The sequence below is a fragment of the Stegodyphus dumicola genome, chromosome 3 (genome assembly GCF_044657685.1).
Source record: "Stegodyphus dumicola isolate Sdum_Otavi_A_Nest chromosome 3, ASM4465768v1".
Taxonomy (NCBI): domain Eukaryota; kingdom Metazoa; phylum Arthropoda; class Arachnida; order Araneae; family Eresidae; genus Stegodyphus; species Stegodyphus dumicola.
The window spans coordinates 65,156,147-65,228,235 of NC_140770.1; the positions used below are offsets into that span (position 1 = coordinate 65,156,147).

The 72,089-nt window shown below is 33.0% G+C and overlaps 1 long non-coding RNA gene across 1 annotated transcript; it reads right to left on the minus strand.

The window, feature by feature from the left end:
• Positions 1-19,488: 19,488 nt before the first annotated feature.
• Positions 19,489-45,996, minus strand: LOC118187846 (uncharacterized). Its single transcript, XR_004758027.2, has 2 exons — positions 45,770-45,996; positions 19,489-19,856 (listed from the first exon to the last, which is right to left on the minus strand). It is a non-coding gene; the product is annotated as an uncharacterized LOC118187846 (long non-coding RNA).
• Between the last annotated feature and the right edge of the window lie 26,093 nt (positions 45,997-72,089).

A 72,089-nucleotide genomic window follows, 5' to 3' on the forward strand; every position in this document is an offset into this window, starting at 1 on the left:
AAGTAATTGAATGGTTTAAAAGAACTATAAGACAACTACGAAAAAAAAATCGAATATAAAAGTCATCAGTTGAGAAGCTACTCCATGCTACAACTGAGTACTAGATACAAATAAAATGCATAAAAAATACAAAATACAAACATAAAAATAAAAGAAGTAACGATAGGTCTTGTGAAAAACCATCTTTATATATACATATGCTGGAATTTCCCTTAAATCATTTTGAAAAATAAAATCGTTACCTTCTGCCGTCATATTCTAATATGTCTACCAGTGGCTAAGCGGTAAGTCTGTTTAACTCGGACTTGAACCCCGGCAAACGGGCCGACTGCATGAACGTTTCCATGGTTTTTCACATGCGTAACGTGGTTACCAGCTAATTTTTCTTAGAATGTGTTCCATGATTGCATCTTTCCCTTACGCAAATAGCCCTCGTATGCTTTTCCATAATCTAAGAAATACATACTCACCTGTCCCACAGGTGCTTGTTCCTTAACTACTAGCTTACTCTAGCGCACAGGAAAAATAAGCGTAAGAATAACTAGCATATCAATTACTTGCGAGGAAGTGAAAATTTCTTTTCGAGGCTTAAGCGTTTCAATATGTGATCATGTGTTCTATGATGAAAATTGTCTTATCGCCGAACGGAGGTAAGAAATATTCCAATGTTTAGTATAAAATCTTACCATGCGTTAAAAATTGTTAGTCCTTATTTATTCACTTAAAAATACAAAAAGGATTAATTTTTAAAAGATTTTTTACACAATTTATCTGAATGCGTTTAATTTTAGTATTTATAAAATTTATAAAGTTTTTAAAGTTCTAAGCTATCTGACGAATCTTATTTTTCATGATTTTTTTAAGTTTCATTTGGAGTTTTATTGTCTTCTTTTCAGAATGCTTTTGTAAATATTTTTGTAATCGATTTATTCTATTGCTCTTGCGATTCACCATTCTGTAGTTCTGATCGATATTTGGATTGTTTTTCTGATCTAGGTTCTTTCTCTAGAGATATTTCAAAATCACATATTTTCCTATAACTTGCTCTTACTTTCTCTTAGCCATTCTCTTACGCTATGTTACAATTTACAGTCTTGATCTCTCTTCGTAATACTGTTTATTACCCATGCAGAATATCTGCATTTTATGTAGTATTTCAATATGGAAAGCTGAGAAACTGCTCGCTTCTAAAAATGTTTTAAGGTAGTTTTCACATGCTATAAATCATCAAAAGTCTGTGATAATTTCTTTGATTTTTTTAATTTTTCAATTAAAGAGTTAGCATACTGGCCGAAAAGCACCACTGTTGTAAAGGGTCTGTAACACAATGTCTAGTGTGAACATGTTTAGTTTTGCTAAATACATATGTACTCCAACTGTCGAAGTTAGAGTAGGCTACTCCACAAAACTGAAACAAATTTGTAACAATTAACGGTTGAAAAGAGTAGATGAGCAGATTCAACAAAAGTAAATCAATAAGTACATGAATGGATAAAAGAATAGATAAAATAAAGCACAAATAATTAATTAAGCTACTTAAAAGGAATTGATGTATACATACAGCAAAGCAATTTTATAAATACTACGTAGAGAGATCGTGTCATATTACTAACAATTAAACAAGACGCAATTAAAAAATCGCAGAAATTCAGTGAATAACACAAAGCAGTGATTACATAATAAACATGGCATTACTACACAGTGAAGACACTATATTTACAAAGACATAAACACATGAATTAAATAGGAACTTTAATGAATTATAACAAACTAAGAAGAAGTAAATTTACAAATTGGTATATGCAAATTAATTCGATTGCATAACAGGAAAATGTATACTAAAAAGTGAGAAAATAAAATCCCAGTATTAAGAATCTCTCAAAGATGAGTGAAACGAGGTAAATAAACGATGTGGTCACTACATGGCTTCCTTGTACGGCCTACTAAATTATGCACATTTTTTGCTGCATTTCATTTGAACTTATTTCGTCGAATTTCATTAGAGATATATTTCTCATTCAATTAATTCAGTTTTCACTTCGCGGCAAGGTAAAAATACATAAAACTCGAAGAATCTTCATAAAAAATTGTAAAATACAGGAAAAAAAAAATGAAACACCAAATACAGTTAAAACATTTTAAAAAAAAATACAACTAAAATTAGAGCTTCTACGCAAAAATAAGCAATTCGGTCAGCGGGCAAGAAGGCATATTTTCTTCGGTGCACAAAACTGAAACTTTACTTTTGGTGCCATTCTGCAAAAGGACACTGAAGCTGCAGAAACTGACTTAATTCACTATTCTGCTAAATATCAAATGTAAACAAATATGGCTGTTCTTTAAGCTTAGGGTTGCTTAAACAACTTTTAAATTGTTGATAATTCTACAAGTGTTGCATGCAGATTAGCTAAAGACATAAAAACTTGAACCTGAACATAAGAACAACATAATTCCGTCAATTAAAAAAAAAACCAAGCTAACCGAGCCAAGAAATTACTCGTTTTTGAGTTATGCGTGATACATACATAGGTATGTACGTACAGACGTCACGAAAAAAGTCCCTGGTGAATCCATTTTAAATCCATTTTTTAATCCCTTTTGTGAAAAAGAGACCTTTACTTTGTCCGTACATACACATGTCATGCAAAAACATCGTTTAGATGGATTCGAGAGCAGCCAAAATGAGTATTTTTGTTGAAATATAATACCCGAAATTTTTTGCGATTGCAATATTTTTCTTAATTCATACAAGGAAGTAAAAAGGAATGGTGGAAAGAAATATAACAAATTACATTAATTCATACATACATTTAAACAATACAAAACAGAATTTCAGCAGTGGAATCTAACGTATAGTATAGCATTCACTAAATGATTACAAAATTATAATGTTTTAAGTCAGTAGACAAAAAGAGATGTGAGATTTTTAAATTTTTGAAAAGATAATCGTATAAGGTTTTATAGTCTGAAAACTGTAACTGTATTCTTGAAATACTGAAAAAATGCAAAAATGGAAAATTCATAAGTAAGATAGTGTTTCACATGTCATAAACCATTTAATCAGCTCAATGATTTTTTCCCCTTAGATAGCAAAATACTGCAAATTTCAAGGCGCTGGATTCAAAATGGCTGCTAAAATATCAAACTTATAAAAATCTTTGAGGAAGTTTACGCTTACAGAAAAGTGTAAGCTAATTCAGTGTTTTGTTTCCATGATTTTAAAGAAAGATTTAGAACGTAATAATTCCAATATGATTCAAAACGGTTGTCTATTTTAAAACTATTAAAAATGCGTTTTTATTAAATTTCCATCTTTTGAAATTTTTACTTTCCTAAATTAAGTAGAAAATAGTATTGGAAATACGAAAAGTCGGCTATGTCTTCGCCGAGATTCGAATTCCGGATCTTCCGATTGCTAGTCAGACGAGCTACCAATTCATCCAGAGGAGCTACCAATTAAAATTACAGGCAGTTGATGAAAATTCCTCATATTCTTCCCCAGTTAAAAGGCGACTGGGGAGGGAGAAATCCCAGCTGCCAAATCCAGGTGGTGTCAAATTAATGTCACGAATTTTTTATTCAAGTGTCAAGCGGGCATATCTCTTCGTTTGTTTTTAAATATTTAAAATTATTAGCATAGAAAATATAATTTCACAATAGATTAAATATTTGCATTATAAGCAGTTCTTTGCATTGATAATTATCGACATTTCATTAAGTGCCTGAATTAATTTACATAAGTTTTTTTTTGTCCCTTTATTAGGCCTTTCTGGGGGAAATCCTTAATCCAAAATAGATTGGTACAAATGTAATGAAAAAATCAGTAGTGCATATTTTTAACCAGGTAATGAAATATATAATGTACATTTAATTACATATATATTGTGCAGAGTGTATAACATGGTGTTAACCAGGAATGTTCTCAAAGCGTATAGCAATACTATATATATACCTGCATTTTCCCCAATATTGCTTATATTTTCAAACATCTGTATGAAAATAGTTTTGAAACGGATCATGATATTTGAAAGTCTAGCTTTCTATTCCCTAAGTATCCAATGACACTGGTTCAATTTTTTGACGATTGTCTTTCTTAGAAGAAATACAGTTGTACACCATCATATCACAGAAACAAAAAGAAACATTTTTTGAAAACAAAAGATCTCAATCACGTTTTCTCATATATTTGATGGACCCAGAAGTTACAACAGAAACACACGCGCTTCACTTTGTGCGCCCTGCTAGCGAACGTGGACAGCCAATAATAAAAATTTTCCGGGCATACTCACATAGGCGCCGATTCTTTTTTTTTTTTTTTTTTCTTTTCTTTATCCCCAGAATAAGAACCGGATTTCTTTCGCGATTTAAAAAGAAAACGTTTTGAAAAGGATCACGTAAATCCAACGGAAACGTGAGTTTTTGATTCTTGGTATTAAAAGGGTCATATGTTAGAAGCTTTCGCTTGTAATTGATCTCGAAGGCTTTAGCCAGCTTTGGATTCTGATGTAATTTTTCGAACGCCATCTGCATGAAGTTGTAGTGCGATTGTTTGAGAAGTTGCTAGCTCAAAAAAGGGATTTCTTCTTTTTGGTCAGGAATTATATAGTGAGTTTCATATATATATTTCAGGATTTAATATTTTCGCATGCGGTTTTCTAAAAATTTATTCAGGCAGATGATATCATTTATGTCTGGGCGAATAAACCCCTTTTATAAGAATAAGGGAAACTAAAGCATCTTATACTATCTTTACTTTGCCTTAACGCTAGCATCACTCGACTGTGCTAGAATTATTGGGCCTCTATTTCACTCAACAATTTGTCTAATAGGATTTGTTGTCTACGTTTTAAATGTTATAAAGAGATACATAGCATTGCCATTCAAAATATTCAAGCTGTAATTATTATTTTGTCAGCATGATATCTTTACATGAATAATTTGCACTTTATCACATTTTCCACAAATTTCATGGATCAAAGAGCTACAGCAGGGCTGCACAAAAGCCGGTTGGCGGGCCGAATGAGGTCTTTTAATTACTTAATCCAGCACGCCATGAAATTCTATGCAAGGACATTTTCCTCTCTCTCTCTTACAAATTTTTATACTCAAACTAAAACTTACATAAGCGTCAGGCACATGGAAAGTAAACTGCGTTAAATTATGTTTGGGCGCTAAGATTTTTTTAATCATCTTTTAATCTCTCTCTTTATTTATTTTTTTATTTTTTATTTATTTATTATTTTTTTTAAAGTTTACTATGTGCAATAATTTAATAGGTTATAATTTTCCTCCATGCAGGACCAACGATTTCACAGAAGCCCCATAAAGATATGACAGTTGTGTCAGGATAAGCACCCGCATGTAGACATTTAGCAAGTCCAGAAAATCCACGGCAGTTAATTTTTCAGGCAGAGTCCTCCTATCTTTACTTTATCTAACACAAGTTTCTGTCTATTCTAACAGCGATTCTTAACAGTCTTTTGATTGCTTCTTTGCTTAATTTTAAGTAGTCCCTAACAGGATACTCTTTCCCCGTACAACAACATCCAAGCTTATATGTAGACTTTATGAGGCTCTTAGCCGTCTATTCGGCTGCGTTCCCGGAGCAGGATGAAGCAGAGAGTTGATGGTTTCTGCCAGGAAGATAACACACTGTGAGGCTAAGGCCAGGTCAGTGGTCTTCCTTGGTGGCCCTCACTCACTCACTCAAACTAAAGAAATCAGGAGTTACATACGTACATATATACGTATGATTATTCTAGCGGCCAACTTAAGTTGAGAACATTAGGTATATTAGAAAGCATGTGCATCCGGTAAAGAATATAGTTCAGTAATTTCTAGCAACTTTAATTTAGAAATTAAATAATGAAATATGAAAGTTGTTGAGATAAGGATAATAAAAAGGATTTTGGGGAAATATCATTTCAACTTTAAATTTTTATTTTAAAATTAAACAATATACATCAAATACCCGCAATCTAACATTCGTGATTTAAAGTCTTGCATTAAGTGCTACATAGTGGAAAAAAATGAAAATATTTACAAACTATAAATTTCTAACAATGGTTTGAGAATCATCCATGTCTTTGTCTAAAAATAGTTTGAGAATCATCCATGTCTTAGTATTCCTTGAAATTTATCAAGGTGTAATGTTGCGCGCTTCCAACCTGCACGCAACAATAGTGGTGACTGCTATGAACTGGAAAGTATACAAAGTCTTGAGAAGGGTTTAAATCCCTTTTTATTCAACTTTAGAAATTACAGATGCGTGCTCTTGACGCTCACAAACTACGCCGACCCGACGGTAAAATAAAAATAAGAAACTCAAAAAAGAATAATAACAAGTGACTAACTACGAGGCTCTCTAAACGTAACTAACCTAACCGCGTTCTAAGATACCGCTGACAATTCAGCAAATTTCTTTCTGAATATTACGTTGAAAGATTTAACTATCTACTGAGGCAAGCACATAGGCCGAAACGCGTGGTTCTTCAATTTCTAACTAGCCACCTCCACGCTCGTGAAGCAAGAAAGCACCCCTTCGAACTCGTTTCCCTTCTATTTAACTCAGATTACTTCCGCTGACAATTTGAATCCTTGCGCGTTCTACTAAAATTTACATACTCTGGCATTGGCAATTCCAGGGGAAAGTAAGTCTTGACAGGAAAGATAATTTAAACTTAAAATAAATGTTAGTTAAAATAAATATAAACCCTACAAGGGCATTCTATATTTCATTGAGTAGCTCGCATGCAGGGCCGTCGTGACCATGCGTTCCTCGTCTAGGACATATTAAAAGAAAAAAAAAAAAAAAAAAAACAGGAAACTTAGTGCATAAAATGCAGTCTTAAATCTTAAATTTAAATAAATTTACTATTAAAAAGAAAAGTTCTACTGGGAAGTGGTATCTATACCCTCCCTCATTGGGCCCTCGGAAACAACACGGACACGGCAAAAATCATCATATAAATTTTATCTCACCTTGCATCGGCTCTGCTCGCATGAGACACTAAAAATCATCTTTCGGGGGACCATGGTTAAAGGCATTTGCCCACCCCTAAAATAAAGACACACGCTGTCTTCTTTTCTTTTTTTTCCGGCCATTTTTGTTGCTACATGTGACGATTTTCACATCAAACATAAAATACAATTAAGTAGTTTCTTTACTATATTAATTATTTTTAATTTACTTTTCCTATTTAGCACCAAGTGACTCCCAAGTCCAAATCGACCTTTCTCACATCTACTCCTGGGGATTTATACGGATCATTTTGGAAACCTCCTCTGTACTATATAAAAGTTTAATAAAATAAACGTGACTTCGTGAGTCTTCATAATTAATGAGTCTAGTGAGCAGGCACTTAGCGAATCAGTTATACATTTCTGTAGCTATCAGCAAATTATCAAAGCCATCACATTGGAATTATTATACAGGAGAACTTATCACAGTCCGTCTCACGAACTGCAAGCTGCTCTAATGTAAATAAAATATATGTATGAAATATGGTAAACTAAAACTACTCAATATCCAAAATAAAGTAATTAATTTATATCAATTATTCTTATAAAGTTATTAGCAAACTTTCACTGATCAATTCCCAAATGTAATTATTTTATTTCATATCTTGTTAGTTAAGAAACTTAACATTCTTATTCAAAAAAATGCGAAAAATAAAAATAGTGTATTGATTTTGTCAAACATTTTTTTTAAAGAAAATAAATGTTATGTTTGTTTATGAATGCTTTTCGAATGCTGTCCATCTTTGCAGTGAGCTACCATGTTTCTGCTCCCGAACTTTCCTGAATTCCAACATGCGACTTTAACTGATACGAAGTTTGGTTATCCCTCTTAGATAATGATCTATATTTCTAAAAAAGGATGTGTTTATTTAACTAAATTGTTGTTTTGGTGCGTTGATATAGTGTTTCGTATTTTTATAATTTAAATACCTGTTTATTTGTTATTTTATGGGTAATGTTTTCAAGATGCAGTTTTGTGTAACTGAGTTTATTGTTAGGTCGATCCTATATAAGTGCCCATTTCTTGTATAGAATTGTACACACTGTGATTCTGAACACAACAATGTTTAAACAACAAAAATAGCTGAGCAACAATGCATAATATGGATAGAAACAATCCTCACAGATCTTAATGACAATTTTTGTCGCCATGCTGACAACTTTTTGATAGCTTGGCAACCTTTTGAAAACTTCTGGAAAATATATTTTCGAAATTCTACGAGAAGTTTTTTTCAAAGCTTCCAAAATCTTGCGCTCTATAAATATGGATTCAACGGCTAGTGATTTGTCAGTTGTTAGTCAATTCTGAGAATGAATGCGGTTCAAAAGAGTTAGCTAGATTTAGTTTACTCTTGTTTTAAAGTTTAAAGTTACATATCGGGAATTAACGATATTTCCCTTGTGAATTCAACGTATGTTTATATGCAGATGTAATGTACCCAAAGTATAATGTAATGTACTCAAATATGTAATGTAATCAAGTATAATTCCCTATATACATATATGAATATTTCAACGCATATTTATATCTAGACGCAATGTACTCAAAGTATAATGTGTATGCAGTGTATCTCTCATGTATGCGTATCTACTTATCTATACATATGTATTTAGTATTACCATGTATGTGTTACGTATATCTAATAGGTGATTCTACCTATCCAAGTGAACTCTTCATAATTATAATACGCGTAACGCGTGTCAGTGCGCAATGTGCACCGCTGTATCTACTTACCCAGGAATATGTATACATTTAATTTATTTCTGTAACTGTAATATGTATTTAATGAGGCGACCTCATAATACCTAGGTAATCATCGTACAAAATTTGTTTTTGTCTCAGAGGATGCGAGTAATAGCAGAGATAAACAGGTCATTGTCAACGGAAGCAGTTTGAGCAGACAGACGAATTTTACGAGGGGCATGGTGATCGAACTGAGAAGGGTAGGTTGGCCCATACAGCAAACCTCAGCTGAAACACACCTGGAGGCGTCAACAGTGCGCAAGCTGTGGAGACGATGGTTGGAACGAAACAATATGGCAAGCTCGACGAATTCCGGTGCAGCCAGAGTCATTCGCCGTCGATTGGTTGCTAGTGGCCCGTTAAGAAGACTGCCATTCGCCTCACATCATAAACACCAACTTCTGTAATGATGCAGTCTCGAGGGATGTGGAACAAAACAATATGGCAAGTTCGAGGGGTGCCGCTGCAGCCAGAGGGACGTCGGGACGTGTGGAAAGACGCATCCGTCGACAAGCGGTGACGCAACCTCAAACCACTTCTACCTTTTCTGCAACATGTTTAAGATACCCTAGATATTCCCATATCGACCAGAATTATTCGCCGTCAATTGGTTGTTAGTGGCCTGCACCCGTGGCGTCCGTTAAGAAGACTGCCCTTGACCCCACATCATACACGCCAATTTGTGTAATGGTACAGTCTCGAGCGATGTGGATGACAGAATGGCACAGGGTCGTGTTCTCATATGAGTCACGCTTCTGTTTCCCCAATGATAGTCGCCGCGTACGAGTGTGGCTTCGATGTGGGTCCAACTCGGCACCAACTGTGAAATGCCCCATCGCGCGACAACAGAGCATCATGGTTTGGGGTACCTCTAGTTCGTATTCAGGGTATTGTGATACGTGGATGACGTACTGCGGTAAGTGACCCTCACTTGCCTTTAGGGAGTGCCCAATGCGCTTTATCAGCAGGTAACGCCCGACTACACACTACTGACACCAGTCAACGTGCTGTGCGAGGTGTACATATGCTTCTCTGGCCACCGTTCTCTCCTGATCGCTCCCCAATCGAACACATTTGGGATGCGATTGGGCGCCATTTGCAGATCTTGCCATTGGCGTGTCCAGAAGTCGAACTATGGCAAATGGTTGACAGGGAATAGAGAGCCATTCCTCAGCACACCATTATTCATAGTCACATTGACTCTGTACCCGTACGTGTTGTTTCGTGTATCGCCGTCCAAGGTGGTCCTACAACCCACTCAGAGAGTCGGCAGAACCATCACCAAGGTAGGACGTCGTTTCGTCGCGCTCCTAGATTATTCTCATTTTTCAGCGGAAGTCTAAGTCCCAGGGGACAATTTTATATCAATTTGTGCGTCAATATCTACTGCATCGATTGCTGTATTGAATAAGTGTGTGTGATTGGTATTTCCCAAGAAAAAAGTGTTTTTGTGTGAATAACAAAGAAATCTAGGCTGCCACAAAGTACGGTGTGTGTATGCCGCAGCTCCGACGGTAGGGTTCCGTCTGCCTGCCACGTGGTTCCATAGTAGGCATAGCAAATTGGGATAGGTTTTATAAGTCCAAAATTGGTGAATTGTTTTTAAAAATTCAATATCTCAGGATCTACTGCACCTAGCATTACAGGATCTTCATATCAAAGGTATGTGTACCTTTTTATTTGAATCTCAACCCTCTAATTGCAATATTTTCAAAAATAGATTGGTCAGCCTAATAACATTTTGTGCCAACTTATAATATCGTCTCTTTCAAAATCCCAGTTGAGTTCATGTCTTTACGATTTCTCTAAATTATTTTGAAGCGTCAAGTGTCGGTCCTTCAGGTTAGGACCTCATTGTACCTATACAAAAGCAGTAATTAAGAGTCTTATTTATTTACTCTATTGTATTTCAATCGAGATACGTTTCGACGTCGAGGGACATTTCGACGACTTCTTACTACATTTCGACAGTCCTACTAATTACTGTTAAAAGCTCTTTATATGAGGGTTCAGTGTGTTTTTTGTGAGAAATTGTATTTTGTACACTGTATACTTTCATTTTGCATACTGTAATGTTTTAATTATCTGTTTTTACTGCTTTTTAACTAACTTGTTTATTAGTTATAGCACTTTTTAAGTCATAATGTTTTACAGTTTACTTTAAGTTTTATTTACGGTTTTTCTTGTAATGTTTCTGTTTTAATTTCATATGTATGTTTTATTTACTGAAATTCCTTGGTCCTGGGTGTAAAGGGATACCTTCTGCTCACATACTTTACCTTTAGTAAGAAACCTTTGTCAAACATTCTAACTAAGTGTCTCACTGCAATAGTGTCAATTGCATATTAAGGATGAATCTTTCAAAGTATGTCCCGTCAATCTCCTACACACTCACAAAATATATTAGACGCTTCAAAGCTACTGGCCTCTGATCTGCCCTACGCAGAAAAGATTTCTACTTTGTGCGATGATATAAGGCAGATCGCAACAACAAATAAACGCACTAAATACCTACTGCCAACAGATCTTCGTGCTAGACACTTAGACTCCCTGGCCGCACTCCAGACGCTGGCCTTAGAGGGTCCGGATTATATAGTCAAGCCTGCTAAGATCGATATAGGAGTAAATACTTCAACTGTGCTTTGCTGTGAATTGGTTCATCCTCAGTCTTTCTCTGCCCCTGCCCAACAGTCACACAATTTGCAGGTACCACCATCCTTGCCAACTGTCTCACAACCGACTTTTGCGGAGGTTCTACGAAATATCAGCAAACCAAGCGTAGTGATCAAATCAAACTCTAAAAAACCTACTGAAGAACTCAGAAGAGAATTACAAAATAAAGTTCCCTTGGCAGAAATACCAGTTACTGTCCAAAAAATTCGGCCAACTCCACAAGGAGGATTGGAGGTATTTTGCCAAATTTCAGACGAGATTAATCAACTACAAGAACATCTGCAAAAAGCAGACATAGATGTAGAGGTCAAAAAACGACAACGACGACGCCCTAGGATAGCTATACATAATGTCCCAGACAGCACAAAACCAGAAGAGCTCATCTCAGAACTTAGTTCAACATCAGGAACATCGGCCCACCAATACAAGCCACTCTTCCGATTACGAGAAAGACGTCCTAAAAGAGTTAAGTGGGTCATTGAATGCACGACCGAAGGTTTCGCAGCAGCCATTAATACCAGGCGTATTTTTACAGCCTGGCAATCTCACGGAATCACAGAATTCTTTGGTGTTAAGAGATGCTATCGCTGCCAAAAATTTGGGCACAGCCAAGACATGTGAAAATCCGGTAAGATCTTCTGTGGCTTCTGTTCCGGCTCACATGCAACTAAAGAATGTACAGCAGAACATCCCTCCTGTATCAATTGTGGAGATTCAAACTGCAGATTCGGAATATGACTCAACTTCCAACATCCAGCCTATTTACTAATGTGCTATCTACCAACGGGCAGTCGATACAATCCGACGAGCAACAGAATATTAGAGAAATAAGAGAGATATCTTTCTGTAATACTTCTGCAAGTCCGCAAACAACAAACCCCATTACCTCCTTGAATGTCATTAACTTAAATAAACACACCCACCCATAAAATAATAATAAATAAACACACCCACCCATAAAATTAATATAATACTTAAATAAACACACCCACTTAAATAAACACACCCACCCATACAATTAATAACAACACCCACCCATAAAATGTTTGCAAATAAATCTTCAGCGAGCGCGTGCCGCAATGTCCCAAACGGCACACTACGCTACAGAAGAAATGATTGATATAATAATTGGTCAAGAACCATACCACAGACATAGCAAAATTGTGGGTTTTCCGCTTCAATGGGCAACATTTCAAAAAGAGGATTCAACACAACCGCCTCGAGCTTTTATTACAATCTGCAACCAGGCATGGACACCGATTGTGCTTGCTTTAGAGAGGGATTTTGTGGCTGTCTTACTGGAAATACTTAATCAGACAATAGCGTTAGTATCCATCTACTCCCCTCCTACAGAAGCGGACCATACCATAATACGCATCCAACAGCTAATGCAATCTCATCGTATAGCAAAAATGCTCCTTGCTGGCGATTATAATGCCCATAGCACCACATGGGGCTACGCTGATACGACACCTAAACGGCGTCATATCGAAGACTTTTTCTCAAGCAACAACTTTGTAATTCATAATCAAATAGATGCGCCGCCGACCTTTGATAGGCTCCACTCTCGTGGTTGGCCAGACCTCACAGTTACTAGTCATCAAATGGCAAATTTAATACGTGATTGGACAGTAGTTGAGGGACAGAGTCTATCGGATCATAACTATATACGCTATAGTATAGCAAGCAGCACTGCAACTAACATCATCCAAAGATACAACCTACCAGGGCGGAAGGTCCGCACTTTCACTTCTATTGTTAGTAACAGACTAACACTTTTCGTTAATCCAATAAGACATGCTGTAAGTAGAGAGACCCTCCAAAATATTACGAAAGACATTCTATTAACAATACAACAAGTGTGTGATGAACATCTCCCAAAGCGTACTACAAAAAGAATTACCGCACTCCATTGGTGGAATGGTACAACGTTGAATGCGTACTCAACAGCAAAAATGTCGTGCTCTGCGCCGACGTCTCAAACAAGAACGTAGGCAGCAACTAAAATCCACAACACTAATGATCTACCAACAAGAGCGAGCGTATTACAAACGCATGATCTTAGATGCAAAAATTAGCAGCTGGAGAAAGTTTTGTACAGAAACAACCACCACCTATGGTCTCCACCACAGGATTGCGGCAGGAAAACTTTTTAAACCAACCACCTTACATGTATTGCCAACACCCAATAGTACTGGCGAATATACAGAAGATACAATAAAGGCAATCATGTCAGCAGTCTTCACCACAGACAATCCGCAAGAAGACACATTAGAACAGACCACAATCAGGAACCAGCCCTCAGAAATTGCTACATCAAATGATCCTTACTTCACAATCAGGAAGATTCAGCAAGTGCTGCGCCAGCTTCCCCAGCGCAGAGCACCAGGACCGGATGGTATTGACTACCGAATTATTAAAGCAATTATAAGCACTAATGTAACTCTATTTCAATCACTCTTCAATAAGCTCCTGCAAACGGGGACATTCCCTAACAGCTTCAAAATTGGGCAAGTGGTCTTATTTTTGAAAAAGAATAAAGATCCAACGTCTCCAGAGTCGTACCGTCCAATATGTCTACTTTCAGCTTTGGGAAAGGTTTATGAAAAGCTGATCATGACAAGATTGCGGCATCATCTATATGTTACGAAATACTTAAGCCCAATACAATATGGGTTTAGTCCAGGACAGTCTACTTTGCATGCGCTTACAGAAGTTAAGAATCAAATCCTAGAAAGTAGGTCTGCTGGCTATCACACAGCGTTTATTTCCATCGACTTAAAAAGCGCTTTTGACACGCTGTGGTGGCCAGCGGTTCTTCAAGCCCTGCGCCTAAGTAAATGCCCAAGAAATATCCATCTTACTTTGGAACACTACCTTTCTGACCGATTTCTAATAGTACCCCATAATAGTGGTAGGGTAGTGCAAAATCAAAATCAAGGATGCCCGCAAGGCTCTTGTGCTGGGCCGTTTCTTTGGAATATAACATTCAATGGTATATTAACCAATGCGTGGCCAGAGCACACGCGCATCATTGCGTATGCCGATGATACTGCACTCATCGTTCGGGGTAGAACAAGAGAACAACTTCAGACCAACGCCCAAGAATCCTGCTCGCTATTTCATCAGAGATGTGCAGAAATTAAACTCAAGATATCTGAAGCAAAGTCACAAATACTTCTAGTTCCCAAAAAGGGAGGTACGCTCGCAAGACAACCAAAAATAACTTTGAATAATCATCGACTTCGAATTGTTAAAGAACTGAAATACCTAGGAATAGTATTTGATATCAAACTAAATTGGATACCACATATTATGGAACTGAAGAAGAAGACGCTGGGAATAGCTCAGCAACTTAAGTTTATGAAAGGTCACGAATGGGGCCTTAACCCGTATATACAGAAGGTACTGTATAAAACAGTAATTGAAAAAATTGTTACATACGGGGCGGCAGTTTGGCCATTACCTATGCAAGGTCGCAAGATAAAACATCTCTTAAGCATACAACGACCGTTCTTACTGAATATTACCAAGGCATTTCGTACTTCCTCAACTAAAGTACTATGTGTGTTGACCGGTCTGCTACCGTTGCATCTTAGTGTGGAAAAAGAAGCGACTTATCAAACAGTCGCCCAATTAGGCCAACCAGCAACCCTCCATGAGGATAATTATTTCCCAACGGAATATGAGAAGAAGTTGATACGGCTATGTGATCATCCAGCGAAACAGGGAAAGGGGTGAACATAAATCTCAAGCAAAATACCAACATAACGGATGCTGATTTAGTATATTATACAGATGGCTCCCAAATAGATGATAACACAGGCTGTGCCTACATAGCCCTGCGAAACCTGGACACGCTAACACTTTGGAAAGGTCACCTGGACACCAATAATAGTGTGTTCCAGAGTGAGGTGTTAGCAATTGACCGGGCACTAACCCACATCATACAGGAGCAACATAATGGAAGCTTCATATTGACAGATAGCTTATCGTCTCTGCATGCAATTTTAAATCCAGTGCACTGTTCCCCGCTCATAGCAGACATACAGTCGAAATTACATGACAACAGTCATTTAAACGTAAAGCTGCAATGGATAAAGGCCCATATTGGCCAAACAGGAAACGAGCTGGCAGATCAGCTAGCCAAAGAAGCGGCGCAAAACATAAATGCTAAACAAATTAAGATACCTTGGCCAATTTCCTGGCTAAAGAAAAATCTTACGCAAAAAATCAAATCCCTGTGACAGGAAGAGTGGAACTCTGACGACACAGGACGTCGTGTTTATTATCATATTCCCACAGTAACTTATGATCGCCTCATAATACATGCTCAACTTGTACGGTATATAACGGGACATGGTTCCTTTCCTGTATATTTTGAAAGGTTTGGCATTACAAATACGGCACAGTGCATTTGCGGTGAATTGGGCACACCCGAACATTATGTAGCTAACTGCCCACTAACAACTGATTTGCACCTGCCGATCCCGCCAACGAATGAGCAAGCATTTAGCAGGTTCATGATTAATAACAAGCATGCAGTAAGAAAGATTAACAAAATTGTTAATAAACTTATGGACCTCAGCACTGACCTGTGTCAAATCTAATTTTATATATGTCTCTAAAGTATATCATAAAATAAACTATCTTGAACTGTGCTAAAACTAATGCAAATAAAAACTAAGAATTATCCCTTTATGTGGACTCCCTCGGCTATATTTATACTGAATAATTATTTTAGTACAGTAATCGTTTTGTATCAGAGAAATTGTGTATAGTATTAATTTATTGTATCATAGTTTTGAAACATTGTAATAGAGTAATCGTATTGATAATCGTATAGATGATAAGGTTATTACTTTTAATGTTTACCTAACTAGTATAATTGATAGCGGAATAGTTCTGTTACTAAATAGAGTAATCATATTGAATAAGAGTAATTGTATTGTTTTATAGCATCATTGTGTTAACTGGTATGGTATGATTAATCATTGTACTTAGTAAATGCATAGAATCACTGTACTAAATTATTGTATTTTAGTAATCACAAAGAATCATTCTATTGAATCACTGAATTGTAATCAACAAATAAAGTGCAAGTTATACTGTACTGTACATATTTAACAATTGATTTCTTTACAAGTAAATGTAACATCAATACTATAATAGGTACTTAAATGACTATACCCATATATTTAAATGTTATTAATAACATATATAGTATTACTACAAATCTGAATATATATATTAAATCACTGAATACTTGTATCGTAATCTTTATACTTCAGTCACTGCATATAATTATTGCTTTGGTACATGTTCTAAAGAAGCAGTATAATATCACTGTATTGCATCATTACATTATTTATAATATTCAATGTGCAAGGTAAAACTGTACAGTACATAATTTATAATTAACTGCTTTCAAGTAACATGTAATATCATTGCTGTAATGATTAATAAATTGGTAAATGTTTGTGTCACTTGAGTAGTGAGGTTTATAATATAAATGGTATTTTTATTAATTTGAGCAATAATATTGAAATTTTTAATAATTATATAGATTTTTGTTCTAATAAGCGCATAAAATTGTTGTAATGAATCATTGCATTTGAATAATCGTATAGAATCATAATATTGAATTATTCATGAGTAATCGTACGGAATCATTGTATTGAATTATTTATTTGTATAGTATTTCCAATGTGCAAGTAAAATTGTACTGTACATATCTTATTTTTGAATTGCTTGCTAGTAATATGTAACATCATTTCAGTAATAAGCACCTGTATGAAAAAAAATATTATTTTGATGTCAACATGGCATATATGATTAATAATATGAATAGTATTATCATTAAGTAATAGTATTGAATCATTGTATATTTATAGTGAATCATTGTTCTAATATTCACATATAATCATTGTTTTGAATCATTGCGTTTTAGAAATTGTAAAGAATTGATGTTTTTATAGTGTATTTATAGTCTAAGTGCAATTATTCATTTAACTGTATTAATATCCAATTTTAATATAATAACTGTGTCTTTAGTAGTAAGCTGTAATATAAAAGTTAACAATGACATTCAGAATATTAGAGACTTATGTGAGATCTAAGTATTTTTATACTTCTCCACTATAAATTTTTTAAGCTGGCAATGTATGAAATATAAGCATTTGTATGTTCTTGGGTTTTTGTATACTGAGTTTAAATGTTGAATTTTGCATTAGTAAATTCATATTGACAATGTCGTCACTTATCAATCACAACAGTATAATATAATCATTGTGTATGATATATCTTCTTTATGTATTGAATTGTAAACTTTATATGTAACTTGCTAAAATTACTTGCTAGGGTATTGAATTGTAATCTTATGTGTCACTTGCTAAAGTTTTGTTCATAAGTATTGTGTTCACACAGATGTAACCATTTTTAATATCTATGTTTTGTAACACTAATCAATGTGCCCTATGAGTGGATCTCGTGTGGTTCTAACACGAGTCAGCTTTAGATAAGGGTGGACGTGGCGCTAAACCAATTAACCATAATGGTAAAGGAGTGGTGCCCACGTCCTCCGTCACTAAACTAAACTAACTACAACCCACTCAGCCGACGTTGTTCGCTCTCTGTATTATGCATATCATATTATCATCAATACATGCTCTGTATTATGCATATAAACAATAAGATCACTTATTGTTCGTTGCTGTCTGTCTCTGTTTGCCGAGTTTGATCATTTTCTGGGCACTCCTTCTTGGTGTTGCATTTTCAGTGTCGGGTAGTGTATCTTACAATATATCACAAATTGATGACGTCCATTAAATTTTCAAATACTACGATAAAATGATGATTTTACCTATTTTTCAACCATTCCAATAAGAACAAGAAAGTAATTTAATTTCTCTGAATTCACTAAATAAGAACTACTTCAATTTCCATTATATGTTGGCTATACAGAAGATCATGCAGGACATTTTTCGTACGCTTAAAAAATAATAAAAAACTTTGTGTTCAAATACTAAATTAGGAAACTACTAATCATATACTTTCTTGAGCTGGTTATATATGAATTATGTTTTGTTAGAAGGAAAGGAGGACATGCAGTGCATGTCCGAACTTCTAACGATTTGTTTGATCTTATAATTTTTCCTCAGTGGTCTCTAAAAGCTAATTATTTTCACTCGTATCATTTTGGAAAGATATAATCTATACTATGAAACATTTAGCTCTTCGTTTAAATTTGTAAACAATAAACTGAGGATCACAAAGTATTAGCTTATAACTGCAAAAAAGGCATAGTTTACTATTTGGAAATGTTAAGAAAATCTGCAAAATTAAAAAAAAATTAGAATGTTTAAAGAAAAAGATTTTTATTTCTCACTGTGATCAGTTTAATGAGGACAATTCAGGTTTCGTAAGACATTTTTTTAACTCTAATCTCGCTTCTGAAGATTAATATTTCAAAATAATTGATTCGAAACATGTTTATTAAGATTTTTTATGCATCATAAAAACCATTTCATTTTATTAGCGCTTATGATGTTTGTTTATATTCCTTCCTCTTTGCGACAAGTTTGAAAGTGTTATTACTCAAAATTTCACTTTTATTTCTTTTCAGTCAGGAATAAATTATATCTTCAGTAAATAAGACTGTACATGCCGGGGTGGAAGGCAAGGCATAAAATATCGAGCTTAAGAATCAAAAAATTTTTCTGTAAAGAAGCAGAGATTATTAAAATAAATAAGGTATCAGTACTTTAAATGGATGTCATAGCCGACTTAATTTAAACTGCTGCTTGCAGAAAACTTAATTTTAAATACATTCCCGACAGGTGTTTTTTCTTGACTGTGCAAATATGTAGCCGTTGCGATAAGACAATATTGATTTTTTAAAACAAATTCCTTTACTTTTAGATTAAATTGCCGCGCGCATTTTGGAGGGCAAAAAATAAATAAATGAGTATCTTGAGTTTCAGATTTATTTTTGTGAAAGTAGATGTTGGGAAAGCAAAGTAAACTTTCTAGCACACTTTAATACATCTTAATTAGGGTACTAAACACACAGTGCAGCTTTATTTAGAAGAAGAAAAAAACTGTCTAATGAGTTATGAAATAAAGCTCAGAACTCAGTATTACGTTCATAAGCGTGCAGACTGATATTCTAAACGTCGTTTCACGTTTGACAGTTGCAGGAATAGCGGCAGTTGTGGCACATTCTCACCCCTGCGTAGGTAAAGCCGTTTTCTTTCGAGATTCTTCCATTTTTCTTTCCTTAGCATCAATCCCTCAAGAATCTCGGAAGTATTCTAAGTGTTCCCCTGCCGCAAAGACATACGTTCACATACATCCCAGTCTTCTTCGAGCCCGGGCCCAGTGTTATGGCAGCTTATTCCCTTGGTAGCCTGCATGATAGCTGGAAATAAAAGTGGTATCAACTTGAAATACCAATACTTAACTAGTTAATGAAGTACTTATTTAAGGTTCTCAAAGAAATGTAATATGTAGTTATTATGTTCAGTCATTCATTTGATAGATTGCCTCTGTTCTAGTAAGTGAACAATAAAAATAATATCATGTAAATTCTTTCCAAGACAATTAAAGAAACCAAAAGTACAGAACAACTATACCATGTACTTCTATTCTTCTTCAAAACGTACACTGTGAATATGTTATAGATAAAGCACTAGAAATGGGAAATTTTGACGACATGGATTTAGAAGACATTAATAAATTGCTATCAGTCTATTACTTTTTAAAGTTATTATATGACTTCCTCGCTATTAAATTATACACATTTTTGCTGCATTTCATCGAATTTCATTAGATATACGAATTCATATATTTCTCATTCAATTAATTCAGTTCTCCCTTCGTGGCAAGACAAAAATACATAAAAGCTCAAAACATCTTCGTTAAAATTTAAAAAGTATAGAAAAACATAAAACACCAAATACAGTTAAAAACAGTTAAAAAACAATTTTTACAATTAAAAGTAGAGTTTCTACGCAAAAACAAGCAATTCGGCCAGCGGGCAAGGAGGCAGATTTTTCGGTGCACAAAACTAAAAGTTTCCCTTTGGTCCCAATCGACAAGAAGACACTGAAAGTGCAGAAACTGACTTAATTCACAATTTGACTGAGTTTGAAATGCAAACATGTGCATAGTCTCTTTACCTCCTCTGGGGAAAAAACAATGCACATGTTTTATCAATATTAAATTGCAATTTTACTTTGTTTTGCCAATCACTTAGTATTAGAGCAGTTTCATTAAATAATTTTTTAATTTTTTCAAGAGAATCGTGTTTTATAAGAATCATAATATCATCAGCATATGTAATTAATTCCACATTTTGAGAAAAATTCTGCTTCAGCAAGTTATCCACAATAATGTTCCAAAGCAGGGGAGCACTGCAGGAGCCCTGAGGCCATCCCTTATAAATATTCATTACTAAGTCTTTCCTATTATCCTTAAAACAATTGACAATAATTTTTCTATTACTAAATACATAAAACAAATTTCTAGGTATTTTTAAATCAATTAAACCATTCAACAAGGAAGACCAATCAACAGAGTCAAATGTCGCCGAAATGTCTAGAGAAATCAAAGCTACGTGTTGTTCACCCCTAAAACGTCTGACATATCTAACAACCTGGTAAAGTGCATCCTCCGTATCTATTCCAAAGGTGAATCCATACTGAAACTCTTTAAGTGGACATTTATTAATCGTAAAGTGTAAAATTCAATTAGTTACCAATTTTTCTAGAACTTTACCCAAAACATTCAAAAGTGTAATTGGACTTTGCTTTCCATTAGGCTTAGGGATCAAAATAATTCGACAAATTTTCCAATAATCTGGAAAAAAGAGTAAACTTAAGACAGGCATTATATAGGCAAACAAAAAAAATCTGGTTAATAAAAGAATAATCTTTTAATCAATACAGAATGTATGCGATAAGTACTCAACTAAATTCTATAGCAGTCCCATATGCAAAATTTCCACGTTCTCAAACTATTTGTTTCTAACTTTTGCGAGATACATACATAGTTACGTAAGTACGTACGTACAGACTTCACGTAAAAAAAATCTTTTCTGAATCCATTTTAAATCCATTTTACAATCCGTTTTGGGAAAAGAGTTCTTTATTCTGTCTTTACGTACAGATGTCAAGCAAAAACATCGTTAAATTGCATTCGATGGCGGTCAAAATGGATATTTTCGTTGAAATATTCTGTTCTTTTCTCAGAAATTATCTTTTACTAAATCATGTCTCTCCAATTGATGCAAAATAAATTACAGCTTCTTTGGACTGAAGCTGGGATAAAATTTGTGTCGATATTAATTTTTGTGGAATGTTGAAATTTAAATTCATCGATCCGAAATTCTACGCGACAGGCTGGTAGTAAGGAAAGACGATATATGGGTTGTTTTCGTTTAAAGTTAAGATGGAATTGATCTTAATCATACATTTCACTACATGTTCTCAAGATTTAAGATTCATGATAACCGTATGACCTGAGCCAGGATTATTTATGAAGTTTTACATAGACTTTTACATACATAAGTTTAGCAACAATAGTTACGTCAGAGATGCAGCCTATTAGTAAATAGTTTATGGGATTATTATTTAAATGAATCAATTATGTACAATTTCAAGCTTTTACTGTAACTTCTCTTTTCTAATTTCCTCACCATAATGCAAATGAGATAGCCAGTGTTTAAACTGAGGTTTTTGGAGTCTGAGATAGACCGTGTTTCTGGCTTCGAGTGCAGGTTACGTTAAGTTCCTGGCGGCTTTGACAGTTGCAATAATTTAGCTTTGCATTATTTCGCTGCCAACCTGTGACGTTTGAGGTTCTGGTAGAATTTTTGAGCCAGATTGAGTAAGATTTAAATTTTGTAGTCTTTGACTACTGCTACACGTTTAACTTAAATTTGACTGTTCTGTTTAGTTGCATTACCATGAGGTGTGGCTGATATTGTTAGCTTAAGAAAGTGCGTTATCTTCTAAAATCTCTCTGTCCTGAAAGGGTTAAGCAAAGCTATTACATAGCAATGTTTCTTACCAAAAGTAACTTGTTGGGTTTTACTAGATCAGAAACTGGTCCCAATAGACGTGACGATAATTATCGTTGAATCTGAAGCAACTACAAGTCGTATGAAGATTTTTAATAACATTTTAATTTAAAGCAATCTTGTTTAAAAGACATTAGGAGTAGCGGAGCACTTAAAAAGATATGAATTATTTTACAAAAAGTTCTGAAATTCGTATTGATAAGGTCTATGCTTTTATTAAACGTCAGGAAGGTATAAAATCTGCAAGGTATTTATAGTTTTCAGTTAACGGATTTGCAACCTAGGGAAATAAAAGGAAATTATTGCTACTGGAAATAAATATTTATTGCAAACTTCCTGATCAAGCGATTCAGTAAAATAAATATACAGCTATATCTATATAATTAAATATCTTTTTTACTAATTAAGTGCTTAGTTCCCAAATCTTAGTAATTTATGACCAAAAATTACCATAGAGCTCCTTTTTTTTTCAACCATTGAATTTTGTGATTTTGAGCAACTCATTTTAAATATAAAATGTTATTCAGTATATTTTTAATTTCTGGAGAACTCATACTCAAGTTATTAACCCTTACGTAACTGCGTAGCTTAAAATTAGTATTTAAGATGTTAAAATGAAAGCTGCATGCCAAGATCATATTCAATGTCATTTTAATTTTCGGTTTTTAAATTTTAAAATTAAAATAGTGTTTTTTGTTATCTTTTTGAACTTTTAAAGGTAAACTCTTCAAGATGTAGATTATAATCCGAAGTATGCAATTATTTTAAGATTCGTTTTGTTTTGTACGTATGAGGTGTTGTAATTTTTGAGGAAGGTGAAACCGATTCACTTTTTAGTCATGGCCGAGAAAAAGTGCTGCGCAATCTGACTGAAGCGAAAATCATAACTGGCTTGGTGATTAAAACATCATTTGTATTCTGAACTGGAACAACTATTCAAAGATACATTTTGCTTACAACTGTACAACATTAGGGGTGTTAAACGCGCCCTACGATTTCTATATACGCAGTTGACATTTTAGATCATAGAAAAGGAAACTTAGTGAAGAGATGTGACTTTCTTTGGCAGAGCAAGCAGCAAAAGAGTGATGCGTAATAATTGCAGCAGTATTTATAAGCTAGGTAAGTCTTTGTTCTAATCATGAGCAGCCAATTGGGCAAAAGATTTCGCGTTGTGGTTACTACAAGGAAAACGTGTTGTAACATGGTATAATATGGAGCCTTGAAGAGGAAATATATGCAGTTGAATTTAAGAATTTAAAGGAATGTTGCAACTGAGTTTAAAATTTTTTTCATGATTTGATATCATGAAACATATACATGTGTACTTTAGATCGTGCAGATATATACCTTTTACGTGATATCCTAGGATCCGTTTTACACTTAGATCACTTCACTAAGAATTAAAGTGGTAGTAGATATCATTTATAAATGAAAAGAGTAATTTCCACGATTCATTCTGGTAGCTGTACTTATAAAATATACGCAATAATATGTATTCAAGCGTAAAAATAAAATACAAAAAACCATAAACTATGTAACTGTGAAAATGCTTTTGACTATAAAAAACATCCTTCCCCTTCCATTTGGAACGTTGCCACTTGAAATCTGAATATTCCCATCTTTTTAAGAGACTAAGGTAAAGCACTCAAATGCCAGGGACTACCTCCTCTTTGAAACAACCAATCGTAGGCGTCGCTGTGACTGACAACTCGTGATTAATATTAATCCTTTCATAGTGAAAAAAACGTTCATGATCCCTGAACGTAGACAGACACTTAAATGGGAGGGGAGAAAAGCAAAGAGATAGATATTACCGCACTACCACGAGGAACTCGACAAAAGAAGTGTTTTGGTCACAGTTGCCTTGAGGAGTGTTTTCGTCACGAATGCCTCTCAAATACAGAGCTGTGTGTAATCGCCATTTTAAAACTGGAAGTTTATTTTTAGATCTTTACTGAAATCTAAAGCTTAAACTTAGTGTAGCAGTCGTGTAACATCTCCTATGAAATCTTATTAAGACACAGTACCCTGGGTATTGAAAGGGGAAAGGAATGAAATGGGGAGGGAAAACCTAAGACTTCATATTATGACGTAATACCTATTACTATTAAACACTTTTAATAGATCTTTAAGACCGTACCATTAAAAAATTTAAATCATTAACATTTAAGTTAAACTATTTAAAAAATATATATAAATTTAAAATGTGAAATATTACATTCATGCATAGGTTCTAATTTAACACATAAAAAAGTTAAGCAAAATAATGCTGACAGACATACGAATTTTAAAATTAATTACTAGAGATTCAAGATACAGATGATGTGAATCAAATGTTTTAAAAATGAGGTATTCAAAATAGTTGTGTCATGTAATGGCGGGGGGGGATAATGTAGAAACCTCCTTTTGAAAAAAATATTCCAAAGGGCACATGCAGAATTTAATATTTATTTATCAACCACTATGTAACCTGTATTAAAAGGCATTTGCTGAAATTAAACTCGCATTTCGATGTTTAGTGTATTTATTGCGAAGAAATGTGAATATGGCATTTTAATGCGAACGTGAGCGACTCTTTTAACAGGACTGCACCCGCAGATTTATCTGATTTGATGAACCTGTGATCACCAAGAGTGTATTCAAGAATGTTCTTTTGAAACTTTTGTTTAAATTTTATTTTTATGCATTTTTAACGTAAAAATATGTTGCTCGCAAATATTCATGTTTTCAGAAAGAGATGTTGTGAACAGTTAATGTTCTTAAAGTTTTGAAATTTTTCTATACATATTTATAAAATTACACTTCAACAAAATTTGTTTTTGCTACTTGTCTGACAACAAATCTGCCCATTTCCATTAGGTAAATACGATGTCCATTGAGAATAGACCAGCGAATGCAATGAGGTGTAAACGGTGTTTTTTGTAATCCTGAAATCTATTCTCAATGTACTTTGAATAAAATAACAATAAAACTCAGATAATTTTTACTTCCTTACATGACTTTGTCCACTTACAGTAATCCTGAAAGATCCACACGTAAAGATGTTAAGATACGAACACAGTGAATCAACAATCTTATGGACTAAAAATCAGTTCTTGTTTAGACGCTTCCTTCCATTTATTTATTGTTTCCATTTTTAGGTACACTATGCCAGCAGCTGGTTCCGAAGATTGGTTGCCATTGTCTTTGGCCATACATTTTGAGCTACTAACTCTCTATCGGTTCGAAAGCTCAATGCGCTGAATCTTTCATTATATTTTCATTATTGTTCCGTTCTAATAATGGAAATTGAAATCCATGAACATCCATCTGTACATATGTTTTACATAGAATATTTTATTTGCATAGAATCTATGTTAGTAGTATCATTTTTCTTGTCGTTATCGTTTTGAATAATATTTCGGAAGATATGACGGCTTTCTTTGAGGTTTTAGTCCTGCTCGCATAAAATTATAGTAAATGCTTTTTCTCCCTTCATGCTTTTTGGCTGACGAAAGGCGTACTTTGTAACCATGTGAACAATCTGCACTTCAGCCTTACCTATGTTTGTGAAATGAAGTAGTCCCTACAACTTGATATTTACAGTATTTTGAAAGTGTATTTGTAAAATTATTTTCTCCTTCCTTATTGCGTGCTTTCGTGGTGCAACTGGAAGTGGTTAGCAATCGGAAGGTCTGGAGTTCGAATCTTAGCGAAGGTTTTGCAAAGTTTTAACTTGCCATATAAAATGCCGAGTAGTCTCTACATATTCTGAAACCAAAATATATGACTGTAAAATCCGATTATCTTTACACAATTAGTGGTATAATAATTTGAAATATATTCTGTAGTTAAAGTAAAGCACTTAATGCATATATGTATATGTAAGATAAAAAATATGTGAATTAAAATTATAATTTAAACTAACGGTAAAACATTAATTCTCCCTCTCTATTCTAAAAATCGCAATAACTTCTCTGGATTGAGTCATTTCTAGATCATTCTATGGCCTGCGCAGCTCTGATGACGTAATAATTAGGAACTGAAACTACCATTGTAAACCAAAACTTTTCTTTTCGCGTGCTTCCATCTTTCATAACTACGCACTTCAGCTTCTGTCTGTGCTGTGCTTGGACACAATTTCGCTATGCTGCTTCCTATTGCAAAAATATCAATAATGTAAATAAATGTTCTTCAACAGGCACGATTAGGGTGCCAAGTGATCTGTGGCCACATAATGTCAATTGGAAATAAAAATGGAATTAAAATCGCCTCCACTGCCAAGTTTTATTTACGAAGTCAACACAGCTTTCGACACAATCAGAATGCTTCCTCTTCAATATAGGATAACATCACCACTGCTCCGTCTTTTCCTTTCATTTGCTTTTATTATGTCATATATATATAAAAAATAAAAATTATAATATTTTGAAGCATATTTTAAAACTTAAATAAAAACTTAATGTCTATATTTGCAAAATCACACAGTACCTTGAAAACTTACAATCACAATATTTTGATATATGTTCTAAAGGATGTAAAGTCATTAGGTTATTTCGAAGCTTGGAGACGTGAAAAATGTATATTGCCCTAGCTGGGACTCGAATCCGGGACCTCTCGAATATGCATTGAGTACGCTTCCAGTTACCGACGAAGAAATGCGGAAAGGAGAGAAAAATACCATACAAGGAAAAGTAAACACTTAATGCCTATCTTTATACAATCAGATAGTCTTTGCTAAATTGTAATTTGTAAGGGCATTTCGAATTAAAAGTAAATTTAAGTACTTCTGAATTTAAAGTTAAACACTTAATGCCTACATTTGTAAAATCCGATAGTCCATACAAACTCATGGTTATAATATTTTGAAGTACGCCCTGTTGCAAAATAAAAAAAAAAAAAAGTAATAAAGCATTGAGAGAATGAGAGAAATATACATCGCCTCCGTTCGTCCCAGACAGGAAAATGCGCAATGTTCTCATTGGTGATCCAAAATGGCGGCCACGTCTTAACCTCAGAAAAGCCCGCTGGTGACGTCACTCTAGTTAATTAACGTACGTGAGCTGTTGCATGGCTCATTAACGGCTAATGACCCGAGAAGAGAAAAGATGAAAGAAGTTTTCGGCGCCCTGTTTCACACCCTTCCAAAAGCTGAAGCCAAAGAAAAGAGAGCGGGACAAGATCGAGTGAATATTAAAAAGCGTGAGGGTATTTTATCTGTACTGCCGGATAAATACAATGAGGCGTGAAAGCTTCCTTAGTTTTATCATCCTTAAAGAAGAATTTTTATGCGCTTGCAGATCTTTAGGAAATACCCTTTTGTTTTAAAGTTGAAGGAGTACATCAGCTAAACACTAACAAGAAGAATCAAGAAGAATTTGAAGATTCAAGAAGTGATGAAATTCTTTGCTTAGAAATATGTTATCCACCTAACGTGAACTGTAGAGCAAGAAATGTATTTACTTCTATTGTGATTTTCATGCATTTAACTAAAGTGTTCAACACATAATTGAGTAAAATAATAAAATGTTTGGACAATGATTTATAATTAAAGAGTGAGTTTTAACATGGCTAATTTTCATCCGGACAAACGAGTTTTTCAAAAAATATGCAGGCTTGATTATCTAATTGTTCTTAAAAATATTTGTTAAAATCTGAAACTTTGCAAAAACTAAAAAGGAACAAAAAAAAAAAAAAAAAAAAAAAAAAAAAAAAAAAAAAAAAATTATGAAAGCTTTCAGGCTTACGCCCAAAGGGGGCGTTTCTTTAACTTTTTGTGTGTAAACTTTATTTATTAAATATTATGTTCTTTGCACTTAAACCATAAAATTCAGTTCAATAGCAATGTCGCAAAATAATTTTAAAATGAACATATCTTTAGATTTTCCGATACACAGTCTCGCGCGCTGGAGATAAAAATGCCTTTTTTTTTTTCGCGCAGTGTTGCCAATGCTCGCTTTGAAATCATTGCGTCTGTTAATCAAAAATTCGTAAATAGTTACAAAATATGAAATCGATAATAAAACAAATTCCAAATTTCGGCTCCCAGATGACCATATTCGGTAGAAGATTACGTTATTCAAAATTTTATGACTCTAGGTATCGTTGTTTTATCCCAGTGCGAGAAACATACATACATTTATGGAGATTCTTCATTATTTAATTTCTTTAAATATAACACAGAGCGATAATATTTGGTGACAACAATTTAAAAAGTGAACCGGTATTTATAGTGAAACAGCGCAAAATACCAAAATGAAATTAATAGTCAAATTGCCTCTTTGGACTAATAATAAATACATAAATAATTTACATCTTGGCTTTTTATAACAGAAAATGCAGATCACGTGTTTGAAATATTATATCATTAAGGACATTTTCATTCACGTATCGTTTATCATTCACGTTTTTTAAGTGATACAATTCCTGTTATTTATCATTCGTGTGGTTGAACTAATTAGGCAATAAATAACATATAATCTCGTTAATGATTATTTTTACACGTATACATATGTATTACATGCAACCGTTTCTTTTTTAAATTTTTATGATACACAATGCTTCTACAGATTTCTTGGACTGATTTTGTTTGTAACAAATTTATGGACACAAATAATAATTGAAACACCTTTATAATTATTATATCTCAACTTGCTTTTCCTAGAATGTCTGCTTACCGATAGAATTTTCTAAGCAGTTAATCATTTACTTCTTTCATTCAGCGAACGTGTGTTATTATGGGTTCGAAAGATAGGCAAAAGCAGACAATCAAGTTTTAACGGAAATATTATTTATTTCTCCATTCAAAAATGTTTCTCCATTCAAAAATGTTTTGACTGGAGATGAAACTTGATATTTTGTTTAGGATCTTAACTAAACAGAGCAGTCAGCTGCATAGGTTGGAAAAAAAATCCCCACAGCAACAAGAACTTGGACTTCGGAAGAAGAGGAAAAAAGAAATAAAGATGTCGAGTAAAGACCTTGTTCGCGAAAATTTTGTATTAGAAAAGAGTAATTCGCAAGAAGTTTGTTCTTCACGCGCGGTCAGTCCTGTATTCATAAAGTCGTTATGGACTGACGTCTGCGTTAGGGCTGAAGAAGCTCAAAACAAAAACTGCACGACAGTGCGCCATCACACAATTCCATTCTCGCTAGACAGTTTCTAACATAGAAAGCTGTCTCCAATCTCAACTACCTCCTCTCTTTATTCATAGAATTTGTAACCTTCAGACTACTTTCCATTCCTTAAAATGAAATCTCTCTAAAAATCATTAAAATCGTAATCAGAGACTTAAACTGTATTCTTTAAGATATGTCTTTCAAAATAACCAAGCAGCTATATGATCAGGCCAATCATTTACAAAGATTGCATATTGAAGGTCAAGAAGGAAGAATATTGTTTTCTTCAAATTTTGATTTTGTACAAACTTAGACCTAAAACTTTGTAGACGTACCGAGTTTTATTATAGTTTATTTTGGTTTATTTTATTATTTCAAAGCAATCGAGGTCTTAAGAGGAGGGATGCCTTCGTCGAAGATTTTCGAAAGGAAAATGGTCGTGTACACGTTATAATTGGAGAAAACCATGAAAACCCTCTATACAGCTACCCCGTTGATTCAAACCTGGAACCGAATTACTAGGGTGACTTGGCCAGTAGTGGACTTATTTAATTATAAAAATGGGATTGATTATTTTATTAATACTTTTTATGTGATGTAATATTTTTCCCTCATTTAATGTATAATTGGATAAAAATAATACTCTCTTCCCCCCTTTTTTTTCAACCTTATCATCGTCTCGTGTGAGCTGTGTGAGCAGTATCGAAAATGTGACAATACTAATTACTGACGCAATATTTTTTTAGTATTTGAAGCTCAAAAGATATTTCTTCTTTTGCAGTCTTTGTTTGAAAATGGAAGCCATGCCTCAATGCTTAAACTTTAGCACTTTTGGTAAAATACCTAGCTTAATAATAAAGTGTATTGGCACACACTTTTGGTAAAATACCTAGTTTAATATCGTCACCACATTTCAGCTATACCTGAAATCAATGAATCCCTGTCAGTGAATTATGAGGCTTATTCATAGAATTGCGTCCAGATTGCATAATAAGAACTGGTACAATTACATAATCGAGCTTGGGCGTGATGGTGTTAATGGTCGAGACACCAGAATTTCACCATTGGTCGCAATGGTACAGTCCAACAAAGAATTTATAGGGTGAACAGAAATTCTTTGGTTCTGCCGCTCTTAACTGTACTGCTACGCCCATGTTTGATGGAGAACATCCCGGAGGTCAATCCAAGTGTCTCCTGACCCTGTTCCCACACAGTTAAATCATCAAGAAGACTTTCGGCCGGCCAGTAGTTTGAATGCCCCGCAGCCACTATACACTTATAAACATCCATACCTTCGCCGAGATTCTTACTCGGGCTAAATTGGTATCGCATCTAGCGTCGCTAACACTATACCGATCAGGTCGTATTCAAGTTCATCGTTTGTCCATTCAACATAACAAGTGAATATATATCTTCATAACTCACGGCAGCAGGGCTAATTGATTGATAAAGATGCTCGGTTAACGAGAAATATGCATTAATTGGAAAACATCCTGTACATTTTAAAATTCTCTGCAGGTGCTCGTGCTTGCACTTTAACCCTCATCTTCACTTTCATTTCTGCTCTTTTGATGACTCATTTGTAATCACTACATTCAGGACATCTTAATCTTACGAAAGAAATCACTAAGCATCGATCATTGTTATCCTTATGCATCCATTATATTATGTTTTCTTTATGCGCGCTTCTAAAGCCTTGAATGCCAGGTTTAATAAGACTCAGTTCTTTTATCTCTTTATCGACAGAAAATTTACCTGTAGGATAATAAGGGTAATTGTTTAGACAAAAATTAGCGTTAAGATTTTTTTTCAATTAATTCCAAACCTCGGAATGAGATTTACGTATAAAAAAAAGCACTAGTTCATTATAAAAACTTCGAAGACTTTTATTTTTTTCAAGTATTAATATCAGTATATTTTTACCTTCCTTGGAGGGTGGATGGTTTATTCAAAAAGGAATTTAGTAGGTTGAGTTTCTTCTCAGTGGTAAGAATATGTTTAATAAAATATAGGCAGTCTGATCAGTGGCTTCAGTTTCACTACTTTTTTCTTAGTCTTCAAATGCTTTCGAGTGCAAAGCCATCTTTGTGTATCAATACACCCGAATCGGTAAGATCTCTGATAATTGGTAGTTAGGGAGAACAGGCTGGTGAACATAGCTGTTTCCTTGGTTTCCCCACACGCAGTGTCAATACGACCTACTTTCATTTAGAAATTTTTCTAGGAAGATATCCTTCTCCTTAAGCAGATATTCGTACTTTGAAAAAAAATCGATTAAACAACAATAAAATTGTTTTAAAAGGTTAGAACTCAGAACTCTTTAATCAGCAGATAACACCCTCAAAAAACATAGTAGTCTCTACAACGAGAAGATTAAAGGCGCCAGTTGAAATCCGAGTTTATTATTTTTGCCGTCTGCAAAGCGTAACTTTTGATAACCTGTTGCTGATTAGGAGCTGTAACAATAATATGTATATATGTTTTGTGTTACCAGCATATAGCTTGTGTTATAAAATTATATTTAAGTTAAAAAAAGGATCATTAAAATTTTAAAAACCTATAAATCTATTTTTAGGAAACTGAAATTATAAAAATCACAAGATTAAAATAAAATGTCAATCTGATCTGGACAAATTTTAGTTTAATATCTGAAACAATTTTAATCTAACCAGCTAAAGTAACTACACTGCCCAGTATGGTGGTTAGTGATTCTGACTACCGTAGTGATGGGCCCGGGTTCAAATCTCTGAGAAGGCATGATTAAAACTGTCCGTCCCTTCATAGGAGGCAACAGTGGCCACCTATTAAATACTTCCGTAATGAAATAGCCATAGCTTCTGGCTCTTGTAGTGGCTCAAGGCTAGTCGCAAATAAGAAAACGTCCGGCCATTTAAAAAAAATAGATCTACTAATCTAATAATTAGTCGTTTACGAACAAATAGTGAAATATGAAATTTATTCATATGAAATTTCAGATTGTAAATTTGATTTAATGAAATTACAATTTACTGAGTACAATTTTGATATGGAATGAAATATAATTGAATTCATAACGCTTAAAAGTGCAGCAAAATGAAAATGTCACTTTTCTTCCATTTTATTAAATTCCTTATCTGTTTTTCCGAATGCTTAAATAACCGAATTTTGGAATTTATTTGATATTCCATCTTTTAGTAAAATAACCAAATTATTAAATAACGGTGAATTATTTTATTATAAAACATACACAATTTAAACAAATATCAGCTTATTCCAAACGCTATTCTATTGATACGTGATATTTTTATTAATAAATTGACAAATGCGAAGATTAAAAAATTTAAATATCAAGCAGCATGAATATAAAATTTAAATTAACCTCAGCGCAAAAAGCTAGTCATTCAGTGAACTTCTGAATATTCCAAAATAGCTAAAAGTATTCCGGAGATCAGCTTTATTATGATTCTAAAATAAGAAATTCTTACAATTTCTTTTCAGAAAACGCAGATTAAAAAACTTCAAAAAGTCAAACAAAACAAAGATACGTACTGCAACATGAATAATCAGTCTCTGGAAAGCAGAGCCTTAAATACACAAAAGATTATTGAAGATCGCAAATTTCATAGCTGGATTTCAGAGACATTTTATGTAAATAATTGAGACTTAAAAAATATATCATTGAAGTAAAAATACTGTTTCTGAGACTTTTTTTAATTGATTGGTAATATTTTCTTCAAGTAACTAAGCATAAAAGCATACTATCGCTGGCTATTGTCAAAGTTGTGTGATAGTCTTTATAATGATTGATATACCTATCGAAGTTCTACAAGGCTTAAAATAATCTCTAATAATAAGAAAGAGCGTGATTAATTAACAAAATGAAGTCAATCACTTCTCAATACAAACTGGAAGAGAAACACATCAAAGTAAAATTTGGTAAAAACGCAAACTTAGTTCCTTTTAAATTTTGAATAAAACTCTATCGATTTCCAGGTCAGCCAGATATATATCCCACTCCTTCAGAAGAAAAAAAAATTCTCTGCAATTGTATGAGGATCAACAATCTTTTTATTTTGAAAGCAATCAGCGGAAAATTATCGGACTCGGTAAAATTCAGTGCTCGGTTCTTTCCAGATCCCATCTCCTATTTTTAATTCTTTCGGAATTTATAACATATCTTACCTGGGTAGTTTGACGTATATATTAAAGTTCGTTAAAATTTCGCAACAGAGAACACAAATCATAAGTTCGAAAATGAGAAATGAACACGTCTTCGACAGCTTATCATAGTAAGGTCAAAATTTCTGCGAAAATCGTCTAACAAACTTTTTCATTAGGTGTATTAGATTGCCTTAAAGAATTCGTTTCACATTAACAAAAATTTATCTTAATTTAATTACAGATATTAATTCCAATCAACTTTCTCCTAATGTTTTCAAAATTCTTATATCATAGTTTTCCATGTTCATTATTATTTTTATCGACAGATGGCGCTAAGTTCGTTTTACTTTGCTCCGTCCATTTGCGTACGACACAAAATGGTATTGTTGTTCCTTTTGTCTTTGCAAAAATTTATTTTGCTCCTGATGAAGAGGGACCCACGCATGAGAAAGGCTTTCATCAATAGTGGTATACAAAATCACCGCTTAGTTTAAAAGGCAAGAGGTTAAATGACAAATATTTTTTATGGTTTTTACAACAGGAAAATAATTATGACTATCAGGTTTACTAAACGCCTCTGCAATTTTGTAAAACAAAAGAAATAATTTTTTAACAAAATTAGAAATTTTCGAATGCATATCCTTAAAAATTTTTCTTTTGATACAGTTCCAGTTCCAGTTGCCACTAGCTTGCTACGTATGCAAGCTGTATATTGGCTATCGTAACATAGGTACTTCAAGGAGCGGTGCAAGTACGAAAATACTGGTATCATTATCCTCCATTCTTCAAACAAGAATTCTGTTTTGTAAGCAATTAGTATAGTTTTCAGAAAACGCGTAATCTATCCGAGTAGAAAGGGATAAATATTTTATCGGTATACGCCTAGCAGAACTTCACACCCGATAGTTTACCCAGCATTACCCCATTTAACGAAAGCAGTCTTATCGACTCTTGCAGGGGAATTCCAACATTTAAGCATTATATGATGAATTTTTGCGAATTATGGACACACCCAAACCAGAAAGTTCCAGGACCGCTTTAGAAAGGGAATGCTGGTTTGATTATGCAAATGGGTTTCAGAACTCAGCCCAAGCAAAAATATATCTTTTCAAGTTTTCGAAGCCGTAACAAAGTGGCACTGATTAATCGTGTTGGTCAAAAATGTTGCTATATGTATGAGGCGATTTAAAATTTGTAGTAGAAGTTCACAATCACGGAGAACAGTGAGATGAAATTCTCCTTCTTTGGTATCCTTGCTCAAAAGAAACCTCATGTACTTGAATATTTTGATTTTTCTTGAACTTAAATATTTTTGATTCAAACAGTCTGGCAAGCACCAAAATTGAAATGTTTGTAATAAATACGCATCATTTCTGACATCCTAGTTTTCTTAGTAGTGAAAAATTATTGATACGAAATTTGACCTGAATATCTTACCACACTATGAAGCGGCGATGCAGTTTAAAATAAACTCTCATAGAGTGCTGCTTACAGCACCAGTGTTCTTTTTTTTTTTTTTTGAATGCACATTTTATATTTATACTTCTTCAATTACATGTATTTATTTCTTTTCATTAGCAGGTGAAACAATCAAAGAGAAAGAACTGCATTAGATTCTACTACTGGATCATTCTTAAGATGACTGAATTTGCATATATGCATATATAAATATTGTTAGGAAATGCCCAGCTGCGATAAGGTAGCTTCCCAAAGCGAGTTTAGGAGTACTAGAAAGTAACAAGGCAAGGAAAGGCAGGGTTGCCAGATTTGGCGCGAAATCATCCATTTGGCCATATGCCACAGGCGGAGCGAGAAAAAAATTTTTAACGAATTCTTACCGGTTTTCCCGAGAATATTCTCGAAGGCAGGTCGAAAGCTATAAATACCCTGCCTGTACGCGGAGTAGCATTGTATCCTGAGAGTATATGGAGTATGTTGAATTCAGCAGTAATGTCTTGAGTTCAGAGATCAGCTTAAGAGCGATCTGTTGAGTCGGGAGCTGTACTTTAATGCTTTGCCGTGAAGCTGTCTTCATCGTTATAGTCTGATAGCCTGAAGGTTGTGTCGCTGATTGTTTTAGCGTGTTTGTCGTAGTTTTTCGACGACTGTAACGCATCTTCGGAATTATCTTGTGCAATACTGACTAATAAAATGTGTTTTGATTCTTCATCAAGTGTTGTCATCAATCACTCCAAATCCACGAATCCGTAAAACGCAACAATATTAGTAACATACATAATGACCCAAATCTAATGAAACCATTATTTCTATCTTCCAATCAGTCAAATTCTTGATTAGTACATCTCGAGGAAGTATGGGTAACAGGTATCTTTCGAATTCGTATTGTCTGGTGAGCATTTATTACCGAGGCAAAAAAAGATTTACGATTAGTAAATCTCGAGACAAGATTTTGGCGAGCAGTAACTATTTTTATCTTTGAAATTCAAATCCTCCGGTAAACACTGCTTATGAGTTTTCCGCAGGATTTCGTAATGATCTGTATTTGTTCATTTATTACACACACAAAAAAAAAAGTACAAATGTATGAAAAATAATTTATATATTGTTATTATGCAAAGACATAAAATATACTAAAATTTTCCCCTGCCATAAATTATATACCGATGTTCGTTACTCTTTTACAAGGAATACGTTGTAAATCGGGTGTGCGTTGTTGTGCAACCACCAGTCGCATTATCATTTGGAGAAAAATAATTCACATTTGTCCTTTCAGAGTATGGTTTCATAGGAATCTATACGCAGGTTCAATCAAATCGTTATTAAATCAAAGTTTGATCAAATCATAGTACCTTAATTTTCGACCATCTATCTTAATTTTCAACGACAACAAAATTTATTTTCATTTCTGATTTATTTTTCTACAGGTTGGATTGCTTCTTTCATGTAACTAATGACTATGGGCGTTTTAGAATGTATTGGTTGCGACTGATCAAAAGTGATATTGACATGATTTATAGTATACATCATAAAAACAACCATTTCCCCCTACATCCATAAACTTTTATGGCAGGATATTGACTCAAATCAACATTATACAGAAGCACTTTATGCAAATGGGCACTAGAATATGCCTATTAAATTTCTGAGAGCTGTCAGATTTGATATAATTTGATGTTTATTTTAGTACAGATGATAAAGACATAAGTTAGCCTCTGCCATATATAGAATACTCCGTCATTCTACAGAATATCTATCAGCTTTTGGCAAAGTTTTTAAATATACGTATATTAGTCTGACCTTATTTACTTACCGAGTAATTTGCTACGTTACCTACGTTTTCTACATCTTGCGCACTTAAGAAAAGTATTATATAAAAGATAACAAACAGGATTTATATATCTTATTACAAAATCAAAAGCTGTGAAAGATAAAATAACAGTAAACAATAAGAACGAACAAAGTTTGACAAACGGTATCAGAATACCAATAATTTAGACTTCTGTTAAAGCGGCAATCTCATCTTCAAAGACATTTAGAAATTGCACACTAAATTTGTATGAATGCAAAAACGTTTCTCAGTTCAATACTTTTTCTCACATATGAATTTAATAAATATTTGCCCAGACCTAGCAGACTGCTGTTTATTGCATTGCGGTTGAGGAAATAGTATATGACACTTAAGATGCACATGTGCAAAGGCGTATTGTTTGCAATGAATTTCTTGTATCAAGGAGAGTTTATAACTAATTTAGTAATTTACAAATTTCTAAGGAAATGTTTACACATTATTTAATTTTCTAAATTTGCCTTGATATTTCCAAAAATACATAAAATGCACAAGTATTCCGTATAATAGATAATTACCAGAAGTTTTCAATAATGTAATATTACTATTTTTTCTTGGTAAAAAATTGCAAAATTCCCGAGTTTGAAATATTCTATATTTATTATTTCCATGTATTTGAGTTTTTCTCTTAGCATATTAGTTTCTTCCTTCTCCAATACTGATCAACCCCTTTCTTTCCACTGGAAGAACAAACGAATGAAATTCAACATGGGCGAAAAAAGACGTTTAGAGTTGCCTGTTTTGTGTTACTGGCGATACAAAATGGCGATGGAAAGTTTTAAGAATTCATAGTAAAGTACTCATAGTAAGAAAATACATGATATAGTAAGTATTATATATTATCTTATATGCGTAATATAAAATAATATGTATATATACAGTAAGAAAATATAAAGCTTCTAGTGTCGTCCAGACGGTATAGTGGATAGGGAAGCCTACTACGGTACCGAAGGGCATGGGCTCGAATCCCGGAGAAGACATGGATGTTTGTAAATGTATAGTGCCGGTGCGGCATGGCGGTACTCTAAATATGCAGCGAACCGAAAGACCTCTCGTGTGGATTGGTGGGAGAGGGAGAGGGATGGGAGACCCTCGGATCACACTTCGGGTGCTTTCTTTCAAAATTGGCGGTGGAAAATAGAAGTTTAGCCTCTCTTCGAAGTTGGTTCTGACAACCATTGTTCCATGTAATATGGAGACGACAACAACAGCAAAGCTTCATAATCAAGAATTCATGGTAAACATTCTTTGATTAGATTTAAAAAAATCTTAATTTGAATTCACCTTTTGGGAGATTTAAAACTTTCCATCGCAATTTTGTATCAGCAGTAGGTAATCAAATTGAAAAAGGATTTGTGAAAATATCAGCGTTTTTTTAAAATCATCTTGAAAAATCACCAAACTTAGCACTGAATGAATCTGGAAAAATGATGTTAAATTTTTAAATGTATCATAGTTCGGAGCATTATTGACTTTGGTAGCTAGTTCCTGCATTAATGTCAATTGTTTTAATCTTTTTTCCTCGAAATAGAGACAACAAAGCAAATGTTTGTTCACAAAAGAAGATATGACCAACCAGGATAGGAAAAATACAATCTTTTCCCTATAAATTTAAAATTTAAGTTATTTAAATGTCGCATAATTTTCGGTGATAAAAACTAAATTCCATAGCAAATCTCCATTTTAGAGAACACTTAGCGTAAACACTCACTGGGCAGTTCATTGTTTTCTTCCAGATATTTTAAAGGACACGTCATCAAATTTCAAAATCTTGCAAGTGCACTTCCCTTAGCCAGTGCATACAACAGTGAAGGAGTAACTCGCATCCTCTTCCGTTTCTTCCGGAGAAAAAAAGAAAAAAAAAAAAAAAAGCTTACGAAATCGTCGTCGATTGAGAGCTCGAGCTTGTATTTTGTTGATGCAGCGCGTTCCAGGGTCAAAATCAAAAGACTGGTGTAAATCCTTGGTTCAAATTGCATCTTGATGAATAATACAATGATACTTAGAAACTTTTCTTCCCAAATAATTTTCAAGCAATGTAACAAAACGTTTATCCTAACAGCCATACAATGCGCTTCATCTTTGCGAACAGTATCTAATTTTGTCCTCTCTCTTTTAACTTCAATTACACCTCTAAAACTAGTTGAAAAACTCCTTAAAAAAACTAGTTGGCGCAAATCAACAAGCCACAATATCAAAATTATCGTTTGTGTAACGCACAAATGTGCCTAACTGCGCACTGTCTGTGATGTCACAGCTTTCATTGAAAATTAATGAAAAGTATTTGCAATATTGCAATCCAGAGACAATTTGTGTGCCAATACTCTGGCCCATGTCATCTATAGAACACATGACAGTGTTTCTAAACAAAGCTATCTTATCAGTTATATTTTTGATGTTTATATCACAGACATTTTGAACAGATATTAAAAGGTTATTTTTTATTATCGCCTCTCAGTTAGAATAGGATTTTTCTCTTGCCGGCTAATAACAGAAAAGTTCATAAGAAACCTTCACCATAATTTACATTTAGTCATTTCTCTTCTGGAACAAGGATTGCTGGTCGTCTAAAGATTTCCCTTTTTTATTGGTAAATTCCGTTCGCAAGTGTGATCCGGCAGGATATTTGCTATTGGAATCACTATGCAATAGTTTGAAATATCGGACCAGGTTAAATATTTAGGCACTGCTACACAAATTCCACATATCAAACAAACAGGCTTGAAAGTATATTGATGCGTATTTCTATGTAGCTGTAGTTGAATTTGGAGAATAGCGCCGGAGTGCAGCTATAGTGAAATAAATCTAAACTAAAATTCAAAGAATTAATTCTAATGTGCTTATACGCGTATCTATTGACGGAATCGATACAAGCAATATTATTACTTTTTTTCAAATCTTCTAATTTTTTTTCGAAGTCTTCGCGTACCACTGTTAAAATCCTCCGTGCCACACGGGCCGCGGTTTGGCCATCACTGTCCTAGAACTCGCAGAATAGCAATCTCAGAATAAAGCATTTATTTAATGAAAAAAAGCTGTATTATATCTTATGAATTTTCACAGCTGCACCTTCAATATCATGTTTAATACAGACAAATGGAACGTATGTGTAAAAGGATGCAGTCTTCCAAATTCGGGACTACAATTGTGTTAATATCGTCCAAAAATTCTAGTATTCTTCTTTAAAAAGATCTGTTTAATTTGAAACAGAATATCGCAAGAATTATGTATTCCCTGCGGATTGTGCTCATAATATTCATTCTTAAGGACAAAATTATCTGACGTATACTATTAAATATTATATTATTAAATTAATGTAATTGGGATTGGGATTATTCAATTATGGCAAAGCACACGAGGGCTATCTGCCTAAAGGGAGGGATGCCTTCGTGGAGGACTTTATAATGGAAACTGGCTCGTATACACATTACACATGGGGAAAACCACAAAAACGCGCATGCAGCCAGCCCATTCGCGGAATTCGAACCTCAGAACGAACTACCAGTGTTCAGCGTCCTTACCGCTCGGCCGCTGGTGAGCCCAAATTAATGTAATAGTTTGATTAGAAGAACCAGAAAAGGTGAAAACTGTTGCAGACTTCTGATGACACTGGAAAATTTAAATGCACTGTAGAGACAGTAGCATTTTGTAGAAGCAAGAGAGATTAAAACATTAGCAACCGCCTTCGCCGGGAATCGAACCACAGACCTCTGGAATACCAGCCCAGAGTGCAGAACCACTACACCACGAAGGCACGCTAGGAAGGTGGGAGAAATACTTTATAACACATTGAGAAATAAATTAAAAGAAATATATATTAAAGGCAGACAACGAATATATATATGGTAATTTATGTGTACATGTATAGAAAATTTTCAAACTTATTACCGAATTGTCCCTGACTTAAGATGTTTTTCACTTATACTCTTAAGAAAGTTTCAGTCAGTCAGTGCAGCGCGAAAGGCATATTTCCTTCGAGATGATAATGTACCTGAAGCAAAGTAGTAATGTGAAACTGAACTGAATAGCATTAAAACGTAACGTAATTTGGCTTCAAATTAATGTTTCTGTCCCTAAATTCATGATTTACATTCGATTAATATAACAATTTCCTCATAAACTGCTTATTATGTACATATATATGTCATAATAGGAAGGAAAAGACGGAGCACTGTTGATGCGTACTTAGATCCATATTGAAGAGGAAGAATTCTGATTGCGTAGTATGCTAATAATGTTGACTTGGTAATATCTAAAGAACTTGGCAGTCGAGGCGGTTTTAATTCTATTTTTATTTTCCAGTTGACATCTGTAGCTACAATCACTTGGCACTCTAATTGTACCTATTCAAGAACATTTACATTTTTGATTATTGCAATAGGTACAAAGCAGAAGGAAACAGCGTCCATGTAGCACAGAGGCAAAAGCTGAATTGTGTAGCTATGCAAGATGGAAGGACACGGAGAAAAAGGTTTTGGTTTAAGTGAAAAGTTTCAGTTCACAATTATTACGTCATCAGCGCTGCGCAGGCCGTGCAAAAAAGAATGATCTAGGAATGACGCAATCGAGAGAAGTTATTAATATTTTTAAAACCGAGAGGAAGAATTAAAGATTTACCGTTAGATTAAATTATAATTTGGATTCACTTGTTTTTTAACTTACATATATAAGTACTGTGGAAATGTTTAGTTTAAAGCAGATATATGGATTTCCTGTAGGTATTTCCTGAATATCAAGTGACACACACATCCTATACTATTTATGGTTCAAACCAATACCACCATAAAATTGATTGTTCTTTAAGTATTAAAGTCTCATAGCCTTTGGAAACCGAGAACTGTTCTTGCGTTTATCTTGTATTTATCCCAATGCTTTACTGTCACTCTATTTTCCATTTCTATGCTTTTGGTGGCAACGAAAGTTTTATTTTTAACTTTATCTTGGTCTATGTATGTCACCAACAAAGTCTGTTTAAAGGCAGTCTGAACTGGTAAGAACTGGAGAACACATTTTCCGTTATTTTGCATCATCCAGGAGTGATATTAATTCGCTTATAATAAAACAGTGAACTGAAGCACAGTATTTTTGTAGGTCTTAAAATTTGTTTATTTCAATGAACCAGAGAACAATATTCTGTCATCTTGATGTGGCAGACCAAATAGCAGATTTCGCAAGATGCATAGGAAACTTGATGCACAGCTATAAGTTTATAAAGCTCCCTGTGTGATAATTTTGGTAATGATGTAGCTACTTTAATGAAATTATGACTCATTTGTAAAATAATTCGCTAGAAATAAAAAAAATTCAAATGCTGCCTTGAATGAAATATTCAGAAAACAAATATTAGAGATATGATACGCATATTAAAAGACTGTTCTGTACAAAATATTCATCAAACTCCTTTCTGGTTTTGAAGAATTTATTTTACCCCTTAAAAATTAGTTTATCAAAACCACCAGCATGTAATGGAATTACGTGGGACATCGAATTTGGAATATTTAGTGTATGACAAAGCACTCTAGATCTATCCCGATCTACTCTATACTATCGTGGAGGGCGTTTTAAAAAAGAATTCATTCGCATTGGCGTTACACGTGGAAAATTTATGAAAACTCTTAAGCAGTAAGCCTATTCTCCGGGATTTGAATCTCCAAACTACTAATTTTACCGTCAGCCATTGGTGATCACAGAAATCGGAAGCCACTGCAAATAAAATTATATACTTTTAACATGTAGAGTCCACTTTTATTCGAACATCCTGTACTTTCGAAAAATGTTTCAAGCTCGCTGCTAATTTTACAACTAAGTGATCTATGCCGGAACCATTCTTTCGTAAACACATTAAATGAATTCTTTCTTCGTTTCTGCTCTGACTGAAACACTGAAGATGAATTCTATAGAACAGAATATACTAAAATAATTACCCATCAAGGAAATGCATATTTAAGTGTGTGGAGTCTCTTTCAGAAATTGCCTTAAAATTAAGACCTCAAAAGATCTAAATATTTACGATGTAAATATAAATCGCTGTTACTTTCCAATCCATTATTAATAGGGTTATTTCAAGCAACGGAGCAATTTCCTTTGATGAAATTATTTACTTGCTTGGAATGGCAATCAAAAGGATTCATGAAGTCAATAAACCTGGTTGCGAAATAGTTAAAAATATTGCATGTGTTTCTAAACCTTTGAAACTGATGGTTTAGGAGAGTTAATCCTTTCACCAAAGTCAAGCGGCACTAAGCGTATTAAAGCCCAAGCGTCACTTTCTGAAGAAAGGAACATTTATAGCACTCTAAGAGGATAAATATTTACGGAGAAAGATGAAGATTTCTTTGGCGTTTCAGTTTCATGAAATTTAATTTAAATGGAGGAAATAATCTGACTTTCAAGGCAAAGTAATAGAAAGTTGTTAATACATAGTGAAAACAATTTTCGGGTTATGAAAAAAACATAATAATGCAGAGATTACGTTTAAACGTAAAATGTGAAAGATATCTTAGAAATTCATGATTTTTGCAAATGTGTTAGAATGAAAAATCTTAATTCATTCTGAATTCAAACTGAATCTTTATTTGTTGGATATAAACATTTTTGGAAAATATTTGTCTAGATGTTTAAAGAAATAAAAAATGAATATCTTTAATAAGAACGTGAATAGCAGCGTGAGAATAAAAGACTAATTTTCGACTGTTCTCTAACAGTAAATAAAAATAAGAGAAGGATGCTATTATAATGTTAAAATATAATGAAATTCATTTGTTATCAGTCATTGTTTATATTAGCAACGTGTGCTTTAAATGTTTCAATGCTTTAAAACATAATTCATTGGAAAATTTAATTATACATATTGAAATACGCATTTTCTAGTTTTCGACATCTGCGTTTTGAAGATTCGCTGTTCTTACCTATTCTACTGACAGTGTGTCACTCTGTCAGTGGTAACAGTTTCTGTATCCAGTATGTTAATGTACTAAAGATAACTATTTCTAAATCCACGGTGTTAATGTATCAATGATAACTGCTTCTAAATCCAAAATGTCAATATATCAGCGGTAACTGTTAAAAAGTGTGTTAGAGAGTGTTGATGTGTCATTAGTAACTGTTTCTAAATTAGCAGAAATGCGTTTTAAAATTCGTTTATGGTTTTTGTTTTTGGAGGCATAAACTCATGACCCTTCACATGTCCCTAAAACAAGAAATCTAAAGAGGGTGACAAATGGATATCCAGAAGACTAACTTTTAAAAACTAAAAATTTTAATAGACACCATTTTTCTTTTATTCTCAGAAAGGACTATTTAATCGACAAACTAACTTAACTAAACCTCTATTGTCTATATAATAAAACTTAGACATTTTGATTTTACGTTCATGTAATATTTATTGTTCTAATTGATTAATGTTTAAAACTGTAAAACTTGTAAATTAGCTTATTCCTTCCTAATTATCTTAAATAGCTGCAATTTACTTTGATTTCTGGTTTTCAGTTTCCTGTTTTGACAACGTTTTGTCCGATAACCTATAGAATAAATATGAAGCATTTGTTCCGTCAATTCTTATAAAAATTTCGTCTTAAGCAATCCGTTTGCCCAGTACATGTGAATATAACTTTTTACAAAGAAAATCGCCAGATCTTTACAACTATTTTTATTATTTAACTATTAAACATAACAGCGTATTAAACGATAATAAATATAAAAGTGAAGGTCGTATTAGGTCATGTATAAAATAAAATGAGAGTCATATTAAGTTTCCACAGGTTATATAGAATTAAGAGCAAAATCCGTTTTTCTCTAAATACCTGACGAACTCACTTTGAACTCACTTTGTAAGGTACTCCATTATACCTATCTACAGCGATAAGGTATAATGGAGTACCTTACAAAGTGAGTAAGCTATAGTAAAGCTCTAGCTATAGTGAACTAGCTTTAAAAGAGAATATAATAATCGTCGCATCCTTGTTAAAGGCTTTCAGAATATAGCGATCCTGCATTAAAAACTGTTAGAAGTATGGGAAAAAGTTAATTCTGAAGTTTTAGAGCATCAACGATTTAGTATGAAAGACATATTGTGTATACCGAATAATGAATAGTAGTTTGTCTGTGCAGCCTAAAATATTCGAAAGCGCTGAGCGAAATTTTGTTGCAATGTTTGAGGAGTAACACGTTTCAAATTTCCTATAAAATGTTTCATTTATGCACACAAGCTTGGCTTATTATCTAATTAAAAAGTCGAGACTTTTGGTCTACCAATTTTCAACAAGTCTCTGTTTCAACACTTTCCTGTGGCCCCATGTCTTTGTATCACCAGTTTTCATGACGTCTCTGTGTAAGGTGAAATACCTTTAAGTTTTCAATTTACAATGAGAAATGCGCAAGCTCTTCTTTCGCTTTCGAATTTAGAGCAAATTCGTGCAAATTATTAATGGTCCAAAGTTTATGTAACGTTAATGAAAACATTAGGAACTGATAATCAAGAGTCTGTACATTAAATGTATAAAAATATAATACTATTCCGAAAATAAGAATTCATAAGATAGACTCTAATAGCAAAAAAAAAAAAATAATAAAATAAATAAATAAATAGTTCTTTTAAAATTTAAATGATGAATATAGTATTAAGCACTGAAAATTTATAGACATTCTTGCAATTATTATTTCTCAATATTCAATGTAATAAGTATAATGTAGAATCGGTACTTACTGTCTAGGAATATGATGTTCGTAAACTTACTTCCGATGTGGCTGTCTAGGGGCTAATAAACTAGTCCAATTTACAAATAACTTGAATATTTAATCAAGCATGAATAGTTGCTACAAAGTAATTACATACATAGCAGGAAATAGATAAGATTATTTACAAACGAAGAGAAGGAATCGCATTTTACAAGCAAACATCTTTGAATCGCGTCATCGTCTTAATGGCGGAATCGCCTGCCTTCGTCATCGAAAAAGTGAAAGATTTCCTCTCACAGCTTGTCGCGTCATCCGATTATAAATGAACGATGCCAACCCACAATAATAAGTCTGAAATGATTTAAGAATTCCTATTACACATGACACATAAGTAGGAACTTGATGAAAGCGGGTAGTAAAAATCAACCGACCCACTGGCTGTATACATGACTTCTTAACTTCCGATTACTTCCACAAACTTCCGATGTGTAAGAAGTTCAGTATTTGCAAAACGTTGTATTATGTAAAATACTTTTACAAACTATACTTCATTAAAATGCTGCAGCAAACTATACCGCATATGTATCTTTAAGCGGCGTATTTTTTACCATTGAATGGATTATGCAAGCTGAAAGCTAATTAGAGAATCAACTGTCTGCCTGATGAAGCAAAACAGTAATTATTTCTTCGGAAGAAATTTAAAATAAAATGTTCAAGGTTTTTAGATTTTTAAATTACATGTAAAGGGACTTTTTTTTAACTTTTTTAACGTATTGTGTGTTACCTTTATTTATTAAATATCATGTTCTTTGCACTTAAACCATAAAATTCAGTTCAATAGCAATGTCGCAAAAAAATTTTGAAATGAGCTTATCATTAGAATTTTCGATACACTGTTCCGCGCGCTAGAGATAAAAAGGTTTCCCCCCCCTCGTAGAGTGTTGCCATTGCTCGCTTTAAAATCTTTGAGTTTGTTAATAAAAAATTCGTTAAAGTTTTACAAAATATGAAATCGATAATAAAATAAATTCCAAATTTCAAATTTTGTCTTCCACATGCCCACATTCCTAGGAGGATTACGTCATTCAAAATTCGATGGCTTTATGTACCGTTGTTTTATCAATGGGACAATGCGAGAAATATACATACATTTATGCAGATTTTCGATTATTTAATTTCTTCAAATATAATGCAGGACTCTAATATTTGGTGGCAACAGTTTGAAAAGTGTTATATAGAATAATATATAGAATAATGATAGAATAATGATGTTCATAGTGATTCAACGTAAAATCGCAAAACGAAAACAATAGTTCTTTAGGGACAAAGCCCCTTTGGACTAATAATTAAAATAAAATTAAACTTTTCTGAATGGATAATGCTTGATTTTGACCTAATAGCTAGATTGCTTCAAACATCCTCCACGAAGTCATCCCTATCATACTCCTCGAATGCTTTGCAGTAATCCTAACAATCCTATCCTAGAAGCTAGTGTGGAAGAATCTCGAGATTTAAATGAAAATATAAGGTCCCGATTCTTAAGAAATTCTATTAATTTGTATTATTTATATTTTGAGATTCCAGGTTCTTTAGAAAAAACTCAAGAATTAAAAATGGAAAACTTATATCCTCTGTATCTATATGACAAATGGATTTCTAAATTCAAAGGATTTTGTTTTCCACCATACAGCTTAATATAACTTAGCATAGTTACATTTTACATGAGAATAATTCGATATTTAAAATGAAATAATTAGAAAAATATTGATCGATATGAGACCGATTGATTGAAAATTAATCTTAAACTACAATATACAAACGCAATATAGTTGGTGCGACAAGTTGTGTTAGAGATACATTCCTGTTAATTGATATCAATTCCCTTACACAATAGCTTTTAAGTTATTATCTGCTTGTCTTCAATCAACAGCGAGACGAAAGTGTTGCTGAAGTATGGAAAGGAATTTCACACATCTAGCAGTTTTACTCTAACCCTATAACCAAACAAACCTACTTAACAAGCATTGTAAGGCTTCATTTTAATTCTTCAAATTATCTTATTATTTTGGTTTAACTTTTAATTTTGTTTACGTCAACTCTAAACAAAACGCAAATTACTTAACGAATAAATAAATTCAAAATTCTTGCCCTTTCAGACACAGCGAGGAGTATAGGATGACACTCACTTTTCTAATCTTTACTGCTGATAGACTATCACTTATAAATTTAAACTTTGGCTCGTAACTTTTGTTTCACGAACAATTAGGAGTGAACCAAGGTTTAGCCGGGCGTGTTGATTTCATAAATACTTGCGTAGTAGCGGAATTTCGCTTCTGTTTTCTTTTAGTTTTGTGTTAGGGAAAAGTTGACATGTTAATAAACAGATATCATTAATAAACCTTTTTTATAGGAGTAATACTTTTAATTAGTAGGAATATCCTATGATATATGGTCTGAGAATCTTCACAGTTGTTTGAGGTGATTTTTTTTAAATTTAAAGTAATAGGAAAACCATACGAGTATAACCATATAAGGACCTTTTAATAAGAAGAAAGAGCTACTAGTTCGTTTAGAAATAAATGCTGTAATTTTTTTCCCAACGTGCATCTTCCTAAGTAGACCACTCACTTTTCCAAATGGTTTAGCTATTCTGTAGATATGATGTTCAATACCGATATTTATGTTCTAAGAAGAGCGTAGGACATTCAGAAGTAGTCATCTACTGGAAGCTATCTCTCTGTAGTTTAAAAGTAATAATATTTTGATAGTTATAATGCAATATACGTTCCTTTCTCGTGAGATTTTCAGAATCTCAGAATTTGAGAGAGTTTCCGAAGATACTGTCAAAGGTTGATTACATTAGTAAATCAGAAATCCCCATACCTCAAGGACACAAGTGCGTTGTTACAATAACAATTATTATTTGATTGACGTTAAATGCTGTATTTTTTTAAATTAGCAAATATTTATAAAACTTTAACAATAAACATCGTGTGCTGTTTTCATTATATAACGAATTAAACAGAGCAAAAGATTATGAGATATATTTTCCTTCGATGTTCTTTAATTACATTACTTACCCCTTAGGGCAATCATTACAGTGCTACCTTTAGATGTTTCCTGTGAACGTTGCATAACAAAATTCTATCATTAATTAAGCTTTATCAAGCAGAACTGATTACCCTGTCTCCATGCTGTCACAATGCAGTCAATCCAACGCAACGAAAACTGATAATGCAGGAATAAATTCCTTTAACATGTTTGAGAGCAATGAATGAACAGGTTATTAGTCTCGACTTTTGTTAAGTAATTCTATAAAGGTTATTCAAGAAATGAATGTCTGAGCATAAGATGAAATTTTTAATTCAAATCCTCGCTTCATTTTTAAAGAATCTTACTGTATATTATTGAAAAGTGAATCCTGTAATACAATTTCATAATTAATTTGAGAAGTGTATACTTACGATATCTGAAATAACTCATTTTAAGTAGAAACATTTGTATTATATATAAACATGTTTTAAGTATGTATAATTCTTCAAAGCATTTTCTTTAAAGAGGCATCAATAACTATATGTAAAACAAAACCAGAAAACTTCCATTCTATAGTCATAAAGCATACGACTTACATAAGGGGTAAGTAATGTAATTAAAGAACATCGAAGGAAAATATATCTCATAATCTTTTGCTCTGTTTAATTCGTTATATAATGAAAACAGCACACGATGTTTATTGTTAAAGTTTTATAAATATATTTATAAAGTTTTATAAATATATTATTTATATTAATGTTAAAGTTTTATAAATATATTAATGTTAAAGTTTTATAAATATATTATTTATATTTCTCTAACTTTAATTTCATCAGTATGTTTCATACAATTTAGAGTGGCTCACATTTGTTTCGGATAAGTGTGTTTTTCAGTTATACTATTGATAATATTTTAAACCTACTTGCTTTTGAAAGCGTTATCCGAAACGTTTTCCGTTACAGATATATAACATAAATTGTAATATCTTCAGACTGGGTCGTAGCTATAATAGATTTGGTAGAGAGATTTAATTGTAATGGAACTCTAATGGAAGTTTATTGCATAGGGATAGTGATGACAATGCAGACAAACGCGGCCGAACAGAAGACACATTTTATTGCTGAACAACTAATTCTATACTCTCATTTACACATGACTATGGGTGCGATATGCACCTCACAGCTTTGTGTAGCTTATCACACCTTTAGACAATGGAAGACACTGAGAGAAGAGCGACACATGTTAGCAGCAGCGAGACAAAGCGGGAAGGTAAGAGAGCATTCAGAAAAAGCTTGAAATATAGTGTCAAATGTTTCTTTAATTGCAGAAAAAATTTCCTCATTGCTACTGGATACTTAAGACAGTATGATGTGAATTAAATTTGAAATGGAGCACTTTAGATTCATATATATTTTGACAGTTTGCATATTTAGGCCATGAAGGGGAAGTAGTCAAATTAAAATCAGGAATAAAAGTGAATGTTGTCAGATGAAAGTTAGAAGCTTGCTTTGATATTTTATAGATCATAGTTCATAGAGCTTATACATATATTCATATATGCCTCTATGTGTGCCTCTTGATTCCTCATTTTTAATTTGGTATTTCTTTTTTTTTTTTTTTTTTTTGGGTATTTCTTTTCTATTCTAAAAGAAGTATTAACTTCCCTGGACCGCGCCATTTCTATATTCTGTAAGATTGGTTTTAGTTGGTTTAATGCGTAGATAAAATGATGACTTGTTAGCATAACTTGTACATGCTGGTGGCATCATAGACAGAAAATGCTTGAGTAAAATAATATAGACTTACAAACGAGCCGAATTTAAATAATATTATTTTTTATTGTAGTTAAATGTGTTATCACCTCAAGTAACTTGGTACATTAATTGTGCCCAGAACAATTACATTTTTTATACTTTTGCGTTAAGAAGAACACGGAGCAGGAGAAGTCTAGCTAAGCCAAGAAGCGGAAGTGATGTGCATTATATTCAGAATGAAACTTGATTTCAGACTGGGTTGGTTTCGGTTTCAATACCATTTGATTAGGTACTTAAAAAACTGCTAAATGTTATTGGCTGTCAGAGTTTTTTTAGTTCCACATACGTCACCAGCGTTATGGAGAAGTCATGTGATTAGTCTAGAAATGACGCAATTGCTATTTTTGGAATGGAAAGACATTTGGTTTATTTAAGTGTTGTAAACACTTCTTCCTAATCCGACCGGTGCGGCGCAGCCGTTGCATCAGCTTTTCAGCCCGTTGAATACAGGTGAAAGTTTTATTTTAAACAGCACGTTATTTCTTATTTTGAATCTCATCTGTTCTTCCATTGCTTCATAATTTCTATTAGAATATATAAATTGAGTGAGTTTAAATAGCTGACGAGAATGCAAATTTAAGCAAATGTATAGGCAACATCACTCTGCGTGTTAAAACTTCTTCGTTGCTGCGTCTTTCAGCGTTGTGCTCTTCGTTGCTGCGTCTTTCAGCGTTGTGCTACAAGTCGCTGAATTTGTCTTTTGTTGAAATTACACCAGTAGTTTAGGATAGATGAGGTAGATGTTTAAGCTTCAATTATAAATCTCATTGATAAAAAGGGGTCCCGATTGAAAAACGCTTAAGAAACCTCTCCCCTATTGGAATGGTGGTAGAGGAGCAGCGTCCATATCCTGAACTCCAGCTCGAATCCTGGAGAATGCATGCATATTTGTTAAATGTATAGTATCTTTGTAATATGATGGAATTTCAAACACAGTCAATCTAAAAATTCTCTGAAGACGTTAGTGGTAACGGAAGAAGGATGTGAGGCTATCCGAGCTGTTCCTCTGGGGAATTCCTTTCAAAACTGTAAAAAGCTGGTTGTACTGTTACCATTACCTAGAATGTGACCAGCGCCTAAGCCAATGACAGGAGAAACCCTTGCCAGGATAAAATTCATGAAGCTGATTTGGCTATCGGTTCAGATTAGGAGGATTAGGAAAACAACAACAAAATTTTGAGCACCCACTTAGCTAATGGCTGAAAAAAATATTTCTTAATTTGTAACGCGTAAAATAGTTATGATGTCAGAAAAATTGAGACGTTTTTAACTTTATGTGATGCTAAAAATTAATCAGTTCTTCCTCTCAACAGGGTATTAGTTTTCTGAAATATAAGTATTGCAGACATAAGTAATTTATCGTATATCGGATATGACAATAAAGGCCTGCTAAATACATTCAAAATGTTTGCAAGGATTTAGATATATATATATCTTAACCACGTCTTTTACTGTATTTTATATATCACAATCGTTATAGAATTAATAACGAAATAACCTACCTTACACTAAAAATTTACTTCATAGTTTGCGACAGATATTTTTAATCTCGACATTCATAGATGAAAATCTGCACTTAAGCTTTGAACTGCATTAAATTAAAACGCCATTAAAAGCCTCTGAAGCAGAAAATTATTTATAAAAATACCTCGTCTTGAATTTTCATTGCTTTATTAACCTCACGCACACAGCGGCACACACAAATTCGAAGGTCTCTGTGATTTGTCTTAAGAATAGGCCATTAATTTTTATATTCTTTACGTTTGCTCTCAAACGCAGGTGCGATTCTGCAGTTATTGATGTCTGCTTTGTTAGTCAATAATGTCTGTCATTCTCATGTGGTCCCGTGGTCTTATGCAACTAGCAACAAGCTGTTCAGAAATTCTTTTAAAACATTCTCCTTCAGATATGTTGCTGTAAAACAGTGACATATCAGTTATAGTGTGAATCCGTGCAGGTGCAATCCCAAATTACTCATAATTTATAGTTTTATGAAATGCACTGCATTATATTAAAGTTCGTGATAAATGGAATGCACATTGCATGCCAAGGTACCAGTGCTTTTTAATGCTATCTAAGAATCTGGTAATTTATTGTAGCTATAAAAAGAAATACTGCTTTGAAATGTAAGGAAATATAATTACTTTTTACAGCGCATTTTTAACCAGTAAATGAATTAAAAAATTTTTTGTGAATAAACAAAAAGGATAAAATGGCGGAATCAAGGGAAGTGTAAAAATAAAGGTATCAAGGGTATATAAGATGCATGGATGGGGTTACGTTTAAGCTAAACTATTTTCCTTTTCTTAAAATATAAAACGATTTTGGGGTATTAATGTACAAATTGTGTCAAACTTCTGATTTAGAGTTTCCTATGAAGCAAAAATATTTATTCGAAATGAGGAGAAAGTTTTATTTAAAAGGAACTTTTATATAACTTTAAAAAAAAATCACACACTTGTATTCTGACTTAAGAACAATAAAATTAATGTGAAATTTTAGCATCGAGTTCGTAATCACATGGAGTGCTCATGTGTGAGATCATGAAATTATTTGTGAGGAATATTTAACCGAGGTTTTTAGTAATAAATAAACAAATAAACAAAATAAACAAAAACGTATTTTTTTAACAGAGCATCCATAAAAAGAAAGGGCAAGGCGTGAGGGGAGAAACCAGTGATTGCTATATACAGAAATATAACTAAAAATATCGAAGAAATATCCATATGTATCAAATGTACTGAATTCCTGTATTATTATTTATTGTAACCGTTTGTTTGATGATATTCTGATTTCGGCGGATTCAGAATTCTTTCATGTATTTGCTTTTAATTTTTTTTTCCAGAAACAGCCCATAGAATATTATTACTATTTTACTCGTTACGTTAGAGTACCGCAACGTAACGCGTGTACACTCATTTAATCGGCCTGACGATTTGGTAGTTTTCAGAGTCGTTACATTTCTACACAGCTTAAGAATATTAATTTATATGTCAAATTAAGGCACTAAATATTTTAAAAATTAAACGATTTGAAAATTATGCATTCATTTCTTAAATCAGTTCTTTTTCCTTTAAATAATGCATCTGCTTCATATAATGTATAACAAAAAATATATTCTATAATCTTTTTAGTAAACTATGTATGTAATATAAAACAAATATAAAGCAAAATATTAACTATAAAAGCAAAAATCCCTAAAATTTACAATAATCCCTAAAGATCTCCTTTTTAATTTGTCTGTTATCCTTTTCTGTTCTAAAAATGTAACTACTTATAATAAACCTCTTTAAACTGCATCATTTAAAAATTAATAGCCGTCATATGGCTTTTACATAACACTAGTGACGCAGATAGTTTTGCGAATTGAAACTCAAGCAGCTAGTAGCAATTTTAAAGAAATATTACTTTCAAAAGGTATGGAAATTGAAACTCAATCACTTTGAACTAAGAGTTGGTCTCGGACGCGCATTGCATTTGCTTTCCGCTTTTCTTAGCAAGTTAGCCACTTTGCCAGTGCCTCTCTTCTAACGGCAAAGACTTCAGAAATATAAAAGCTCTGGAACAACAACATTTAATGCGGGCAGTTTATCTATGTTGACTTATTAAAATGTTCGGATAACTAGAAATGAAAAGAAATACTTAAATCCGACCACATCTGCAAGTTTCTTCTTCTAGTATGTTTCAACGCCTGTCTTCGATATATTTAAAGTATTACTTCTGTACAGAAAAAAAGTAGTAAAAAGAAAAAAAAAAAATCTGAAAGAAGTGAATTTAAGATCATACAACATTTATGATAGTATATATATTTTTTTATTCCTCTTTACGTAGTACAAAATTAGAAAAGTTCGAGAATCTCTGGTTTAGAGTTTTCGATAGATAGTCTCGTGTGTTTGAGATAAAAATGTTTTTCCGTACAGTGTTGCCATTGCTTGCTTTGAAATTGTTGAGTTTGTTAATCAAAAATTCGTTAAAGGATTACAAAATATGAAATAGATAATAAAACAAATTCGAAATTCAAAATTCGGGCGTCCAGGTGCCCACGTTTGGATGGAGGATTACGTTATTCAAAATTTGATAACTCTACGTAGTGCCGTGTTTTTTCAGAGTGCGAGAAACATACATTCATGAAGATTCTTCAGTATTTAATTTCTTTAAATTTAATACAGGGCGATAATATTTGGTGGTGACAATTAAAAAAAGTGATTCGCCGTTTATAGTGAAGCGTTACCAAATGCCGTTTTGAGATTAATAGCCCTTTTGGGTTACCATTTCTTTGAATTGAAACTTGGGTATAATAACGAAACTGAAACAACTTGAAAGTTCTGCTAGGGAAGAATGCCTACATGCTTCTTGAGCGCATCTACTTCAAGAGCCATGCATTGGCTCTGCAACATTTTAGATCTACATTAGATGGAAGAGGAGAGTGATGTCCTGTGCGTCTTTCCACCGTATCCCACGCATTTTCTATGGGGACTAAGAGGGAAGGTGTTGGAAGTCAGACTGATGTTTATCGAACCAATTTTGAACCCTTCTGGCACGATGTATAGTTGCATTATCGTCCATAACGTATCCGTCACCATCAGGGTAAAAATGCAACATTGCAGGGTGCACTTGATCTACTAATATCAAGTGCTTGAGAAAATGGATTCATATTTATATTTCTAAGTAATATAAATATGAATCTGGGAAGTTTTCTCTGGGAAGCCCTAAATGGGGACATCTGGCGTCTCAGAATAACCATTCTTACATACTTTGCTAGATTTTCTCTATGTTTTTTGAATACGTACGTTTGAACAGGAAAAGTTAAATATTCGAAACAAAAGAATTTTGATGAGAATGTAACTCCGTCAAAATATATAAATGTTTGAAGCAATAGGTGTTACATAAAGACATAAAAATTTTAATGAGTCTCTTATCATTATTCTCAAAAAGAGTTGGACACATTTTAATCAAAGGAATATTATAAATCTTTGCGGCAGTTTGTCATCAGAAGAAATTCAAAGATGCAAAAATTTGTAAAGGAGCAAAATGTGAAATTACTAAAATTCTGTGCTCCTCTGTGCTTGCGAAAATAATGAACGTTGCTTCTGCATTTTACTTTCACATTACAAAGATGTTTGAAAATCCGAATGATGTTATAGCATCCAACTTCAGAAAATAAAAGTAAAAATTATCTTTTCATTCTATTTCGCGTCATTGGCGTAATATGACGCTCCCTATTATTCCGATGCGAAGAAAGTCTTTAGAAGTTCCGTGAGAAAACGTCAAATCCCCAAACGGAGCAGTCTTATTTCCTTTGTTGGGAAAAGGTCTTCCCATTCGAATTAATCAACGGCGTTAAGAAAACTCACTCTTTCGGAAATAAAAAGAGAAAACGGGGACCTTTAAAACGTGAACTTGATTCAATTTTCATCATTCCTGTTGCTATTCTGCCGTCTTTCAAACGACAGGAATCGTTTTGTTCCAACTCTTTGCGACTGCTCGTCTGTAACTGTAGCTGACGAAGAATTATTCCCGCCGACCGTAATTACTTAACTGTGACTGCGCAGGAATGAAAAGGAACGCTTGGAAAATAATCGAAGTGTATTAAGAATGCCCGTAATTGTCTATTATGCGTTTGATGGGGTGCCTTTTCTTGTTGTTATTGTTACGGAAGCAAAGCGCTCTTTCCCTTTCACTTGTAAGAAAGAAGGTATGAAATTATTTTTTGCTTGCACAACAGATGGCGAGTTTTGTGTTCATGCAAAAACGAAAATTCCAGAAATCGTGATGACAATATAATTGCCAATCGTGAGCAGAGTCAAGGAAATTATTTAATAAGTTGGAGTTTCACCTTGACCCCTGACCACCTTCCCACGATGTGAGACGTTTTAGCTACTGCATAATGATATACAAAAATAAAATTTCGCAGTAGATTTTGAAATTAATACAAACCTTGTTACAAGCGAGTACTCAAATGGTCTTAATATACATAAAAATGAAGACTTATTTACATGCGTAAATCTCACATTTAAACCAATTTGATAATCCTTAGAATTCCTGGAAGGAAAATCAAATGACGTGAGTACATCAAATTGCAGTCAGGTTTAACATACATATTTAGTATATAGGTTAAGACAAAAATTTTTGCACATTTTGGTTGACAAATAAAAGCGGTATTCTTAAGCTATCAAATTAAGCTTTCATTGAAGAAAAAGTAAATGTATTTTAAAAGTAATATCATCAAATATTTTTAAATGTGTCCATCTTCATGTGTTTCCGGTGCAACCGAGTTTGTTTGTTTTGTAAACCACACTGACCCATAGCATGGGAAATGTAGCTGTTTCATCACGAATGGTTAGTTTCAACTTTATAAATGTTGTCAGTTTATTTCAGATACATGATTTCTAAGATACCCCCCCAGGAAAAGCCACGTAATATCATAACTACGAGAAGTCAGTTTATTGATAGCTATCAATTTAACCACAAGTGAGGATAAATTTTGATATGACATGCAACCTTCTGCAACCAGGTCCTCTCGCCGTGCCTTGATTATAGCAACTCTGGAGCCGAAAGTCCTGGTTATCCCTTACGGACAAATTAACATCTCAACGCTTTACCGACTCCCTATCTTCGTTTCACCGAGATTGCGGCTGTTTTGCTTGTTTCAAATTTATGATTGGATCAGGTTTTCTATTTTCTTGACCCTTATTAAATAAACGTTGAGGAACTAACTGATGTTATGTAAATTGTTGTGTAGATGTTATATCTTTCTTATAATTATAAATTAACGTTGAGGAACTAACTGATGTTATGTAAATTGTTGTGTGGATGTTATATCCTTCTTATAATTATAAATTAACGTTAAGGAACTAACTGATGTTATGTAAATTGTTGTGTGGATGTTATATCCTTCTTATAATTATAAATTAGCGTTGAGGAAATAACTGATGTTATGTAAATTGTTGTGTGGATGTTATATCCTTCTTATAATTATAAATTAACGTTAAGGAACTAACTGATGTTATGTAAATTGTTGTGTGGATGTTATATCCTTCTTATAATTATAAATTAGCGTTGAGGAACTAACTGATGTTATGTAAATTGTTGTGTGGATGTTATATCCTTCTTATAATTATAAATTAACGTTGAGAAACTAACTGATGTTATGTAAATTGTTGTGTAGATGTTATATCCTTCTTATAATTATATAAGAATTGCTATATTTATGAAAGAATCTTCAGCAAAACGCGCAGTGTTCCCCAGTGAAGCGTTCATTGCATGGTAACTAAAATTTCCAAAACTGATGTACCACTACCCATTGCCAATGAATCCCTTTCCCAAACGGTTGCTGAAAATATCAGAATTTTTACTTGCAAAATTTGTGCTCCCCACTCTGGTTTTCGTGGCCAGATACATAGATATCATGAAATCCATGAACTTTCTATGACCATTATAATTATGATAAAACCCAAAATAAATTTTACAATGTAATACTTTGTAGGGATTTATATTTATTTTAAATAACAAATTTGGTTTAATTTTTACGTTCCCCTAATTGTCATTCCCTATAAGCCTTCATTCCCCTAATAGTCAATGCTATAATATTTAAATTTGATAGCGCGCGTGAAGTAATACAAATTCTACCTTGAGAAGAAAAGGTTTAAATATTGAGTTCTGGAAGGAAAAGTTAGAGCGTATGGGCAAGCGCTGTATCTTTGTAAGCGTGAGCCTCTGGTTCTGCATTTATTCCTGGTTAAAGTGGCGTATCAGCTGTTAATTTGCTGCCTCTAGATTTCGACGCGATATTAAGTAAAAGGAGCTTCTGAGCCCTGTAGAGTAATTTCTACTACTTGTTAATATTTTCGAATTTTTAGTTTAGTTCTTGTTATTTAAGTTACCTCTCGAGTGAGATGTTGTGTGTTAGCGTCAAGTCGACGCATTGTGAATTTCAAAGAGTTCAATAAAGAGTACTTTTAACCTTCTCCTGTGTAGGTCCTACACGTACTTACTACATGTGCAGTTATCACTTAGAAGATAGTCAAAGTAGATCTTACAACTCTATGGAGATAAAAAAATTACTTCATTGTAAATAAAGGTACAAGAAGATAAAATTCGTTATAGTTCGTACATTCTTTACTTTTGAGTGAAAACAATTTGTGCAATTAAAAAATTGGAAATTTTCATGATTAGCAAAGGAAACGAGAGGTATCAGCTTTCAGATATATAATGGACTACATGATCTCGAGACAACGTTTTGAGGAATGTTTGAATGGACGGAATTCTTGAAAAATGAAATAAAAATGTATAGTTATGATTCTGTGATCTGCAACATTTATCTTCGGAAATTAAAATGCGCGACCTATTTGAATGTGTTATTATTTTGACAACTACTAACTTTGTATCAGATTCACAGTTTAATATTTTGTTCCTTTTTCTAAGTCTCTTGCTTTCTAAATATATATATATATATATATATAGGTCTGGTCAACCGACTACCACAATTCACGTGTCTATGACTTATTTTTTTAATCAGCTAGATATCAAAGTATGCGAAACGTACATGTGATAAATTAAAACAAAACTTATTTCTAGTTATGTAGCTCAAAACAAAACAGATTTCTATAATAAGTTTATATCACCGGATATCGAACATAGAACGTTATGAGTATCCCATAGTACTGCTGATATACGCAAAAAACTGACATTAACTTTATAACGGTTACAGCCGAAAACATCGCGGACGAAAGCGTCGCGGAGAAAACAACGCAAGGCAAAAACGTCGTGCTACAAAACGTCGTGGGAGAAAACATCGCAAAGAGAAAACATCGCAGTTCTAAAACATCGTGGTACAAAACATCGTCGTCGAAAATAAAGAAGTTCAAAAACTTCGCAGTTTAAAAACATCGCTGTCGAAAATATCGTGGTAAAAAATAAAGTATCTACAAATCATCGCATAACGATAACATCGCAGACATGCTTTTTTCAGGTTTTAACAATTATAAATGGATATTCTGATAATAGTTTGTGAGCGCAAGATGTGAAGAAGGATAATTTTTACTTTAACATTCTTTTACAAACTAATAATTTTTTGCTGAGAAAATAATATAACTTAAGCATAGAAAATTAATGCAACTTATAGCACTTAATAGAATTTTAAAGCGACATAGTTAACTAAAAAAGGCCATTAATAAATCATTTTTATAAAGTTTTTACTGGTAATTTTTCATGAAAACTATAATCTATAAGTTGCATTTAATTTTCTATGCTTAAGTTTCCTTCTTACTTTAAACAAAAATTGATTAATTAATAAAAAAATGTAAAAGTAAAAATTATCCTTCTTCACATCTTGCGCTCACAAATCATTATGGGAATATCCATTTACAATTATTAAAAGCTGAAAAAAGCATGTCTGCGATGTTATCGTCATGCGATGATTTGTAGACACTTTATTTTTTACCACGATATTTTCGACGACGATGTTTTTAAACTGCGAAGTTTTTGAACCGCTTTATTTTCGACGACGATGTTTTGTACCACGATGCTTTAGAACTGCGATGTTTTCTCTTTGCGATGTTTTCTCCCACGATGTTTTGTAGCACGACGTTTTTGCCTTGCGTTGTTTTCTCCGCGACGTTTTCGTCCGCGATGTTTTTGCCGCGATGTTATCGGCGGACACCCTTTATAACACCGCACAATTAATTATATTGAACTGCGCATTGGATTCCAATTAAAATATCAACTCTGCAAATGAGCAAGAAAGAGGAACGCAAGCAATTTCCTTTAATTAATGGAAGATTATAATTAAAATTCTCATTTTAAAGGGGTCTGAAATAAAAAACAATAACTTGAATGATTTGAAATTTTGCTTCTATATTCGTAAAGCAACTTAATTGAATAGCAAAGCGGAAAATTAGTTAAAGGAAAATTAGTTAAATGTCGTTTGATCGCACTATGATGTTTACTTGCGGTATCGAAAAATTAAAATTACAATTTATGTGACATAAGCAAACCACAAATACTTGTTATTAAGAGAATCCATGCAGATATACCTTTTATTTCTTTCAGTGTCCCGTATTGTTTGCTTACAATGTTTACTTCTGTCATTAAAAGATCATTTCATGCAAAATTATTTTATCAAATAAAAAACTTTAAAAACGGTTTTAGGAAATTTTAGAATATGTTAAATTTTGCTCTAACATCTGCGAAAGGTTCGCCTAAAATGATTTTAAAAAATTAAAGATAATGAGTCTTTTGAACATGAAACTTGGCAAGGAAAGAGACCATTTGATAGCCAGATAGTTGCTATATCGTTATAGGAAAGCAGTAATGCTCACGAGTTTACCAGCGAACATCATTGAGCAATCACAATAATCAAGTATGGTGTGAAATATTTTCGAAACCGAGCCTGAAATATTATCCTTACAATAGATGGCTGCCAGATATTTCGTGGATTGACGAAGGTAATTTCCATCTGTTAATATACTGAGCGTAACTGCAGAATCTAAGCAACCGGACACCCACATTCATTATGTCAGATGCTGCTTCTTTATCAGAATTCATTTAGCATTGCACATTTACAGTAACATTCATAGCTGGCCTTTTTCTTTATTGAGAGAATCATCTTATAAAGCTTGGCTATCGATAAGAATATCTTTTGAAGAAACCTCTTTATATTAACACTGAAGGAAATTTACTGACTGGATACTGCTACTCTTACATAAGGCTTCTTTATCTGAAAAGTTTAGAATTCATTTGTCTTTGCATATTTTCTTGTTTTAATGGTTTTAGTTATTTGCTAAGTGCACATGTATTTTATTAAAAAACTTTATTTGGAACGTTCAGTAAGATGAAAGTTTTTTGTCACATCATAAAACTAATTATTACATCACTAAAATGTTTATTTAAGACTACTATTCCGTCTCGGTTAGAATATCTTTACCTATTTGTACTTGGCGTAACGTTTGCAGCTCCACGTAATATGAGTGGCGAGAGCTCGGCATTAATCAGTAAGCGATAGGCATGCACTCGGTTCACACCAAGTCTCGTTTCCTCTGCCCGGACCTAGCGGCAGTCAATTGTTAATTGTAATCCTTACTCCTTCTTTGCCCGTTTAAGTGGCCATTATTGTGCATGAAAGAAAATAAATGTTGTTAAGTTTTTCAACTTGACTTTTATAAGATCACATACAGTCCACAACAAATGTTATCAACAACTACTATATCTAAAGTTTCATGACCCTTTTTTTTAATTTTATTTAATTTTGTTTCTCATTCAGTTTTCTGCAGTGGTTTATTTGCTACTTTGTGCGTTTTTAATATTATGTTGCTGTTCCAACATTCTTAAAAACATTTTACTGTTTATTCTCTTTTTCATGCCTATTTAGTAACGTTGTGAAAGTTTTAAAAGTTTTAAAGTTTATTTTAAAAGTTTTAAAGAATGTTAAATAAGATAAACACCCATTTTCCCTAACATTTTTAACTTAAAGAGTATTTCAATCTTTTCTTGATGAAAGAATAATTTACGTTATTTTCTTATTGGTTAGCTGAAGTCCATTTGACAACATTAAAAAAGGATTTATTATATAATAATTTGTTTTTAAAATGGATTTTTCTTCTATTCGGTAAATGAAGAGAGAAGAACATGATAAAATCTGAATAATTTCTATGCGTTTGGAGAGCATAAAATCATTATTAAAATATGAAGAATTCTTTTATGACGTTTTGGATGTGAACTAAATTTACATGTAGTGAGGAAACAGGTCCAAATTTATATTGATCTTATACTGCCTAATGCATCGAAGGTAGTTGGAAAAACTGATCTACAGTTTTTGGCAACTTCTAAGCATGCATTAGCAGCGAATTCTTTACTTATTATTCAATGTATTAAGAGCTTTTGAGAATAAAAGCGTCTTGTTCTATCCAAAATTATAATTATAGTGGCTCACATTTGTTCTCAAATACGTGTGGTTTTCAACTTTATTCCAAATATCATTTACTAAATATTAATGGAATGACTATTTTTCTTTTACGTAGACTATTTGATAATCTTTTTAAAACTTGCAACAAAATGAAATGTTGTTACTTAAAACGGTTTCAGTTAAAAAAATTGTTGAAAAAGTTTTGAAAATTAACTAAGTTTTCGAACATTTTTAACGAACAGTTTATATTAATAGCATGAAAACAACGGGCAATCAATATTTCGATGAACATTGCCTGCTAACATTACAATTTATATGGGCTTTGTCATGAATTCTACTAAACGTTTCGAGTAAAAATGTTTCATTTTGTTGCATTTTTTGGAAAGAATTTATTTTTTTAGAGCTTTAAAAAAATATCATGTTTCCTTATATTTTTCTTCAACTTACTACTTACTCCAGACACGTTCAGTAGGATTGAAGTTCCGGATAATATGAAGGAGTTTTGATAACTTCAGGACAGTTGTATAACAACCTCAAGTAAACTTTAAAGTCTTCATACTTATATTGACGGAATTTAAATGTATTTAGTATCCCTAGCTTTCTTGCAGATGTTTCAGGTTTTTATTAGGGATATTTGTGTGTTTATACAGATTCAAATTACAAAAATTAATTTTCTTTTCCCAGAGGCATCGAAACATCCCGAAACTATTAGGCCCCCACCCCCCGTGTTTAACTCATGGAGCTAGAAATCATGGAGGTAACCTTTTTACCTGCATGGTTTAACTGTTGGCAATAGGCACCCCGGACTCAGTCCTTTATTTGGCTTCGGTAATACATTAATTTGTTCATCGGACTCAAATATATTTAATTTTGACACGTTTTGAAATAAAACTGTTCGAGTATCGTAAAGCTTTCTTTTCCCTGTATTTTATGAACGTCAAGTATATTTTCCTTGTCTCCTTGTAAGCCGAAGAATTTCTTTCTTTCTGAACGCCTATTATATTCATGCATCTTAATGAATCTTTTAACAATTTCTGGGCTAACTTTTATTACAAAATCCTCTTCTTAACTCGTCGTAAGTTCCATAATACTCCTTTTTGGATCCTGTTTCCTTTTTTCTAGAATAAATTTTCGGTTCCTTGATGGTAGTTTAAAATTTGGTCCAGACTACAATGCATTTGCAACAGCAGTTCCAAACAGTGTTTATCGTTTTATGACATAAAAGATAAAGATGCATTTACATCAACAGTTATTTGGATATTTGGAGTAATTTTATTATTTTTTAAATGAGAAGTAATTAAATTTTTAACAGAATTTGTCTTTAAATTGTAGTGTTTTTCTATGACCATTTCATATATGGAAAATTGTTGATATGTTTTCTTGAACAAGCAATAATTTATAAATGCAGAGTATAATTTTTTTATAATATTTTTATCTAAATAAAAAAAAATAATACAAGAAACACTCTCTGCCAAAACTTCTCAACAAAAGTTTTCGATGTCTGAATTGTATTATGTGAACTACAGATTAACACTTTTCGACTAAATTATTTTATTACAAGAAATATTTTGAGGATCTTACTTTGCAACAAATAGATGAAATTTACTTTGTAACAAGCAGATGAACAGTAATATGTTATTAAAATTTTTAAGACTATGTTTTCATTCTTAATACAAGCCGTCGAACCGGTACAGTAGTTAACATCGTTGATCGCCGTGCTGAAGGGCCTGGATTCAAATCCCGAAGGTATGGATGTTTGTAAATGTATAGTGTCGGTGCGTCATGACAGTACTCTAAATACGCGGAGAGCCGACAGTCCTCTCGAAAGGTTGATGTTAGGGGAAAAGGGGTGGGAGACCGTAGGATCCGTCTCCTTGGGGTGCTCTCCATCCAAATTGGGGTCGGAACTGAGCCAAATCGCACTCTCACCTGTTAGGTGCTCAAGGATTTCAATGAGAAGCATCTCAAGATCCAACGATAGACGTAATCTTGCGTGCCTCGTCACAAGGAACTTTGAGGTCACAAGGAACTTTGGGGGCTTGGGTTGACTACGTAGACAAGTGAGCAAAACAACAACTTAGTACAATAAATTCTGAAGGTACACGTGTCCGAAAACGAACGCGAGCAACTGCAAGCAGAACAGACACATACCGTAATTCATTTTTTCACTTCTTTTTAATCAGCATCTGAGTTGATATGTAAAAATAATTCTAATTGATAGTTATTCCATGATAACACAAATGAGTCGATCTATCGCAGTAAACATCTAATGGAGTTCTAAATTGTATTCGGTTTTTATATTTTCATCTCAATGGGTTCGTTTCTATGGAACACAGAAACAGGTAATAATAGTCTACTTTAAATTCACAACGGAGAATGAAAAACAAGTTATTGCAAATAACACTGACTTCGATGTTTTGAATATATTTTACTGCATAATTTCAAGGCATCGAAAGTTTACTACTCTTGCTTCGAAAGACATTTTTCCTTCCGTTAGTTCAACGACATACAAATAACATATAGCTGGAGAAAAACACGAAACGCTGCCTACATTCTAAGCGCCTTCAAATTTGCATTCTTCATCTCATCCTCCGAAAAAATATGTCTTACCGACTTGTGTTGAGAAAACAAGAAGAGGGGAAAAATTAGGGTTCATGTAGGAGCAGACGATAAATTCATCTCATTAAAATCATGGCGTCCGGTTCAAGAAAGATCACACACTGAGGAGATTTCGGCTAATATCCTAAACTCTCGCGGTGATTTTGACAGGTGGGTGAAACAAGTTATAAGTCTTCTTCTTTCGCAGATTTTTTTTTCTCTTTTTCTTTTCGGTGACTTTTTCTACCCTGGTGGAACCGAACGCTTGTAAAATGAGAGGCTATTGTTGCCAGCTATTAATTAGAACTTATGCTTAGACCACCGTGTACGTGAAAGGCCGACAGAATTTTGCCTTGGCTGGGGATCCTAGGCAAATTTTAAATGTAAGTTGAGTAGTTTCGATTATTGATAACTTCAGTACAGTGAAGTGAAAAAAATTCAGCGAGCTATTGCATAGATTCTTTTAAACTGGCCAATTTGCTGAGCATTTTATGAGCAATTTTATCTTAGAATTTTTCAAGAGACACTCTAAAGAAAAACACATACAAGAATTGCATAGAATATTATTTTTAACAGAATTATCATTTTTATTTTCAGATTTGAAAATCTCAGATTTACTGAAGTATTCTATCGTTTGTTTAAACGTTTATAGAACTAATGCAGACGATAACAAAACTTCCTACTTGACTTTTTATGTTAATATTTAAAATTTAAATTTTATTTGAGTAGTCCGTTTTATTTATTTATTTATTTTCTTTTGATATTTCCTATAAAAAGTTTTCACTTTCTATTTGGATAAAATTTTCGGATTTGATGTGGATATTCTAAATGTCGTTATGCTTGATTTGTCGTTACGTAAAATTCATTCAGTTTTGAGAAGAGACGGCAGTTGTCTAAGTTAAGGAAATGAACCTTGAATATTGGATGTTCCAGAGTTGGGAATTTCAAATTTAATTCTAGAACTGGTCTTTGGATGCTTCTCCTTGAAAATTATGAGCACTTAATTTGTTATTATTTGAGTTATGTTTTGAGGTTTATAGCATATATTTGTTGAACCAAATCTCGCGTTTTAATTCTTATTGCTTTTAAATGGAGAATTATATTTTAAAATAAATTTCGAGGAAGAATTATATAAAATTGTTAATTCTTTTAAAATATACAGCAGTTTCAAACAAGTCTATTTACACCTTTATTAAACAATATTTTTAAAATTTAATTATAAAACACAGTTACAAATAATTCATTTTATAATAAAAAGCGATTTTTAGCTACACTTTTAGCTATGTAGATGGTGACCTTGCATCTTTAGAACGGCTTCGATAAAGAATTAAAAAAATGCAGTTTTTTTTGGGGGGGGGAATAAACATTTCTGGCAACATATTATTATTTGAAAATGAGATATATCGTCTGATTCTTTTAAATTTATTCTGCTTTTAAAATGTCGCATTTAAACAGGCTGTGGTTGAAGAGATAAAGTTTTGCGCTTTCCAAAGAGAAATATTCCTATTTCATAATTCAGAAACGTTGTGAAATGCATGGTATTAACATTTAGAAGTGCAAAAAAGCAATATTATTAGTCGGAAACAAAAGAGACGCCAATCATTACTTCTCCATAGAAAGTAAGTACTATTTCTAATGTTCTAAAGTTAAACTATTGGTAACAAGAGAAGAGGAAATCCAGCAAAGCAGAAATCTACTTAAAATCTTTAAATACACCAGGCGAGACAATAAAACCAAAATTTAAACCTTAAAAAAGTTAAAATACATAATGTTCACCAGTGACGAGAAATGTGGCTCAATGTAGAAAATTTGTAGAATCATGTATGAAAACTATTCAGCAGGCTATAAATGGAAATACATTCTGACCCTTGATGAAGCATAGGCTTACCTAAATGTCTACAAGAATAAGAAAGTCTATTAATTATCGACAACGAAGAGAAAAATGTGTTACCTGGTTCAATCATTCCAAAGAAAATTTCAGTAAGCGGTTTGTTATTGTCGCATGTTCTGTTACAATGGGAAATTAATAAATAGGAAGAGTAGAAAAAGAATTTTAAAATCAACTCAACGTACTATCAAGAGAACGTTTTGCCTCTGATATTTACAGAAGAAATTCAGTTTCTTTATTCCAATGATTTTCAAAGAGTGAGATTTCCTCAAGACAAGGCCATGAGTCATACCTCGAAAAGTACCACTGCATTCCTTAAAAAATAAAGACTGATATATATATGGCATATATACTTTTTCAACGTAGTTCTGCAAAGCTCCTGACGTTTCATCTATGGATTATTGCACTTTTGGTCTCTTAAAAAGAGTTTTTTAAGCGCAAACCTATCTCGATTGCTGGACTCTGAAATGCAGTTGAAGAAGAATGGAAATCATTATCCCTAGAAATTTTATGAAAATTCCATGTATAATGGAAATTACGTTGCAGATAGTCCAGAAGAAAAGGCTGTCAGATCAAATATTTAAGAAAATACTCTTTACATTTTAAACATTAATTAAACAGCCCCAAATCGTCTAAAACTGTGTAAACATCCTCTGCATTTTACCAAATCTCTTGTTGAGGATTAAACAATTTTAAGTAACCGTTTAGCAAGCATTTAGCATTAGCAAGAGTTATTTACCTAATGCAATGTTAAAATAGAATTTTTGCCAATGCATTCTGAACTGTATGTTAATTCATGATACATTTAGTAAACATTTTTAGTTAGTAAAAGAATAATATTAGTAAATATTATCTGTATTGTTATTCACTTAAGTGAAATATATGTTTTTCTGTCACAAGTAAACTTTTGTGTCTAAAGCTACTCTGAAAGCATCTTTCTGAGCACGTTTTCGAGGAAGACAGATTATAGAACAATAACAAAAATTTTATTTAAATCCCTTCAACATATAATTATGCCTGTTAAATACTTTAATAAAATTTAAGCATTTAAAATTCGAGAAAGTAGATCAATAGAGGTAATATATTAAAGAGCTTTGTCGGTTATACTTAGATCTTCCATTAACCATCTAATTATTGATGCAACAACCCTAATTTCTACATCTCATTTAAATGCTTAATTAGTTATTTAATCAATCAAAATAAAACTTACTTAGCTGATTGCGGCTTCTAAACCAGAAATGCTCCGAGAATAAGTCGTTAGTACTTACAGAGGGATTAAAAATTACTATTTCGAAGTTAATTAAAGGTAGATCGATTTTAAACGTTAGGTAAGGCTGAAATTCTGAATTTCTGTTTAAAGCATATTCTTTTAAAATTTTAGGTTTTAAATAAATTAAAATTCCTTTCTTCACCGCGATGTTATGATGGTTGAAACAGGAAAATGAAAGGGAATGTCCAACTTGAGAAAAACTTCCAAATAAATACATAAATATAATGAAAAATAACATTTTGTCAAATCTACAATTTTTAATAAAACGGAACATGACTTTGAACTAATTATAAATGATATCTAGAAAATACTAACATAAGTAATTTAACAAGAACTAGTTTCCATCAATAAATTTAAATTAATAGTTTTTATTTGTTTAAATAATCTAACCAATATCAATCACACTGATAGTTAAATAAAAAAATCCATCTCTAAAAATCATTTCTTGAGAAATGTTAATATTCAGCATATGATTTTGGCTCAAAATAGCTTATAGATTTCCTTACTGATGTTTCAGTTTTAAAATTCGAATTAGCAACATTACTTAGCACAAACTTATTTTGAATGAGAAATGTATGTTAAATAACATGTCTCTAAAAATTTAAAAATCTTAAATTTTTTTTCGTTAAATATTTGCCTAAGTAAAGCGTAAAATAATGACGTATCAAAATTCAAATGTCAGCTGAATATATTGTTGCATTCTACGGATTTGTGGATTTGGAGTAAATGATGATAACACTTGATGAAGAATCCAAACACAATTTATTCGTCAGTATTACACTTAACAGTTCTAAACACACGTTTGCAGTCATCGAAAAAGTACTAAATACTATGAAATAACCAACACAGCCTTCAGGCTGCAACGGTGAAGAAGCTTTACGGCAAAGCACTAAAGTCCAGCCCCCGACTCGGTCCATTGCTCTCAAGCTAATCTCTAAACTCAAAAAACTACTCCTATACTGGACTTAAGATACTACTTTCTAAGAGGACAGGCAGGGTATATATAGCTTTACCCTACCTTAGAGAATATTCCCAAGACACCCACTAAGAATGCGGTCCGAAATGTTCTCGCTCCGTCTATGGCACATCGCTAATTTTGTCGTCAAATGGGCAATTTCACGGCAAATTTGACAATCCTAATCCCGTTTTGCGGGGAAACTATCCTACAGCAGCTAGGCATTTCGCAGCAATATAAAAGAAAAGAACGGCAATAGCAAATTTAAAACAATACAAAGTTGATATTAGATTGAAGATAATTATGCGGTAAAATTTTATACGGTTTAGTATACGTTACACACGGGATTTGGCGAATTTTGGAGACATTATAATGAGCAATAAACGCGACATTTATTATTCGCAGTAAACGCGTCATTTTGGTGTTGGCGTCAATTTTCAAAATAACGCTAAGGCCGTACCGTATACTAGGATTTTACCTTTTATATATTTTGAAAGAAACTTACATAAATATTTCTTTCGCAAAGAATAAGAATGTTCTGCAAAATACGTTAGTGTAAAATGAAACCAACATTATGGTAAAGCTGAATTTTATCTACTTTTTAATAACAATGGGGTATTGCAACGAATGTGCAAAGCTTGTTATTAAATATGATAAGTTAATACGAATGTGATATATAACGAATTTGTGTGGATAAATAACTACACATGATCAATAAAAACAGCTAGAGTACGGTGGAGGAAAAAGATGCAAGTTGGATGATAATAATGGCAATGCTTATATGGCATGTGCATGTACGATGATCTTGACAGGTGAATATAAAAAATGCGATATTTATATAGAATAAAGTAAAACTTGCTTGATTTCTAAATTATTCATTGAAAGTTTCAGGCAATCTTATTTCATTTCAAATGTCAAAAACAATTTTAATTCGTAAAAAATTCTTAATTTGAAATCTTAAATAACTTATTTTCTAGACACCAGCAAATGGCGAAAGATACTGTTTTAAGTAGATTTTTATGTATTTAACTTTCATATGCAGTGTATATAAGATTTGTCAAAATTAATTGTTTAATTAGCTTTAAAAATAGATTTGTTCACTTAATTATTTTAGCTTTTCCTTAATTTCTCACCATTCGCAATTTTTATCTTGTTATTGCTCTGTGGGCAAGTTTTAAAAATTACACAATTTTCTTTGTTTCGTTTTCGCCTTTCTTTAAATAATGAGAAATTCTGCAAAATAATTTCGTTAAAATATAAAGATAAGTGACTTTTCCGATTTATAAAAGGAAAGTTGTTGCTTATGCTCTAACTTGGTAATTCAGTTAAGAAAAGCTAATTAATAGCAAAAAGAAAAAAAAAACACTTAACCTAATGAAATTCTGCTGAATTTAACTAGAAAATAAAATATTTGTAATATGAGTGGATCATATTTTCATAGCTAAGGCTTTTAGCATATTAAGGCCACATTAGAAACTGTAAATTGTCTTTCAGTTTTTTTTTATAAATGTCTTTTATTATGCACTTTCCACAGATAATTTTGTTTATATTTATTTAAAAACACAGGAAGGAATATTTCGTCCTCTGTTTATTTATAAAAAGCATATAACAGCTGTCAAATAGATATTTGATTCCTTAAATGTTGTTAAAATTGAAAAGGGAAAAATCCGGTTTCCTTTACTATTAATTGTCAAGTCTTTTCGCAGGTATACCGTCAACTCAACACCAGGATAAACCAAAGGAGGAATAACGACCTTGCCCCCCCCCAAAAAAAACTCTTATTTATTATGGAATGATGGAATGTATTACTGTGCCAAACATATGTACAAATCAAATTGTCTACAAGACATGCAAAAGGAAAACGAGAAGTGCGTGAGGAAACAGCAGTAATATCAGATAATATTGTACTGTTTGAGAAGTTGGGAGGAGCATTTCTGTAGCAGTATGCAATTTAAATTTATATAATGCAGAATGCATAAACATCATAATATATATAATATGTATATATATATATATATATATACATATAAAACATTATTGATTTTTTAGAAAAGAAACCCGCAGAAAAAAAAATATTTCAAATGATTTTTTACACAATTTGAATTCAATGACTTCGTTCACATCTTTTGTAATATTGTTCCTTAATGCCATTTAAAACTTTTTTTTTTCATTTCTAATAAAGTTAATTCTGCTGTTATTTACAATGTGTTCTTTTTGTTTCGAATAATTTATTTGATCAAAAGAGCTTATTCTCCAAATTATACTGTTTGAAAATACAGATAAACTTGTAAGGATAAACTTGTAAGCTTTACTAACGTTTATTTTATTTTAAAACTTTGCTAACCTCTCTTATTTCCCATTTCTGGCCAGAATAAGCTTGAGTAGATACTGCTGAGTAGTTCCAAATAGTCGACATTTGCTACTTAAGACATTCATCCAGAATAGGTCATTTAGCTGTCTTTTCACCGAGAAAATTGCCCAGAGTGCACTATAAGGAGCTACGGAACTACCCCCTTTAGAAAATAAAGCTCTGCTCAAATTTTGATGCAGAACACTCGCAAGATGAATCCATGGATCACTTACCATTTTTTCCTTACCATCAGCTTTTGGAGACGGCTTTTAGCTCAACGGAAGTTTAAATGCATCATATATCGCAAAGGCAATATATGTTTATAAATATCCATGCCATCTCCGTGATTCGAACCGGGCTCATGTTAAGAAAGTGGATATACCACTAAACTAGAAAACGCGAAAACTGTTCAGAATAATATCTTCTTAAACTGGTGAGCACAATTGAGTGATATATAAGTAAGTATCACCCAGAAGAGAATGAAATCTGATTAGTTATTGCAGCATTTTAAACCGTATATTAACTTCGTGTTTCTTTA